Below are 72,089 nucleotides of genomic sequence, written 5' to 3'. Positions count from 1 at the left end.
GGGAAAGCGTGAGTTTGTGTATAGATCTATACGAGATTGACCATCTTGTACCTTGCTACTAGCTACAGTGGGACCTGCTGGTGTACAGATGATAAATGTCATACCATTTCGATGTCTTTGGAACATCGTGTTTTATGCTAGTCAATCAAGTATGGTTATAACCTCATCAAATTTTACCTTAATTAAACAAATTGATTTTAAGGTAGTTAGTACTTCAGTAGTTACTTTATACAATACTGCTACATATCTTCATTTTTCACAGTACATTCATATAGTGATCTTCTCAAAGAAAAGGTAATGTAAGCTATTTTCTAGTAATGATAGTCATATACTTGGGAAAACATTCATTTTTACAAAAGAACAAACATACAAAACATTCGGGTCTTGGTAAAAGACTACTTTCAATTTTAGTAGAAAATATAGGATTTTATAGGAAGTATACAAAAATTTACATCAAAACACTTACAAACATTTTCATCAAACTAATACAATCATTTGACACAAAAATACTTATCAACTTACCAACTTTAATATTGATCTACTCTTTCAAAATACCTTGTATTCTCATGTCACCAGTAGACTGGTACAGATGGCCAAATTTTGAGAAGACGTGGCATATTAAAGACTCGTCTTTTATTTTGATATTTATATTTTGGTGTCTTACAAATACATTCAGAACACACTTGTATTAACTATATTATTAATGCAATGGATGATGTTGTTGCATGTTTTACTATTGGTCATTGTTATGATACTGAACATGACGTCCTCCGCCCCTAAACGTTTCCGCCGTTCCGGTTGGGGTGTGACATAATGTATTATAAATCAACAAAAACACATCAAATATCCAAAAGTATGTAGCTACCAAACTACTTAGTGTGTTCCTGACAATACAAGTTGTTTTGAAAATTGTCAACGTAGAATGTTGGTGAGTTCATAAATATTTTTGTATGAAAACTTTGTAATAGTTTGTAAACCTCCATAAAATCCAATATTTTCTTGTAAAAATAGTTAGTGAGTCTCGTTTCAAATCATGTATAATTGCATGTGTATTGTTTGTTTATATTATTTGAAAATGTGTAGAGAGTGATTCCCATAAAATCATGTATTTTCTGTTTTATGAGGAATTGTGGCCTTAAACCCTAAGACCGGAGTGATGTGGCTAGTTACAAAATAGTCGTTACAATGTTTGTACTTTGTAAAAAAAATGGGTGGTATGTATATTCAACGTAAATATTATAATAGTATTGTTATTCTCTATGTGAGTCGTCATAACCATACTAATATGACGGAGTGCCTGTCTTGATGTTCTTCATGCATCGGTTTCTGAGAAGATATTTGCTCCACTAGACTGGCTTGTCTAGCTGTAGCGAGCAGCTCAGGTGTGGGCTGTCAACCCCATATAGATCTATATATAAACTCCTGCTCTCCCTCTAGGAGACTCTGGTTATGACTACAGGGCTTACGATGTACACTAATGTGGGTACCGGTGAAGGAGTGTCCCACAAGAGCCTTAACGGGATTTACGCAAATATTGAGTTTCATTATTTAACGTTATAAATAATGTTACTAGTGTGTATTTTTGACCTATAAGTTATAAGTGACAAAAAGAGTTTTTTTTACAATAAGTGTCAAAATAACCCATTTCTATTATGTCAGTAAAAAATAATCTAATATTACTAAAATTCTCAATAAAGGCCCAAATTCTACGATAATGTCAAAAGTGGCCCAATATTATATAAAATGTCAATAACGGCCTATTTTACCAAAAATGTTGAAAATGACCCAATAATGCCGAGATTGTCAAAAATGTCCCATTATTACAAAAGTTGACAAGAATAGCCCTATTTTACAAAAAAAAAATATTCATTTAAGGCCCATTTTTACAAAAGTATTTAAAAATAGCCCAAAAGTTACTAATAAGCCCATTTTCGGCCCATTTGTACTATAGTTATCAAAAATGGCACGTGTTTATTAAAAAACCTATTTTCGGCCCATTTATACTAAATGTTCGTTAAGGCCCAAGTTTATCAAAATGTTAAAAAAATGGTCCATTCTTACCTTTAAGGCCGAAAATTGTCCATTTTCAGTGAAGCTTCCATATTTTATCATTTTTCATCTTTTCATGCCAATAGTTTGTTTAAAACTTATTATTGGACTAATGTTTGTGATATTTACCATGCATCAAGTGAAACAATTTCATTTAGAAGCTAGATTTCATTTTTAACAACATATTATGTTAACTAAGTCCAATATCTTGAGATTTAACCAAAAATCTCGAGTTCTTGGACTCTTAGCATGGATTTCACAACATTTAACACACATATGATGCAACACATGCACATGCAAACAAATATACAAAGATTTACACAAGACTTTGACTTGTATAACCCCCCCCCCCCCCCCCCCCCCCGCGCAAAGAAGGCAAAACTCAAAAACAAAGGGTATAAAGCTTACCTTGGGGGCTTTTCGGTTTGAAGAGAAAGATGGAGGTGGTTCTCGTCCTTAGCTTGCTTCTTGACGAAATTTATGAAGTTTTTGGGTCTCTAGAGGAGACATACACAAAAATAGAGCGGTTTGAGGAAAGCTTTTAGTGTAAACTTGGATTAAAACAATAGAGCTTAACAAGAACTTACCAAGAGTGTAATACTTGAGGAGAACTTCTTGAGAAAACCCACCCAAAACCCATGATTTTTGATATGGAAAAATGGGAAAGTTTCTTGAGCTTGAGAGAGAATTAGATAAGAATGTATCTTTGAAAGTGAGAAATGGAGAGAGGATGGAGTAGGGTTAAGAGGGGTCAGCTGATGGGAGGGGGAGAGAGGAGAGAGATTAATCTTGAAGCATGTTGGGTAATACAATTTTAGATGGAAGTATGAGAATTAATTACCTTGTTATATTATGAATAATATGGAGGTGTCTGTCACCCACCATTTCTTTTCCTTTTTCCTTTTTTTTCAATAACTGATCAGCCAAATAGGAGAGGGGAGGAAAACAAGGTTTTGGGCTTGAAGGATAGCCGAGAACACCTTGGCCCATTTCTGTTTTATGCGTTTTTGGGCTTGGATCGGGTCCAAGGACGATTTCAGTCCAATATTAGACCCAAAGAAATAGATTTGGCCCAATGCGGTTAAATGGAAAGGTTTTCGGTCTTGGAAGGCCCAATAAGCCTTAAAATAATTATGCATGGCCCAATAAGTCCCAATCAGGATCTTATGGCCCAAACGCTGTTAAATAAAGATTTTCGCCCCAACTATGGCCCAAATATGGGTTCTCGGCCCATATATAGGTTAACTAGGGCTTTTGGCCCAAGAAGGAGCCCAATAGCGGTTTTACATCCTATAAGATCAATTGGAAGGGTTGTCGGCCCAATAGGGCCCAATAAGAAGATCTTGATCCAATAAGAGGTTTGGATCGGGAAAACTTGGGTTAAGGCCCAAAGTTGAGTGATCATAGCTTACTAGGTTAGGTTTTTGGGCTATACGAGGAAGTTTCAACTCGAAACAAAATTTTGGATGTATAAACTTGCACAGTATTGAAGTTAATTTATACTACACGTAGTGTTACATAGTTACACAAAGAAACTATCTTGCACATGGATAGGAAACCTAGCCCTAAAATGCTAGTTGTGACAAAGATGCACCGTGAAGATGGTCAAAAATATCATCAATCCTCGGGAGTGGATAACGGTTCTTCACCATTACCTTATTCAGCTCCTGGTATTCAGTACACATACGATGAAACCTATCCTTCTTCTTCACAAACAAGATCGGTGCTCCCCAAGGCGAATTGCTCGGTCAAATGAATCCCTTATCTAATATCTCATGCAGCTCTGTAGACAGCTCCTACATCTCAGGAGGAGCCAACCAATACAGTGTTTTGGCTATCAAAGACACACCAGGAACCAGATCAATCATGAACTCAACATGCTTCTCCGAAGGCACCCCAAGAAAATCCTCCGAAAACACATCCGGGTAATTCGGCACAATAGGCACATTATCCACGATCGCCTTACCCTTATCCCAGGTATCCATAACATAGGCAACAAATCCAAAACAAGCATGCTGAATATAGCGTCTTCCCCTCACTGTTGAACACAAAATCACCCCACGCTGAGCTCTCTCTCCATGAACCACTGACTCTCCCCCACTTGGGTTCGAGCCCGAACCACCTGTTGATCACAATCGATCACTGCCCCATTAGGGTCAACCAATCCATACCCATAATTGTAACACCCCAATTTTTAAATATTGTTTAAATGAAAAATAAACGTTCCAACATCTCCCAAGATCAATTCTGAAGCTTAATTATAGATTAAAGTACAGCGGAATCAAAATAAATTAAAATAAAATATAGTCTTCAACCGAAGAGCTTCGGGTGTTACGTCTTTGCGAAACTCCTTTGTCGTCTTGTTGATCAGTCTTTCTCCCTAGCCTGCTTACTATCATTTGTTAAATAGTTTCCTGGGTTGCGCACATTTAAAGTTTCTAAAACGGTAAGCCTAGGGCCTATTTAGTTCGTGTTACACATTCATGTCCATCACTAAAAAAAATAGTTTTATTATATATGTTCAATAAATCATACAACAAACATATCACCCGATTACATAATTTTGGGGAACGGTTAATGATCCAAAGAAAGAACCAAAGATTCATGTCCCTTCTCTTTGAGACAACTTATCATCCATTGTACTCAAGTATTTTAAATATCCAAGGAAATGAGTATGACTCTCAATTCTCATCCCCACCGATCACACACATCCGTCATGCTCACGGCGATTAAACACCCTACCCGTTCCTACTAAACATGTCACCCAATAAAAAAACACACAATAACTAAACAATTCAAAATAACATTTGCACACAACTATACTTATCATAAGATATACTATGAATAAATAATTGAAAAACCGCATATAAACCACATGATAACATTTATGTTCGAACAACCACAGAACACGAAAAACTCACCTCGTTGTTGTTATGTCTTAACCGAATCTTGTTACGTTACACGCACCCTAAATTCCACCAATACATTTTTCTAAGGCCACAATTCTAAAATTATCATATGCATTCATTTTGATTCCACCACATTCTACATGACTCGTTTGACCAGCCAATAATTATTCAATTAAGTCGTTATTCCATATTAATAAGGTTTATTCTTAAAAATTAAAATTTTCAAATATCAAAACAACTAAATCTCTAAATAATATATTGCTTAAGTAGTAATTAAATAATATTACTCAACAAGTTGTTAAAATGAGATGAACATGTTGTTTCCACATTAAAGCGTTTGTTTAAAAAAGGTGAAAATTGGTGAACATAAAAATTAGGGATCAGTTTTGGTACCTTCAAATTCTACTAGAAAATAACTTATCTTTTTAGATATATAGGGAATTGTCAAATTATTGACTCTTCAGGGGCCATTTATGAAATTTCAATTACCAATTCAAAAAGTGGCACTGTGTAACTCCATACAATTAGCCACCATTTACGTGTGGCGCTTTTTTTCTTTAGAAAAAAAAAACATATTTTCCTTTTTTTCTCATTAACCCATAAACAAAAAGGATCTCCGAAAAGCCACCATTTTTACCCGAAAAATTCTGCGATTTTTATAAATACCAAACATCAATTTTACGCAAAATATAATGTAAATAAATCTATAAAATCACCGTTAACAATCTTCACTCTTTACCAACATATATTTGTAACCCATTATTAAAAATAAACCCAACCAAAACGATTTCAAACAGTTTTAGTTTTTAACATAACTCTTCGAAATTATCAATCAATTTCACGACCTGGCCATAACAGAGTCAATAGGTCGAACCAAAGCATGAATGCAATCCTACTCAAACAACCAATTCTAGCTTAAATCCAAGAGACATACCTTAATTTCTAAAATAGATCTGAAAAGCTTCACGAACTTCAAACCCCGATTTCTATTTTGTTTCTCCAATCTTTCTTGCAATTTTTGTGGGCATTCCACTATATTTCTCATGTCTTTTATAATGCCCAAGTTTGTAACATTTCTAGTTAACCCAAAAGTCCAAATTTTCGACTCTAATCAAAGTGATGGGTTTTGGAATTAAAGCTCCATAATTTCTCTATGTACTCCTATTAAATTCCTTAATCATAATTATAATAATATATTTATATTATATATTTATATATTTATTTTAATTTGAGTTATCACGAACTTCTCCCCTTCGAAAAATTATGTCCTCGGAATTTGAACTAACAACCAAATAAGGGTATTTGGTCTTCATGTGACAACCCGATATTTCAAACTCCTTGTAATGACCAAAAAGGTCAACTACTGTAATCACTTTTGAGTAATAAAATTTACTTTCATAATAAAATGTACAAATAGTTCTATTTAATTTCCTTCTATGTTTAAATGTCTTTGAACCATGATCGTACGTGAAAAGAACGCCCAAATCCGACTTCGTTTAGCAAAGTTATGATTTTTCCAAGTACGGCTTAGCAACAGACAGCTAAAAACTCGAATCGGAGATCGAGCGACTTTTGGCCGGAATGACCTAAACGAGAATCGAAGGTCTCGACAATGGTATTCCAGCGGTAAAAAGTCTGGCAAAAACCGACATCAGATAAAGAAGTTATGAATTTTCAAAGAAATTCCTTAAACACGATGAATTTATAATAAATAATAAATAAATAATTTCGGAATTTGCCGACGGAGTCTAAACGAAAGTTGTAGAGCGTAGTCTCACCTACGCGTGGATATAAAGACCATCGGAAACGGAGTTCGTATGAAGAAGATATGAATTTTGGAAGTTTATTAAATAAATTAATTAATTATTTAAATCAAAATTCGGACATTATCCGAAGGGGAGTCAGCGTCCTCATCCGAGGTATGCGCTGCGTACTCATGTACGCCCAGCGTACCCGAAGGACTTGGCCTCTTATCGTCCACGTCGCCATATCCGAAGAATCAGACCCGTCCGACCCGTCCGAAGAGCCGACCCGTCCGACCCGCTGTCCCGTCCGACCCGCCGTCCCATCCGACCCGCGTACCCAGCAACCCGTCCCATCCGAAGCCGAGGCAGTCGAGGCTTCGGTCATGCATGACGTACGCGTACGCACTGCGTACGAGCGTACGCCCCGTGTACCGAGGCAGACCAGCCTTACTATAAATAGGATGCGAGGGCTTCCAAGAAAACGGCTCATTTCTCTCCTCTCTCTCACAATCTTGCCTCGTTTTCCGTGTCCGTTCAAACCCGAAGCTCTGGTCTTTTTGGCTCAAGTCCCGAGGGTCGATTTTACTCCCGAGATTCCCGAGAATCCCTAGGAAAATCTGTTTCCCGAGACGAAACTCTGCCCGGTTTTCCATCTCGCTATCTTCAAACTTTCAAGTGAGTTTCATACCCCTTAATCAACCTTTTTAATTATTCTAAATGCTTTTATATGCTTTCAAGGGGGGGATTACAAGTAAAACACATGAGTGTTATCGTGTGTTACATAAAGAAACTCGTTTATATGTTGTTATATATCCAAATCACATGCGATTTATAAGCCTTTAAGGAACCTTTATATATACATAATATATGTTAAAATAGCATTCTATCTTGGGAAATATAAATTTGTTGTAATGCATATATAAACTAAACTTTTCTTAGATTATTCTTGTCTATCTTAGACTCTACACCAAAAATCTATGCTGTTATAAACAAGTGATTCCTTTTCTAGGTATTTCTAAACAAACAAGACACACTTTTAGAAAACTATAATAGGTATAGTTTTACGAACAAATTTCTAACTCTTATGTACTAGAAACATGAATTTCAAGAAGTTTACTTTCGTATACAAGAGCAAACGTAACATTTTAACAAGTAGATCTGTTTTTATAGCACGGTTTTGTGAGACACTAACTTCATGTACGTTCGAGTACACATTTCAAGTCCTGTATTATATACCAGAATCCCTTGGAGGGGGAGCATGGTGTTTGTGTATAGATCTATATGGGCTTGACAACCCGCGCCCTGACTGTTAGCTGCAGTCCACCGTTTGGGGTGACAAACGTCATAACATTCCAACGCCTGAAGAACGTTGTGTATAGGCATTCCGAGTCAATAGTATGGTTATAAAACTCACAAGGGGTATTAAAAATGCATTGATTTACAAGGTTTTCAAACTCATTGGTTATTTTACACTTACATACATTTTGGAAACAAACATTGGTCTTGAGTGAAGGCTACTTTTATACTAGTAGAAAATATAGGATTTTCTAAACACAAACAAAAAAAGATAAAACATTTCATTTCATTCAAACATTGTCACTTAAATACTTATGAAATTCACCAGCTTAAATGCTGATCTACTCTTTCAAAATTACTTGTATGTCCCAGGAAATCAGTAATTTCAGGTATTCATTACGCTTTTGATGAAGGGATGCTGCGGCGCCAGTTTAATCTCGTATTTTTGACATCATATTGTAATTGAGTTTTGAACATGTAACTTTTGACAAATGTAAACTTTCAATTATATATATGATGGTTGTATTGCTTTCTTTACTATGTATTCATTTGTTACGTTACCACATGAAGTCATCCGCCCCCGAACGTTTCCGCCGTTCAGGTTTGGGGGTGTGACAGATTGGTATCAGAGCAATGTTTATAGTGAACTAAGTATATCGAACCACATAAGATATACAAACTATAAATGCTTAAGGGACTAATACTCTCTGACAAAACAAATTTTCATTTTACGCTTAAGCAGTTTTGCGTTCAACTTAAATTGATAGTTCATTTAAGTACAATTCATGCATACCACAAACTATTTTCATGTTATACAACTATACAAGTATTTAGAAAAGTTGACACTACGATTGAGACTCGATATATGTAATCAAATTTTAGACAAATATAGCGTGATCAACTATATTTGCCCGAGATTGGACCAACGTATATCGAGGAATGATCGTAGTAAGCAACAAGTCAAAACTTACCAAACCATTACAAGAATCAAACACAAGAATTTAAATACTATAGGAGTATTTGCTATCTAAACTAGTTTAACTTACATGTTTTGCATGTTCCGACTTTATTCAATTCTTATAACCCTATTTCTCGTACAGTCAAATGGCTGGATTTCACCACCCTGGCGACCCCTACTTTCCCAACCAAGGCAACGGAGAATGGATCGAAGATGATCCCGAAGAGGACGAGGAACCCATAGAAGTGGGTGATGACTCCGGTACCGAATCAGAGCCGGAAGTTATCGATCCACCACCCATTCAACCTCCCGTCTTCGTAAGGAACTTTCAAGGACCGACTCCCGTCTGGGGAAAGTCACCTCCACCATTGGAGCCAACAGCAAAACCTACGCCCTCCCTACGGCATGTGTCGGGACTTCTATGATGTCCGCGGCGGAGGTTCGGCTGATCGAGCACTCCCGGTAATGGTGGGTAAGTTAGCCAATCAGTCCTATCAGTCTGGAGTTCAAGCTAGTCGACTCTGGGATATCAACGTGGAAGTGCAGGTTCACACTTCTGACATCCGTAGGCTGGACAAGATGCAAGACAACGCTCAATTCCAAACCAAAGCATTTCAAGCGCAAATGATTGCAGCCCTCGCTGAACTAAGGGAACAACAAGCCGCTTTCGATAGGCGTCTAATGGAGTCAAAGCAATCAGATGCGGAGTCAAGCTCCAAGCGCAACCTTCGACGCAAGTAGTGCTTGTCAAGGACTCAAATTTTGTTATAGCTTAGGACCTCGGCTAAAAGTCTTTAAATTTCTCGAACTTTGTAATCGGAGACCCTTATAGGGGTCAAATTTTCATGATCGTTGTAACAACTTTTATATTAATATAAGTGGCACTATTACTACTATGTTAAGTATTTCGTTCGAACCTTGAATGGTCTTTGTGAACCCAAATACTTGTTTCATACCTTCAGTCTTACAAATAACTTTCATTCTTCTATTTTAAGACTCATACTATCATCTGTTGTTGAACTATAGCGATTTAGTTCATGAGACACATACATTTTCCATTCTATGAAATTCTTATCCTTGTCTTTTCAATCTATAGTTGAAGGATGCCTCCGCGTAGGAATCCAAGGCGAAACAACGGTGAAGAAGCACCTGTACCACCACCTCCACCACCTCAATTTGATGCTGTAATGTTTCAAGTAGCAGTCACCGCAGCGGTGGCAGCTGCCATGTCGCAGATCAATAACTCGAGTACTAATGGCTCGGGATCTGGCACACACCCATCCAACCATGGCGAGGGTCATGGACCACCTCGAGAATGCACCTATAAGGACTTCACTAATGCCAAGCCCCGGATGTTTTATGGAACTGGTGGTGTGATGGCCCTGAGGCAGTGGATTGCAAGGATGGAGGCAGTCTTTGAAATCTGCTCCTGTCCCGAGCACAGCAAGGTCAAATTTGCAACTTTCACCCTTCTCGATAAAGCTTTAACTTGGTGGAATGGCCACGTTAAAGTACTTACCCTAATCGTGGAAAACTCCATAAGCTGGGAGAGCCTGAAGGCCATGATGATGAGAGAATACTGCCCACGGGGAGAGATTCAAAAGCTTGAACACGAGCTATGGACTCTCGGAATGGTTGGTACCGACATCGCTACTTATACCAACAGATTCTGCGAGCTAGCAATCCTTTGTCCAGATATGATTGCTCCCGAGAGCAAGAAAATAGAAAGGTACATCTGGGGACTGACGCCCCAAATGCGGTCAAGCGTGTTAGCTTCTAAACCTGACACCTTTGAAAGTGCTAAGGAACTGGCACAATCTCTGATCGACTACGGAGGTCATCAGAACTCAACCACTTCTGCACCAGCACCACAGAAAGGAAACAACAACAACAACAACTACAACAACAACAACAACAATGGCAGGAAGAGAGCGTGGATTAAAAGGAAGGGTGGGTCTTCCCAAGAATCCGCAAAGAAACAACTGGTTTCAGTGAATGCTGCCACTGTACCTGCTGCAGCCCCTACAAATACCTACCCAACAAAGCCTTATATAGGTAACCTCCCAAAGTGTACCAAATGCAATTACCACCACCATGGACCTTGTCGAGAAATGCAGTGCGCCAACTGCAACAGGAAAGGACACACAGCCCATTTCTGCAAGGAACCCGCAAAGCCGATCACTCAAGTTCTTGGTGCGGGTGTAGGGCAGACTTGCTATGGTTGTGGCGAGGTGGGCCACTACAAGAGGAACTGTCCTAAGGCAGCAGGCACCGGAGGTGTGGGACGAGTGTTGGCAATAGGCCACGACGAAGCTGTAGCTGACCCAACTATAGTTGCTGGTACGTTCCTTCTCGATAATTCATACGCATGCATATTATTCGATAGTGGAGCGGAGAGAAGCTTCGTGAGTCAAAACTTTATTCATTTACTTAAACCTAAACCTAGCAAGTTAGAAAAATCATTCACTGTAGAGATGGCCAATGGAAAAAACCGAAAACACAAATTGCATATACATGGGCTGTACGTTAACATTAGACGGCCATTCTTTCCCAATCAATCTCATGCCGGTTCAAATTAAAAGTTTCGACGTCATAGTCGGCATGGATTGGTTGAGTCTTCTTCGCGCCGACATCATGCGCTTTGAGAAAGCAGTCCGTCTTAACCTCCCTAACAACGAAACATTAGTTATCTGCGGCAACAAATCTAGTACAAACCTTCGCATCATTTCGTGCATCCAAGCTCGAAAGTGCTTGTGGAAGGATTGTCGAGCATTCCTAGCGCACATCGTTGATACAAGTCAAGAACTGAAGGATATCAAGAGCATCTCGGTAGTACGCGACTTTCCCGATATCTTTCCAGAAGAACTACCAGGATTACCACCGCAACGCCAAGTCGAGTTCAGAATCGACTTAGTTCCAGGAGCTACCCCAGTAGCGAAGTCGCCTTACCGTCTCGCACCAGCAGAGATGCAGGAACTTTCCAGTCAACTTAATGAACTCCTTCAAAAAGGATTCATAAGACCAAGTTTCTCACCTTGGGGAGCACCAGTCTTGTTTGTAAAGAAGAAAGACGGATCATTCCGTATGTGCATCGACTACAGAGAGCTGAACAAACTTACTGTCAAGAACCGCTATCCTCTACCCCGTATTGACAACCTATTCGATCAACTTCAAGGGGTGAACTACTTCTCCAAAATAGATCTACGATCCGGATATCACCAATTACGAGTTCTAGAGGGGGACATTCCAAAGACAACTTTCCGAACTCGTTATGGACACTACGAATTCGTGGTGATGCCGTTCGGATTAACCAATGCACCAGCAGTATTTATGGACCTAATGAATAGGGTATGCCGCCCTTACTTGGATCAATTCGTGATCGTCTTTATCGATGATATACTTATCTACTCTCGAAGTGAGGAAGAGCATAGTCAGCACCTACGAAGAGTCCTAGAAACACTGCGAACGGAGAAACTTTATGCGAAGTTCTCTAAATGCGAATTTTGGATTCGAAGAGTCGAATTTTTAGGCCACGTTGTTAGCAAGAAAGGTATACACGTGGACCCCTCCAAAATTAAGGCTATTGAGAACTGGTCGGCACCAAAGACACCTACAGAAATTCATCAATTTCTAGGTCTAGCTGGCTACTATCGCAGATTCATAAAGAACTTTTCGAGCATTGCGAAACCTCTTACTACATTAACCCAGAAAGGTGTGGCTTTTGACTGGGAAGCGAAACAAGAGAAGGCATTCCAGACACTAAAGCAGGCCTTGTGCACCGCACCGATACTATCCCTCCCCGAAGGGATAGAAGACTTCGTAGTGTATTGCGATGCTTCAAATCAAGGACTTGGTTGTGTTCTTATGCAGAGAGGAAAGGTTATCGTTTATGCCTCCCGACAGCTTAAGACACACGAAGTGAACTATACGACACACGATCTCGAGTTAGGAGCAGTGGTATTTGCTCTGAAGATCTGGAGGCACTACTTATACGGAACAAAGAGTACTATTTTCACCGATCACAAGAGCCTTCAACACATTTTCGATCAGAAGGAACTCAACATGCGACAACGACGATGGGTTGAGTTACTGAATGACTACGAATGCGAAATTCGTTATCATCCTGGCAAGGCCAACGTAGTAGCTGACGCCCTTAGTCGAAAGGAATACACTGGTCGGAGGGTCAAATCCCTGACCATGACTATCCATTCCCACTTATCCACCCAAATTAAAGAGGCACAAATGGAAGCTTTGCAACCTGAAAATGTGGCGGGTGAATCCCTGCGAGGAATGGAGAAGAATCTAGAAGTCAAGGGTGGCGGAGCCTACTATCTCATGGACCGAATCTGGATCCCAAAACATGGTGGTTTCAGAAACGTAGTCATGACTGAGGCTCACAACTCAAGATATTCCGTTCACCCGGGTTCAGATAAAATGTATCTGGATCTTAAGAAACTGTACTGGTGGCCTAACATGAAAGCAGAAATTGCTACCTTCGTGAGTAAATGTCTTACTTGCACTAAGGTTAAGGTCGAGTATCAGAAACCGTCAGGATTACTACAACAGCCAGAGATACCAGAATGGAAATGGGAGCGGATTACTATGGACTTCATAACCAAGTTACCCAAGACGACAAGTGGACTTAATACCATATGGGTCATTGTCGACAGACTGACCAAATCCGCGCATTTCCTACCCATCAAAGAGACTGACAAAATGGAGAAGCTTACAAGAACTTACTTAAGGGAAGTAGTGCGACTGCATGGTGTTCCGATATCCATTATCTCTGATCGAGATAGTAGATTCACTTCAAGATTCTGGCAGTCACTACAAAGTTCCCTGGGAACTAGGCTAGACATGAGTACAGCTTACCACCCACAAACAGACGGACAAAGTGAGAGAACAATACAAACTTTAGAAGATATGCTGAGAGCCTGTGTGATTGACTTTGGAAAGGCATGGGATATTCATTTACCCCTTGTCAAATTTTCATACAACAATAGTTATCATACAAGCATAAAGGCTGCTCCGTTTGAAGCCCTCTATGGTCGAAAGTGCAGATCCCCTATGTGCTGGACTGAAGTTGGCGATACCCAGTTAGCTAGAGGAAGAGTTCCTGAAAGCACTCTCACCGGTCCGGAGATCATACGTGAAACGACAGAGAAGATCGTTCAGATTCGTGAACGATTGAAAGCCTCTAGAGACCGACAGAAAAGCTACGTTGACCAAAGGAGGAAACCTTTGGAATTCCAGGTAGGAGACCACGTCTTATTAAAGGTCTCACCGTGGAAGGGTTTAATACGATTTGGAAAGCGTGGGAAACTAAATCCAAGATACATAGGGCCTTTCGAGATTCTTGTCAGAATCGGCCCTGTGGCTTACAAGCTTAACCTACCGCGCGAACTTAGTAACATCCATCCAACCTTCCACGTCTCAAACTTGAAAAAGTGTCTGTCCGACGAGACTCTTGTTATTCCACTAGACGAGATCGAGATCAACGAGAGCCTCAACTTTGTGGAAGAACCAATAGAAATCATGGACCGAGAGGTCAAACAAACAAAACAAAGTCGCATACCCATCGTGAAGGTTCACTGGAACGCCAAGCGGGGACCGGAATTCACATGGGAACGCGAAGATCAGATGAAACAAAAGTACCCTCATCTCTTTCATGTTCACTAGTATCTTTACTACTTTAAATTTCAGGACGAAATTCTCTCTAACGGGGGGATGATGTGACAACCCGATATTTCAAACTCCTTGTAATGACCAAAAGGGTCAAGTACTGTAATCACTTTTGAGTAATAAAATTTACTATCATAATAAAATGTACAAATAGTTCTATTTAATTTCCTTCTATGTTTAAATGTCTTTGAACCATGATCATACGTGAAAAGAACGCCCAAATCCGACTTCATATAGCAAAGTTATGATTTTTCCAAGTACGGCTTAGCAACAGACAGCTAAAAACTCGAATCGGAGATCGAGCGACTTTTGGCCGGAATGACCTAAACGAGAATCGAAGGTCTCGACAATGGTATTCCAGCGGTAAAAAGTCTGGCAAAAACCGACATCAGATAAAGAAGTTATGAATTTTCAAAGAAATTCCTTAAACACGATGAATTTATAATAAATAATAAATAAATAATTTCAGAATTTGCCGACGGAGTCTAAACGAAAGTTGTAGAGCGTAGTCTCACCTACGCGTGGATATAAAGACCATCGAAAACGGAGTTCGTATGAAGAAGATATGAATTTTGGAAGTTTATTAAATAAATTAATTAATTAATTAAATCAAAATTCGGACATTATCCGAAGGGGAGTCAGCGTCCTCATCCGAGGTACGCGCTGCGTACTCCTGTATGCCCAGCGTACCCGAAGGACTTGGCCTCTGATCGTCCACGTCGCCATATCCGAAGAATCTGACCCGTCCGACCCGTCCGAAGAGCCGACCTGTCCGACCCGCTGTCCCGTCCGACTCGCCGTCCCATCCGACCCGCGTACCCAGCAACCCGTCCCATCCGAAGCCGAGGCAGTCGAGGCTTCGGTCATGCATGACGTACGCATATGCGCTGCGTACGAGCGTACGCCCCGCGTACCGAGGCAGACCAGCCTTACTATAAATAGGATGCGAGGGCTTCCAAGAAAAGGGCTCATTTCTCTCCTCTCTCTCACAATCTTGCCTCGTTTTCCGTGTCCGTTCAAACCCGAAGCTCTGGTCTTTTTGGCTCAAGTCCCGAGGGTCGATTTTACTCCCGAGATTCCCGAGAATCCCGAGGAAAATCCGTTTCCCGAGACGAAACTCTGCCCGGTTTTCCATCTCGCTATCTTCAAACTTTCAAGTGAGTTTCATACCCCTTAATCAACCTTTTTAATTATTCTAAATGCTTTTATATGCTTTCAAGGGGGGGATTACAAGTAAAACACACGAGTATTATCGTGTGTTACATAAAGAAACTCGTTTATATGCTGTTATATATCCAAATCATATGCGATTTATAAACCTTTAAGGAACCTTTATATATACATAATATATGTTAAAATCGCATTCTATCTTGGAAAATATAAATTTGTTGTAATGCATATATATAAACTAAACTTTTCTTAGATTATTCTTGTCTATCTTAGACTCTACACCAAAAATCTATGCTTTCATAAACAAGTGATTCCTTTTCTAGGTATTTCTAAACAAACAAGACACACTTTTAGAAAACTATAATAGGTATAGTTTTACGAACAAATTTCTAACTCTTATGTACTAGAAACATGAATTTCAAGAAGTTTACTTTCGTATACAAGAGCAAACGTCACATTTTAACAAGTAGATCTGTTTTTATACCACGGTTTTGTGAGACACTAACTTCATGTACGTTCGAGTACACATTTCAAGTCCTGTATTATATACCAGAATCCCTTGGAGGGGGAGCATGGTGTTTGTGTATAGATCTATACGGGCTTGACAACCCGCGCCCTGACTGTTAGCTGCAGTCCACCGCTTGGGGTGACAAACGTCATAACATTCCAACGCCTGAAGAACGTTGTGTATAGGCATTCCGAGTCAATAGTATGGTTATAAAACTCACAAGGGGTATTAAAAATGCATTGATTTACAAGGTTTTCAAACTCATTGGTTATTTTACACTTACATACATTTTGGAAACAAACATTGGTCTTGAGTGAAGGCTACTTTTATACTAGTAGAAAATATAGGATTTTCTAAACACAAACAAACAAAGATAAACCATTTCATTTCATTCAAAAATTGTCACTTAAATACTTATGAAATTCACCAGCTTAAATGCTAATCTACTCTTTCAAAATTACTTGTATGTCCCAAGAAATCAGTAATTTCAGGTATTCATTACGCTTTTGATGAAGGGATGCTGCGGCGCCAGTTTAATCTCGTATTTTTGACATCATATTGTAATTGAGTTTTGAACATGTAACTTTTGACAAATGTAAACTTTCAATTATATATATGATGGTTGTATTGCTTTCTTTACTATGTATTCATTTGTTACGTTACCACATGAAGTCATCCGCCCCCGAACGTTTCCGCCGTTCAGGTTTGGGGGTGTGACACTTCGTATCTCATACATTTTCCCATGTCGCATTTGACCCTGTATGTTACTTTTGGTGAACTTTCATCAGTTGTATGTCCACTTTCCTTAACTTCTTGACCAGCTAATCCATTTCTCATTGTAATCTCTTCCAAAATGATGACATAAAACTAAGGTTCTGATCACAAATAGACAAGCGAACGATCACATTAATAACTTTTCCCACATGTATATTTCACACAATGAGACAATTTAAAGGATCATTTTAGATATCCAGAGAAAGAACCAATGGTCCACTTCCCTTCCCACTTGGCACAACACATCCATTATGCTCAAGCATTTAAATATCCAAGGAAATGAGTAACATCTCAAATCCTATCTCTGTCGGTCGAAACACACTCGGTATGTTCCCGACTATCATACACCCATGTCCCCATTAAATGTGTCATCATATATTAGGCAAACAATTCTAAAAACTTTCCACTTCTTCTCTACCGAGGATTCTTGCCGACTCTTCTTCAGTCCACCCAATAAACCGAAGGTTACATCAATCCTCATCAAATAAATCTTACTTTGTTCCTTCCTTACATACGACTTAGTGAATAAGTGACAATGTTAACCTTCCATAATTAGTAACGATCTTACAACTTCTTTGACTCTTGGTAATCCATGCGCATATATATATATATCGTCCCCTCTTTTTTTCATGACAAACACTACTAGTGCACCCCATGGTGATGTACTATGTCGAATAAAAACCTTATCAAGCTGATCTTGCAACTGCTATTAAAATCTTTCATCCTTGTTGGTGTACTTTCTCACTGTCACATTTCCTTGTTTCAACCTGAAGAATTCTTCCTCCAATAGCTTGATCGTCGTTCGAGAACAAAACATCTCTCTAAAGATTCTTGCGCAATAATCCCATGACATCCTATTGATTGTATCTGGCACCCTAATTGCTTTTACCCTCCCCATCAGTATAAAGCCTCATTTTTAAACTTCGTCACGACATAAACCTCATTTTCCTTATTTACGAACTTTTCAAAATCAAATGTTTCCTCTATCTCCATTATCCACGTTAATGATAGGATAGGACTAACGTCCCCGTGACACGTTTGTGGTTTACAAGTCATGAACCTTGATCCCACGCAAAGGAATGGGAACCAAATCGACAAAATAATGCCCGCTGAATAACTAAAGAGTACAACTCCAATGAACCCTCGAAACTCGAACATATCTATCATCTGCAATCTCGAAATCTAGAGGACAATCCAGCTCCCCCGGAGCTCCAGCAAACCTCTTGCTAAGCTCAAGCGATACAAAGGATTGGGTAGCCCCTGAATCAAACAATACCAAATCAAAAATACCGTTCACGAGGAATGATCCTAAAATAAAACACATAAATATAATAAAGCAATTCAATATAAATAATGAGATAAAGAGAAGATATATACCCGTCACCGCATTGGGAGCTGCACGAGCCTCCTCAGCTGTTATTTGAAAAGCCCTGCTCTTCATCACAGGTGCATCCGCCCGGACCTGGAGGCCATCAATAATCCGAAGAGTCGCAGGAACGGGTGATGACATCAGTCCAGCTGCAGCCAAACTTGGACAATCGGCCTTCTTGTGACACCTCTGATTGTAATGAAAGCTAATCAGATCAGATATCGGGCTGGTTGTGGTAGTAGCAGTGCAATCCCTGCTAATATGAGTTGTTCGGCATCACTTGAAGTAGCTTGAACCACCCAATGCTCCCTCATGCATCTTGCCGCACTTTTCGCAGCGGCTACAACCCTATTGGCCTCTCGTCCTGGAATTAGATACCTTGGGCCTACTTCCCAAACCCTCAATACTCGACACATACCTTGGTATGGAAGGAGTTAACAACCTCCTTTAACCACCTCATGCTTGCTATCGGGTACTTCGCCCCATGATAGTTCGGAGCTCCACATGCTCGGAACTCCCTGAAGGTCAATGAACAAGCCCACACCAATGCTAGCATCTCAGAATGAAACGAGCTCTACACCTCATCCAAAATCTCCAAAATATCGTCCTTAACCATCCTAAAGATCACAAGAGTCTGCTCAAGAATGCAATGTGTAATCTCAGACGAGATGAACTCCCTTGTCCGATCATCTAGCTGCCCGGCTCCAGAACCTAAGCCGGTGCCCTCCCCAACATTAGAACTGCCAACTGGTTTCCCGCGCATAGTCACCTTACTGAAAGTAGACCATATAAACCATCTGAGTAAGCATCAAAATATATCGAGGGATCATAAACTCTACAAGCTTCCTAGTTTCATCAGAACTCTCCATGACTTGAGTACGGATCCTCTGTTTCCAATAGTGTGGGCCCATACTACTTTCCACATCTATCCGTACTTTCCTGAAGGATTGCCTTGAATCCGCCAAGTCACCCTATATCCATAAAATTAACCCTCATCAAAATAAGGCTCCCAACACTAGATCTCATCCTAGGTTTTCCTAGGGCAAACTCCACACCACTCTACGCCATCAGCTGCATAATGAACTCCTGCTAACTTCTTCTAACTAGCTAACGAATACAATTACATATCCCTAAAACTAGATAATATTTCGAATTATAGGTCTCACACTACAATAGTTGTACTTAGACAAGAGCTACACAATACAGTTAAAACCTAACCTTCTAAAATTATTTAGTTCCCATAATATGTAACAAAGCAGGCAGCATTCGAGAATCAAGTAATCAGAACCAAGCATCACTTAATCAGTACATCCTATCACTGACTGATCAATACTAGCATGCAAGTCTACAAGCTCATGCAATAGGCATACAAAGTCATCTCTCCTAGCATTCTATCATGGATATATTGAGCATATTCTTAGCCCTAACTAGCATGCGATTCACATATTCTTAGATCAAATCATATAAGATAACATGTACGGGTATTTTGGGTAAACTCACTTGAGCTCTTTTAATTGCATGCACCACAACCTTTCTTGTCATATAAAATTATTTTCTTAAAAAAATACATTTCTTTTTTGAAAAACATTACCAAATCCTCAGTTTGAGTTCATACACACCCCACAGTATGTCCAAATCCCTGAAACTAAGGCTCTGATACCAACTTATAACGTCCCAAAAAAAAGACCCATTTTTTTCATTTTTAGATTATTCAAATAGTAAACCATATCATTTTCATAAAACCAAGGTAAACAAATTGTAACAATGCATCAACAATCGTCAAAGTAAATCATAGAATGCAGAATCGAGTGGTGGGTGCTCTGCAATCATCCTGAGCTCTTCCCTTTGGAACCAAAAGTACTTGAAACATAAATTGAAAACCGTAAGCACAAAGTTTAGTGAGTTCCCCAAAATACCGCATATCATACATACATAAATAAACACATAATGGGCCCCGCCTGACATCGATCCCCGCTCGGTATACAAATATGTCAGACATCGGGCCCCGCTCGACATACATATAAACATATAAACATATAAACACATAACACATGCAATAATCACAAAGATATATAACATACAAAATGGTTATGAACCCTCAATGAGGCTCTTGAGGGGGTTTATCACGTAAAGTTGCCAACTTTACGTGCATGCATGGCTTAATGAGTCTCTTAGAGCTCAATAGAGCTTAACAAGTGACTTAATGTAATCATGAGACTACCACTACCATAAAGTTTGCATTTTTATGCCAAAGGAACCCTCAAAATGTCCAAATCTACATGGTTTAACTTCTAAAATAGCCTTAACTCGTCAAGACCAACCAAAAGGGACCATAACAAGCTAAAGAGTTGATCAAAGCAAAGAGTAGAAAAGGTATGGACTTTATACATCAAAAGTCACCAAAAGATGGAGCTAAATATGGATCTCTAAGCCCCCATCCGAGGAATGAGTCTTCCAACTTGTTATTCTATCACTTCAAAGAGCACAAAACTCACCAAAGATCAAAACCAAGGCTCAAGAGCACCTCACAAAGCAAATGGATGAACTAGGGTTTTCAAGAGTAAGGAGGCTGAGAAAACATGTCCAAAAGCGGCGATCACATGGATTATATAAGGTGCAACACCCTAAAATTAGGATTTCATTAAATCACATGAACGCCATGCGTACACAAGCGTACACCCCACGTACGTGGTCCAAAGGCGCGATCCAACATCTCAGCTAGTACGCTAAGCATGGTACGCCTTGTGTACTAACCACAAGGACCGAAAGTGAATTACTTAGAAATAGAAGGGTTGATAGGGAACATACCAAATTCAAGTGTTACATATAACGTGGACATGAATATCTCATATACGAATAATCATCAAATAATCAAAATCTCTTTAAATGCAGAAGGTATCACCACCCCCTCTAGACGTTATCTGCTATCTAATCCAAATTGTGCTCAAATTTGACACACATAAATTAACGTCTTACACCCTTTTAAATCCCACAAACACAAAATGTTACCAATATTCACAATAAAGCATCAAGGACATGTCAATAAACACACATGAGTTCCATAGTTCCTAAATAGTAAGTGTTACAGAACATAAAGGTAATAAACACACATGAGTTCCATAGTTCCTAAATAGTAACTGTTAGAAAACATAAAGGTTATGCGACAGTTGCACCTGAGTGTCCTTTGATTTTCCGAAAGAATATGATTGAAATTTTCCTTGGGAATGCGCATGAGGTAAGCGAATGTTATCTTCCATGTGTTTTCCTTTACAAGTGAGACCTAAAATTCCAATTGGCCAAAAAATCCACTCGGAGATTAAGAGTAAAATTATATGTACTAGATGTATGTTTAGAGATTGATATAAATTTATCCAAATTATAGGGTTATTTCTGAAACAATATCGTAACTTGAGGGGATTAAGTTAAGATATCCCGTGTAAAATTATTTTGATTTCTGACATTATGCTCCACCCGTGATCATTATTCAAAAGCGGAATCTTATGGTCCAACAGTTATATCCCGATTTTTAGTCAATCCTCCAGAGGAAATACCCAAATTCTCTAAATCACTTACAAGAGTTTCCGAAATTTTGATGATATTCAAGACCCCCGCTAAATTTTGCCGATTGGGAACAATGAAGCTGCTATCGTTATTTGTTATAATCATGGCTGCGCTTGTAGTAGCCTGCTCTGCCCACAACGGCAGCCGCAGTCCTCACCGGATTCTTTTGGATACCGATGTTGAAACAGACGATCTCTTTGCTATTTTGTACCTCCTGAAGCTTAATAGATCTGAATTTGATTTGCAGGTTCTTTTCCTCTTCACCTATTCTCGATACATGCTTTCTCGACTTGTACATTTTGCTGCATTTGTTGCAATTTTCTGTGTGATTTCAGTCGCCATTATGTTACTGTAGGCAATAACGATTAACACAAATGCATGGTCAGACGCCGGGCATGCAGTGAATCAAATATATGATATTCTTTACATGATGGGGCGGGATGACATTGCTGTCGGTATGGGGGGTGAGGGTGGAATACTCGATGATGGTAAAATACAGCCGAATGTTGGTGGATATATTCCTATAATTGACCAGGTATCGAATTATTTTTCAAAATCTTAAACCGAGTTTGGTTAATATTCTGTGATTATTATCAGTCTAATGCTAAGTTAGAACTTACAATCAGGGGAGTGGTACAGCTGGACCTTGTAGATATAGACAGGCTATTCCTGTTGGAAAAAGATTGTATAAAGATACAAACTATGGCTATCGAAAAAGCTTTCTTCCACAGGTATATATTCAAATGCTTCTGTTGATCAACCTCCAACTCTAGATTAACTATTAGTGAGTGTTTGGTAGGATGGCATCCAAAAATGGGTTGTTAATATCATATTTTAATTTTGAATTATGAAATAGGGAAGCAGGAGATATTCACCTCTTCAACAACCAAGTGCTCAGAAAGTACTAATCGACAAGATATCTGAAGGTCCCATTAGTTTGTTTGTAATTGGGGCGCACACAAATATTGCCATCTTTCTTATGACTAATCCACATTTAAAGAAAAATGTTGAGCACATTTATATTATGGGGGGTGCTGTGAGGTCAAAGAACCCAACCGGTTATCCTGGTAATGTATTTACAAGCTTCAAAAGTAATCCGTATGTGGAATTCAACTTCTTTGGAGATCCTTTTGCAGCATATCAGGTAATTATCCCTCTTTGACATTACTATTATTGTTGTGCTTTTGTCCATCGTAACTAAATACTGTCTTCTTCTTGAGTCATCTAAAATACTACTAGTGTGCCCCTTGGGCATAGTTTGGCTCTAGGGTGGCATCTTTGCAGAAATAGGAGAGGGTTGGAGTTTCAATTTCAATGTGATATTTGGTGTTTGTAATGGTAATGGATCGTTGATTGAGTTGGTAGAGTTGACGTAGTTGAAATATCACAATTTGGCCACTATGTGCCTACTTTTCTGTGGGTCAGCTCAAGGGTTGCTAGAAAATCTATAGAAACAAAGGAGATTCAATTCATGTTTTTTATTGTTGCTTTAAGATATTCATTAATGCAAGAACATGACAATTTGGTCTTGTACTAGCTCTTGATGTTTCATTTTCACAAAAGACGTGATTGCCCTCCTTATCTTCATCATTAAAACTGCAGTAGAAAGTTTGTCTAGTTCTGTCCCGTCCAAATGTAAAAACACAGCCTAAGGGAGTATATAATCTAGCATTTTGTGATCAAAATATAAAATAAATGAATGGAGAATATACTCACTTTTACAGGTTATTCATTCTGGTATTCCAGTCACCCTTGTTCCCCTAGATGCAACAAACACAATTCCCGTTTCAAAAAACTTCTTCGAGGCATTTGAGCGTAATCAACATACCTACGAGGCACAATATGTTTTCAAGTCACTTAAGATGGTCAGAGATATATGGTCTGACAATCGTTTCTATGAGGTACTAGAATTTAAGGCATTTTAAATATCAAGTTTAACAAAGATAACCTTTTTCTACGTTGGTTTCAATTTTGCAGAGTTGTTTTATGTGGGACTCATTTATGTCAGGTGTTTCCACTTCAATTATGCGTAATCTACACAAACAACATGGAGAAAACGAATTTTCAGAAATGCATTATATGGATATTACCGTGGTTACTTCCAATAAACCTTACGGGATATCTGATGGCTCAAATAAATTCTTTGATGGTCGTAAAATTCCAAAATTCAACTTAAAGAGAAATGGAGTTCATAGTGGTCATGTTCAAACCGGAATTCAAGATCCTTTTTGCCTCCAAAAAAATGGGACAGGGAGATGTAAGGTAAGTCCTTTCAGAAAGATATTCGGTAATGTTATCCAATTTGTTATGCAAGACGCCGTAGCACTAGGACTACGACTGATGTCACTGACACAAATAGTGCAATTTTGTTATACCACCCAAAAAGGTGGAAGAAGTTGGACATAAACTCGTTCTCTATCTATCATTTGTACCAAAGACATAAATACCCTCCTTATCTTCATTATCCATCCCCCATATTTGTGGTCCTATATTTTCTCCCAAAAAGATTCAAAGGCCAATTTGGGACTCTTAACACATATCGTGAAATGGAGACTCGTTGAAGATTAGACTATGTGTGTTTAATTTGTGGAGACCTTCGATTAGACTAATCTGTCGAAAGTGTAAGTTCTTCTTAAGTGGTCTTAATAAAAGTATTGTTGTTTCCATATAATGAGTTTTGCTCAACAATCTGGTATTGAATGATAAAGATCGAGACAAAATATATAAACTTTGTTATTGCTGTATAAGGATGGCCCATTCATCTATCAATTGTAGAATTTGAGAATTTGCTAACAAGCCAAGAAGCTACGGCTAAGCAAATGGGATGCATCACGCTGATGAGTGAAGATGAAGCACTCTACACAAGTAAAAGTCAGGAATTTCAAGTCGTCTATTAAAGGAGGATAGGAGAATACTGACCAAGGAAGGAGTCAAGGAACCTCAAAACCATGAAGATCTCAAAAGACCGACAATAAGAGTTCTCGAGGGAGGATGTCCGAAGGCAACAATGACAACCAGTGTTCTAAAAGGCGCGCCAAGGTGGGAGGCATGGCTTCACCGTTACGAAAATCCTCATAACATTGTTGTTAGGCGTAACGCGTGGCAAGGCATGATATGGCATGCCATGGCGTGTGCTTTTTCGTTTGAGGCGCATTTTTTTTGCTCTTTGTTAGGTCTTTTCTAATTGGGGATACAAGTATTGTTTTTTTGTTAACTTTTTGTTATTTGTTATTGATATATCACTTCTAAAAACTAGTTATATTTGATATAAGTTTATATTTATATGGTAATATAATTATAAATTAATACAAAATCGTTGGTTTACATCACGCCTTGAAAAAAAGCCGTGACTCGTTAAGTTTGAGACTTGCCCTTCCTGCCACGCCACGCCTCACGCCATGTAGAACCTTGATGACCACTATGAAAAGTTAGGCTACATGTCCATGGATTGTTGGTCAAAGAAAAAGTCTATCGAAACTATTACAGTAACTTCTAAAAAAGAATTAGAAGTTAATTGGGTTGTTGAGGCACTACGTGCAATAAAAGAGAATGCAACTAAAAGTTGAAGGATGTTGAGATACTATGTATCTCATAATTTCCTTGATGAGGATGAAACTAGGAAGTTGGGCATTCAATATAACAAAATTCTAGGCTCGTTGAAGATCCTCGACACTTTATCCAAGTCTATCCATAGTGTTGCATATGGGGTACCCCTTAAGATAGTAGAATCGGAAGGCACCATAGACTTGATGGTGGTGAATATGGATGGCTATCGCATGGTTTTAGGAATGGATTTCCTAACAAGATATGACCCTAATGATTTGAAAGAGATGATACTACACATATCACTAAGGGTTCAATAATTTACATTTTACCCTTAGATAGAAATAGGACAAGGTCCCGAATCCTATCAACTATGCAACTCAACAAAGGTCTCAAGAAGAGTAAGATGAATTTCATGACAACCTTGAAGGAGGAAGACATTCCCTCGAAGATGGACGTTCCAAAGGAGATCAAGAACATAAGGTCACCAGAGTTGCAGAAAATGTTTCTTGTGAGACAAAAAGTGGATCCCATGATGCAACATTTAGATAAGGCAAATACAAACAAAAACAAATTATTTGTAATAGAGACGTAGCCTCCCTCACCCGAGCAACATCTAATCATGATAATTGGGTCAAGAAGGGATCACAACATAACTCGTTAATATTACGGGTATTAGTCAAGGATGACAAAAGAGACATCTCATGTGGTTACAAGTTTGCCAATAGGGGGCATAAATTACTATACAAGATAGTTCAAAGGGTTCAGGAACAATATTATGGTGCAGAAAAAGATAACCAATAGTATCTTTGTTAACTATAGAAAAAAAGTACAAAGCAACAGTTGCATCAACTTTGGAAAAACAAAGCATGTAGCAGAGATGCAACATATCAAGACTGATAACTAAGTAGCATATGGGTTCACAAAAGGGCTAAGTACCGGAATATATGAGACATTAAGTTATCATCTCAACATGGTATAAAGAATAGGTGCTAGTGCTGAGGTGGAGTGTTGAAGGTCATCACTAGCCCAATGGAGCTTAGCCTAATGAAGTCTATCCCTATACCGAAAAAATGTTATAATGTTCTAGAATGACCCGGAAGATTCTAAAACATCGTGGATGTCTATGGAATATTCTAGAACATACCAAGTGACTCTAGAATATTCTAGAATGACATGAACATAGTCACATGAATCGCAGTATGGGAACGTGGTTCACTAGCTTGGATGTATAGGGTACGAGAGGGTAGGTTCATTTCGGTACACCCGGTACATCACGATACGGTGTATCATAGTATCTGATACAGTGTACCATTGTATCCAATACATTATACCATGTTTAGAACATAATTTCAAGGATGGATAACATAGATTATAACATAAACACTTCAAACAAGATGTAATATTGCAACAACTAGCCCTTCAAAATTCAAAACATAGAAATTGAAACTAACTACCAGGAATAAAAACAGAAATAGTAATGGTTTAAAAAACAAAAAACATGAACATTAACACCTAAAGACTTGAAACTAATCCATCATTTGCATTTTCCATTTCCATCTGCATCAACATCATCTCCCTTTATGTTCTCCCAATGCAAGTCTTCGTATCTTGTAGCTCGCCCTTCCAAATTTGCATTTTCTAGATTTATATCCCATTTTTTGGTTGGGCATGCTTTGTATTTTTCAGAAAAACATGATTGGAGTCGAATGTTTGAGTGGATAAAAACCAACTTGTTTGCCATTTTACAATTTAAACAATTTCTTTTCACATTGTGAATAGAGTAGGTACTCCAGTTTCTTTCTGTTGAGGAATTACTAATGGGGTGTGAGAGAACTCTTTTGGCAACATCAAACAATTCTGGAATTTCTAAACCGTAACTTGACCACCAATCAATCACATCCATGGTTATCGCATCCATCTGTGATGATGCCATCGAATAAAGTCATTTTTTCATGTAAATGTTGCAAATTGCTCTCGCAACATCCGATATTCTTCTTGAATTTTAGATATTGTTTTAAACGCTTCCATGACTCTAAGCACCACTTATTTATCTAAGTTGGGTGCTTTTCTATCCTTTCCACCAGGTACTAATATTGGAGGGAAGTGATTCGTACACAACAGTTTTTATCCATACACAACAATTTTTGCTTAATGGAGTTGTAAAATACAACATTTTAAAGCACAAACTGTTGTATATGAAGAAATTTTGTTGTGTACGAATCAGTTCCAAATATTGAAAGATAATTTTTATCATATGTAACAACCCGTTCTTTCAAGTCAGTAAAAGTCAATGAAATTCACACTAGTTCAATCAAAGCTTACATTAGATCAAATAAGGAGTTGCACTTATTCATACCTAAGTCTACTACATAGCTTAATTCATAATATATCTTAATATATTTTTGGTTTTTATTCCAAGGGATTTTAAATGAAAGCCAATACTGAACACCCTAACCTGGCACGAGTGAAAACTCACATTGTTATCCTTTTTGCATTTGAGCCTCTATAGCCTTAAGGGCTTGTTTGTAACCTAGTAACTACGTGTGGGTTGAAACCTAAGTTAATATAGGGTAGTATAAATCAAGCATTGGCAAAAGGTAAAGGTTTAAAACGTAAATATACACCTTAAATTAGTGTTTTTGGTCATGGAAATGAAGTAAATCATGAAATCGGTATTGGGAATCTTTTCCCTAATGTGTTTTCGGTCTTATCATCCAACAAAGAAGGAATTTGGTCTTGGGATGACCATATTCTCGCCAAAATGGCCCATTAAGGACCAAATTCTCCAAGGCCCAAATCCATTATGACTGATTTCCCATTCCTATATATATGTTTATAACCGATTTCCCAATTCATTTCTCACTTTTGCCATCGAACTCTTGCCGAATTTCCTCTCAAAAGTCATACGAAATTTACCTAGAATCATCATATCTTCAACCGAATTCCTCAAGAACATTCACCCATCTTCAAATCTTCATAACATTCTTCAAATCTTCAAGCATCCGCTCAAGAACATAAGAACACACCGGATTCACCCCATCGCCCACTGAAAACTCTATTTCCCACTGAAATCACCCCTTCAACATTTCCAAACAATCCAAATTAATTTTGTAAGTATTATTTACTTAATTAATTATTTACAAATTATTTAAATTAATTTTTTTTATTTAAATACAACGACAAATATAATTATTTTAGGGTAATGTTATTAGTGCGTACGCTACCCGAGGATCGTCTCTACAACTCGTTACTTCCAGTTAATGCACATTCGAGGTGAGTTATATATATATATATATATATATATATATATATATATATATATATATATATATATATATATATATTGGGGGCATACAAGTAAAACGCAAGACTTTTGTGTTTATACAACTATCTTTTTAAAACCTTACAATTGTTTCAAAATGAGCATTCGCTACACTTTCTAAAAATATTTTATGTATTTTAACCCTTTTGTAATATGTCGAGCATAAGAGTATTTTACTTTCATACGATTAGATTACAAATGTTTTGACTACATTACAGAACATTACGAATAAACTATAATTGGTATAGTTGGGAATCTCTACACTATTTTGCTAAGTACAATACACAGAATCAAAATATTTATTCAAACTATAATTATAGGTATAGTTTGGCAAACACTACTCCAATATATTGGTACAAGTACACACTACTTAATAATTATTTAAATATAATTATTTTATATTACAAGTACATTACTACCAAGTTATACATACATATTCAATATCGCAAAACGCCACTACACTACACTACACATAAACTAGTTAATACAGGGTTGTAGGGCACTACTTCGTTGTACCCATCATGGTATGGTTTCTAAATCCTATACAATATAACCAGAGTCTCCTGGAAGGAGAGCATGAGATTTGTCTATAGATCTATACGTGATTGACAATCTTATGCCCCGACTGCTAGCTACAGTTGGAACAGAAGTTCTGGGGTAATAAATGTCATTTAATTCGGACGCCTGAAGAACGTCGTAGAGGTCACTAGGTCATATCAATCATGGTTATATGAAACTCACAACAGCATAACTAACACACATGTTTACGGGATTAACACAACTTCAATGGTTTTATATTACTTAAATAAAACTATGGTACTCTATGATACACTACTTTACAAGGGTTTTCATACAAATACAGATGCAATACAGATGCAATACACTATTTTCTAGAAATATGATACACTCCTTCCAGTTGGGGTATGCAGGAATTCATACAAGGGTTTTCATACAAATACAGATACAATACACTATTTTCTAGCAATATGTGTGCCACTATAGTATACACTTTTCAAGGAACATACATGACTACATTACATTCACTATAGAAAATATTGGATTTTGTGGAGGAACACACTAGTATTTTCTAAATTCATAGACAGCTTTTCCGTCACTAAAACATACTTATGAACTCACCAATTCAAATGTTGATACACTTTTAAAATCACTTGTATTCTCAGGGAACCAATAAGATAGTTACACCTGCAAGATTTTAAGGAGACGGAGCTTTCTAAAGTCGTGTCTTTCATATTTTTTTTATACCTTTTTTATGCCATAAACAATGTTATGAACAGATGTAAATACTTTAATTTATTAATGTAATGGTTGTTTTTGCTTTGATTACTATAAGCAGTTGTTGTGATACTGTACATAACGTCTTCCGCTCCCGAACATTTCCGTCGTTCTGGTTTGGGAGTGTGACATCATAGAATCGTGGACGTAAAGCAAATCCCAAATAATGTAACAAAATAGTCATCTTTTGCCACCGAGCAAGCAATATTTTTTCAACTTAATGATAATAGGAAACATATTTGTTATTCGACATCACATCTTTAATTTCACCCAGCATGTGTATTTTTTCGTATATTTCTCCCATTTTTGCTTCCTCGTCATCACAAAATCTTATTAGCAAATATAGGTTTGTTTATGGCTAAAATGCTCTCCACATCCTCCCAAAACTCTTCACTTCTAATAATTTCAACAACCTTTTATCCAATAATCCTAATATTTTGATCTCCCTGTTTTACCTAAACTCTCCAAGAATTAAGGGTGACGGTTGTAGACAAAGCTTCTCTACAATTCATTAACCTTCTCAATAATACATAATGAGATGTAAATCTCGTCTTTGCCATCTTTCATTACTCGATTGTTGAATTATCTCTAAACATGGTCAAAACATTTATGTGATTATGAAAATATTTTACAACCACTTTCCCTCTTTTATATGTTGTCACCAACCAATAAAACAAATTTGCAAGATCTTTGAAAACCAAATTCAGCGTATACACACAACAAGGAGACCATAAAATGTGTTTGTGTACGTTTTATATTTCCTTCCCGGCAGCCTTGCTATTTGTAGCATTGTTGTAACGACTTGTAGGACATTGCTTGGTCCTATTGTTTCGATGGCTCCAACCAAATAGTTTGCTATTGCAACTCTAGTTTTCTGCACAACAGAAAAGTCTTCTGCATACATGAACATCGCCCCACGACTGTTAAAAAATATGATATTAATGAGTGGCTTGTGCTATACAGTTGTCCACCCATTAGAAACAATTAAAACACCTTGTGTATACCATATATCTTTTATAGGATTTAAATCCTTTTCTTCATCTCTATGACATTCATCAAGTAGACCCGTCCTTGCTTTCTCGCTAGAGGGAGGCTTATAACCTGCAGGTGCTTTGTTGATAGCACTAACCATCTCCAGAAATTGGGGATTATGTAGCCCATTAAATGGAATTCCATTTGCACAAATCCTTCTCATGATCTTTAACACCCTGTTTCCGAGTTCAACCTAACGAGAGAAAGGAAAGGAAATGAGTGAAAATGAGAAGAAACTAAAAGAGATTGGTGTTCTCAAGTTTCATTAAAAGAGGGAAGTGGAAGGAAGTGGAGGGAAATGGGAGGATCATTTTTCCTCCTAATTTTCCTTCCGATTTGGGAGGATTTGGAAAAAAAAGAACAAAATGATTCATTTTTCTTGCACTTCTCTCCAACTCGGGAACACGAAAGAAAATTTTGTTTTCTTTTCCTTTCTCTTCTTTTTCTCTCGTGACATTCTTTTCTCTTCTTTTCTTTTCTTTTGTTAAACTCGGGAACAAAAAGTAAGTCGATTGTGCCCATTAGTGAATATAGAGTTCTTTAAAGCACGAGACACTCCCATTTTTTTAGCATCTCTTACTTTGTTCATCAGCCTTTCATACTTCTTGTGTTCATTAAGTACAACCGGACACCTTTTAATTTATGGTTTCTTGCACAGCATATCACCAAAAAAGTGTACATGTATCCTTGTGTATGAACTAGTAAATTGTTGTTTGCAATGTTTACAAACCAACTTCTTTGAACCCCGACCTGGATTCTTGCTAGTTGTACCAGAAAGAATGGTTACTTTCTGTGCAACAGGGGTTGTCATCCTTCACTTCTTTACCTTGAACTTCTTGAGTCTCCTTTACAAATGTGTTTTCCTGGTTGATATCTTCATCTTCATGTAGTTCAATAGGCTCTCTATGATCAGATACCCATTTACCAAATACCATTTTTCTATGATAACTGATAAGTAATGTGCCTCTAATTGCTTTTGTTTCTGTTTAATGTGTGGTAAATAAAAAAAATTCGTCCATGTATATATATATAGTGTTGATTACCTAGTGAAATCAGGTGTTTGTAATCTACTGTTGATATGAAATCGTCTATGCACTATGAAATATACTATGAAATCAATTAATTTGTAAAGAATTCTAGACCCACTTAAATCAATTGAATTGATTAAAATTAATGGTATATATGGAACATATCTAGTGAATCGTTGCATTATAATTAGGGGATATACACAATTAATTGCATAAAAGATAATTTTTTTACCGGTCGTCGATCCCATACCCAAAATCAACGTTCCCAAAGCCACAATCCACAATCAAAATCATTGTTCGTGTCTTTCAAAATCATGAATTGAGGCATGGTCAATACAATTTTGCAATCGGTACCTTTTCCGATTTGGGTCGCGTTCCACGTGCAATCGGTACAAAAACATACGCCTATCCAGTTCGCATGATCTGGAACGAAGATCATGGCTACTCTGGTGGCGATCTATGTGACTATGGACATGAAAGACCCTAGAAATTTTATGGATCATTCTAGAAGACACTGGAGTATCCTACACTTAGGACATGGTAGAACATTCTCGAAGCTAGTAAATAGATATAGAGTATGGTAGATGATTCTAGAATGTTGTAGATATATCTATTTAGTAGAAAAGTCTAGAACCTTCCTTAGGGGATATGATAAAACCTATAAATAGATGTGGAGCTCATTGGTTCCAAACTATCCACCATCCAAGAAACACTCAAAGAAAACAAAGTAAAGTAAAGTAAACTAATCTCTCTAAAGTGTAAGTTCTACTCAAGTAGTCTTAATAAATGTATTGTTGTTTTCCATATAAAGAGTAATGCTCAACAACACATTTTTAGTATCTTATAGTAGTTTGTGCACAAAGTATACTATATTAAAACGGTATGTTAATTTCATCTGATGGTTAATAACAATGCCTATTGTTGTAACATTTTCTTCAACTACCTATCAAGATACTGAAACTATAGAATCAGGATGGTTTAACAGAGAGAGTCACTGGAAGGGATTCAGCGGGTGTATTGATTGCTACAAGGGCAAAGCCAAATCGCAACAAGACTAGCTCCCTCGAAAGAGAATTTTTCGTCAGTTTTCTGGATGTAAGTTGATTTTAGATATATGTTTATCTGATTTCCTTCCTTTTTAACTTAATGATATTTTTAAATTTGCTATGTTCAAATGAGTGCCAAAAATATTTATACGTTGTCTCATTATATAAACATATGCAACTATACGTTTGTCTGATTTCATTCCTTTTTAACTTAATGATATTTTTAAATTTGCTATGTTCAAATGTGTGCCAAAAATATTTATACGTTGTCTCATTATATAAACATATGCGACTATGGTTTAACAATTTTCTATACATATATTATACCAGGTGTTAAACCGACAAAAAAATAAAGGCATATTCAATTTTACATCTCAATTTCCCAACTACAAGGAAGTTCTCTACAAACCAGATTTTGAAGGGAAAAAACTAGGAAAGATGATTGTTTTTGACATGGATATGAGTGCAGGTGACTTTTTGGCCCTCTTTTATCTTCTCAAAGTACCCATAGAGACAATATATCTTAAGGTACTCTACTATTCATTGTTTCAGTGCCCTAATATTCGTTTTGATTTAATGAATACTTATATTGTTTTTTTTTTTTATTTATTTCAGGCAATACTAGTAACTCCAACCGGCTGGGCAAATGCAGCAACAATAGATGTGATCTATGATTTACTACATATGATGGGTCGTGATGATATTCTTGTTGGTTTAGGGGATTCATTTGGTTTGAACCAGTCTTACCCGAATGACCCAAACACTGGCAACTGCAAGTACTCGAAGGCTATCCCAAATGGAAGTGGTGGTTTGTTGGACTCCGACACCCTCTTTGGACTTGCTCGTGATCTACCAAGAAGCCCAAGAAGGTATGTTCAACAAACCCTATATGTCAAAGAATTTACCAAGAGGAGAAATATGTCATTAAGAGGGTGTTTCCTTTTCATCATTAACGTGCCGTTTATTTTGGACTTAATGGACTTAACAGAACCAAACTTAATAGATTCATATATATGAATGTTTCTTTTTTACTTAATATATAAATCATGACTTAATATGCTTGGTGAAGATATGGACACTTTACAGATTCAGATCTCTATTTTCCAATTTCTTTTCTGGATATCAATTTAATTTACTTTCGATGAAGTGATAACAATGATCAACTTGAGATTATACCCTTTTTGTATTATTTTAAATATGAAGCCATTTATTGTTTAAATACTTTAAAAAAGAACCGGGAAGACATACTTCATTATTTTAACAATCAAATATATGTTTGCTTTAAAAAAAATTAGAATCATATATATGCCTATTATTAAATTGATAGTCATTTTATTTTAAAATATATTTGATAAAAGAGGGTATAACATTTATTCCTATTAAGACACATTATTAATTCCAGAAAAGAAATGTCCCCTAATATATCTGACTAGGCATCTCTATATACTCAGTCAATTTATCCGTTCAGGTCTTATTATATATAAAAAAGAAAAAAGAAAAAAAAAGAAACAGACCCTTGTATGGGTAAAGTAGTTGGATGGGTAATGATGTGTGACTGGATAAAGTGTTGTATACATAAAGTTTGTTTCTAATTTGGACTCAATAAACAGTCTAAATGAGACTAAATGACTATTTTAGCCTCACAATCCAATAAACAAATTTCACAATATTTGTTTATTTTAACAATATTCATCAACTTTAACTTGATAGGAGTTGGGAGGAAAAGGAAGGGAAAATATCTAAAAGTTTAGTGTCTTAGAATATTTAAACTAGTTTTTTGGCTTAACCCATTAAGTCATTTTATCCATATTAAGTAAAAAAGAAATAGTCCAGATTTAGTGCTTAACTCATTAGGAATGTCCAGATCGACTAAATAGATTCTCCAGAAACTTATGTAGTAATTTAAATACATATAAAACAAATATGAACTAACTAAATAGATTCTTCAGAAACTTATCTGGTAATTTAAATTCAACTAAGTAAAAGCAAAACATTAGGAATGTCCAGATCAACTTTGTCTTTGCAAATATGGGTTTTCAATATATGTTTTCTCTGTCTTAGACAGATTTGAAATTATGTTTTTTTGGCAGATATACAGCAGAAAATTCTGTGGAGTTTGGAGCTCCTAGGACTACTGATTTCCCTCAACTTAGACAACCATTAGCACTCGAAGTTTGGAACTCAATAGCGAAATCTGCTGATCTTGAATCTAAAATTACCATTTTAACCAATGGGCCGTTGACAACTTTAGCAAAAATTATACTTGCAGACACAAATGCTAGTTCTATCATACAGGTAACAGGTTCATCGATTCATTTCTCATATCTTTTCAGATTAAATAAACTTCATAATTATAATATGCGTTAAATGCAAGAAATAACAATGTACTCTCGTGGTCTGTTTATCATTGCATCTATTCTCATTTATTTCTAATAGAACTTCGCACTTTAAAAAAAAACTACCACATAACATGGAATATTCTTCGAAGTAAAATACGTAAATAAATTAAGGTAGGTTGCTATTCCTTGCATTTGCCCCTTATACTGTCCTTGAAGAGTCATGTACAAATCACAAATTTAACTGCAGGATGTATTTATAGTAGGAGGGCATATCAACTACCAGAACAAAGACAATGGAAATGTTATCAATGTTCCTTCAAACAAGTACACTGAACTGAACATGTTTCTTGACCCTTTAGCCGCAAAGGTAGTTTTTGATTCATCACTTGATGTCACACTCATCCCTCTTTCCATGCAACGAAAGGTTTGTTCGTTTCCGCACATCATAAAAAAGTTGGATATGAAGAAAAAGACACCTGAAGCTCATTTCAGTGAACATTTGTTGACAAGACTGTATCACTTGCAACAAAGGAATCATAGATATCGACATATGGTATTTCTTTCAAATTATTTTTATATACGTAAATACATAGTTAGTATCCATGCTTAGATGTAGAACAACTCGAAACTATAGTTTTATGTATAACAACCAGATATTTACATAATTAGGCATGTATGACTTGAGCACTCATTTGAAAATTTTATAGGACACGTTCTTGGGGGAGATCTTGGGTGCAGTTATCTTGGCTGGTGATCAACAAACTTTAAATGCAACCTTTCATGTCAGACATCTTAAGGTTCATGCAACAGGACAAATATCTAAAGATGGAGAAATTACAGAAGACGCTGAAAAAAGGAAATCATTCAAAGTATTGGAGAGGTTTGACCACGTATCATTTTATGAGGTTTTTGCAGGCCGTCTTTCTGATTACACACAATCGAGTGTCGTTGGAAGCTTCAGCGAGCAAAAGAGAATTTGGAGCACTCCGGATTGATGATCTTGAGGCAGTTGTAAACATTGCATATATTACAATGTTGTTGATCATATCAATGGGATGAAAAATAATTGTGAAATAAAATAACATTGATGCATGAAGTTGCTACCTGTATATGTTTTGTTGTGCAAATATCTAAACATGACACTTTCTTTGTTCCCTTGCGAAGTCATATCCAATATTTTGAAAACCGGACCGGACATCGAACCGGTTGTCTTACCGGTTCGATGGTTCAATTGGTCCCACCGGTTGGACCGGTCCAAAAAACCGGATATATATATATATATATATATATATATATATATATATATATATATATATATATATATATATATATATATATATATATATATATATATATGTGGCTTTTAGAGACGGAAGAATCCGTCGCTATTCCGTCACTAAATGTTGTTTGTGATGGATCAGCGACGGATTGACTCCATAGGTAATTATAACGTGGCAAATAACTCGGCGAGGGTTTTAGCGGCGGATCTGTGTTTCCTTGCGACAAATTTAGCGACAAAATATCCGTCGCTAAATGTCACTCACTACATTTACTCAGGGCATTAGTGACAAAATTTGTTAAAGTCATTCCGTCGCTATTTTGTCGCAAATTTCAGTGATCAGTTTTTTTTCGTAGCTAATCCTTTGCAAATTTCATATACTAATTTTTTTTCCCGTCGTTGATATGTCGCAAACGTTAGACATGATTTTTTATCCATAGCTAATCCCTTGCAAAATTCATACATTAATTTTTTTTCCGTCGCTGATCCGTCACAAACTTTAGACATGATTTTTTTTCCGTAGTTAATCCCTCGCAAAACTCATGCATTAATTTTTTGTCACTAATCCGTCGCGAACTTGTAATATCATTTTTTTATTATGATTCAAAAAGAAAAAATACTACAATCATCAAATTGTTATGCTAAAAAAACATCAAATAATGATACAACCAAACATTACAATACCAAAACAATCAAAGTTTACCAAAGTATCATTCAAAAAACATCCAAAAACAAAATTGTCCACATAACATCAAACTCCAATAGTTGAGAACATTTTAACACCAAGAAATCCAAAGTATGCAAAAGAGGTACAAATAGAAAAAAAAAAGTTTAACCTTCAAAATAAGCATCGGGAAATGAGTTTTCACATAACATAACTTCAAAATAACATTTTCGTTGCTATCTTCATTTTATGTTCATCCAATCATCTTCGGTTCTCATTCCTATAAAACATTATTCAAAACAATCAAAAACATCAATACAAAACATTAACAAGTCATTCAAAATCATCAAATACCAATGGTTAACATCATATTACCTCTAATTTTCAATTTCCCATCATATTTTGCAAGGCTGCATACATCTATTGTTGTAGCTTTGGCATCCATTTCCTCATGCATTTGTTGATGATTTCTCGTTGTCGATTTTTTGTTATTATATAATTCAACTGCAAGGGTAAAACTGTCATTTCACATGTATTCAGACAAAAAAACCGACAGTTTGAAACTACAAGGGTAAAAAGGTCATTTACCCATCCGACAATATTAAGGCCTTTCTCGATAAACTGTCTTATGTGTTGCTCTACCACTCTGCATATACTCTACAAAAACAAAAACAAAAAAAAAAAAAAAAAAAAAAAAAGTAATTTCATTCATTTATTTCTTTACTTAGTAAGAAAAAAAAAAGTAATACCTAGAGCAAGATAGCCAAAAGTTCCGGCTACAATTGTTGTGATATGAGATTCTTCATCTTCCAAGAGTTTTGCAAGACCAAAATCAGAAAGGCTTTTGTAGCTCCATAATCACAACATTAAGTCGAGCATCCCAACCTAAAAGCTCAGATTTTTCTGCCAAAAAAAAAAAAAAAAAACATTTTTTCAAGAAAATGGAATTGAAGAAAAAGGTGTTTGTAAAGTTGATTTTTAATTTCTTACCACCAGATAAGTAATCATATATTAACAATTTTGAAGTTGGAGAGTTGCAATAGCCTCTTAGATTTACTAGATATCTATGTTTAATGCTTCCAAGAATTTCAAGCTCTCTTTCAAAGAATCGATCAAATCCTTCGTTTAATTTTACTATTCTTATAATGCAAATACGTTTCCAATTCCATCATCCATTGATAGTTCCAAATCCTCCAGCTCCAGTTACATGTTCTTCATTTAAAGTTTCAAGCTTTTTTATAATATCTTTTGAAGAGTATGGTAAGTGTAACAACGAAATTTTCAAAACAAAATTTTCATTTTTCATCAACCAAGTTCCCATAAAAATATTCTCAAAAATATCCAATAGTAGTTATCGAAACATAACATATCCCAAGATCACAAAAGCAAATCCTCTCTCTAGTGTGTATGGGTCACGCGGGCGCCTTTCCACGGTCCTCGCTAGTACCTGAAACACATAACACAACAACTGTAAGCATAAATGCTTAGTGAGTTCCCCAAAATACCGCATACAACACATACGCCACTCGAGGCTATAATATGACCCTCCGGTCGGTGTGTCTCAGCGGGACCCTCCAATCCCGTAGCTCGTTGGACCCTCTGGTCCGGTCATAGCTCGTTGGACCTTCCGACCCGATCTTTATCATCATGCAACATACATATAACAAATGGCACATAATCTCATACATAACACATAAGACCCTCTGGTCAACACATAATATCACTCTAGGTAATGCATAGTGAGAAGACTCACCTCGTGTAACTCGGAATCTCAAACTCGGAGAAATAAGACCTAACCTCTGCCTAATCATATGAAATAATCACTTGTCATCAACATAATTCCCTAGGCTAGACCATTTCCTCTAATCATTCTCAATAGAGGTAAAGGACCATTTTACCCCTTACTTGACTCAAATACACTAAAGTTGACCAAACCCTAAAAGTCAACAAAAGTCAACCCTCCGGGTTACGCTGAGCATACCAAACATGTACGTTGGGCGTACCCGGAGCCTTCACAGAATCGGGGTACGCGGCCCCTTATGTCGCGCGTACTGAGATTACGCCCAGCGTAATGCCCAGCTTCCTCATCCAACTCATTAAGGTCTTAAACGGTTAAGACTTTCATCCAAAATTCAGATCTGACCCTTCTAACATGATTTAATCCATAAAGTTGAAGCCTTTAAGCCTTTGCATGGCTGTAAAGGTCACTTTGTGCTCAAAACACCTTTCCTCTTTCCATAATGAGACTATAACTCATGCATGCCACAAGATCCACGTCCGAGACTCGATTTTTATGACTCCTCAACACATATTACACTAGAAAAGGTCAGATATAAGCTTATGGAGACTCTTTGCACAAAAAGTCTCCAACTTTGAACCAAAAACCCTAAAAATGGTCCAAAAAGCAAAACTCATGAAGAACAAGGAAAGCTTTGAGCTTTTTACCTCAGGAAGGACCTCCAACCACTATAGAACTCGGATCTACACTTTTTCTTCAACTTCTAGCTCCAACAATGGCTCCTTCTTCTCCTTCTTCACCTTGAAAAGACAACTTTAAGCTCAAAAACTCACACACAAGCTAAAGCACGAATCTCAGCTCTTCAAGGGCTCTCTCAAGGGTGTATGGTGGCTAGGGCAAGGGACTACATGTTCCTTTTATAGTGCAAGGCCACAAATTAGGGTTTTGCATCTGGGCCGGTTACGCCCTGCGTAACCTTGGGTACGCCCAGCGTACCCGGATGACCCACGTACAAATTAAGCGTGCGAGTACTCGCGGAGTACCCCAGTACGCTCAGCGTACTCACCCATTACATCTTTCACTTTAAGGGACTAACTAACCAATTCTCCAAAATAGAAGGGTTATAAAGTTAACCTTGATTCCGGGCTTTTACAGTAAGTCTCCATGAAACATCACAATCGATGCACCTGAAGAACAAATAAAAAAAAGGTAGAAATTTAAGGGTGGATTCAAGAAATGGAAGTATTTGATATGATCTTTAATTGTTATTAGAAATAGAAATAGAAATGAAATTCACCTCCACCAACATCTACTGCAAGACCTTTGGCATCAATTTTACCGAGTTTTTTGTAAAGAAAACAACCCCAGAAACACATAAGTGCAACAAGAAGCAATGCCTCCCAGAGTTTTTCTTTACATTATGGCTTCCTGTTTTTATAAAATCTACATTTACTAATTCTAAAACATAAAATGGTAAGTAATCTATTGATTTAAACAAGGAAAATGAATGTGATAGTGTAGTAGATAACATAGAGATATTAGTTTACACAATAAGAAATTTTTATGTAATATTTTGTAGATTAAGAATTAATTTTAGTAGAGTTTTTATGAAAATGTATAGAAAATGTTATCTTCAATATTTGGATGAAACTTTTATGCAGCATATTAGAAGAAAGATACAAGACTGTTTATAAATTTGGAATTTAAGGTAAAGGGTAGTTGGGTTAAATAAAGTCAACTAAAAATAGTTTGACTGAAATTAAAAAGTTATAAAGAAAACCTGTAGGCTGTGAGCCTGTTGAAACTCCATCATCATCTTTACATAACTGATTAATATGCTTCCCACACAAGCCACGGTTTCCAAGAAAACTGCAAATAAGCAACAAATAATTACAGTTTTCTTCATGATATAACAGAGTCAACACAAAAGTCAACATACAATAAAGTTTTAGAAAAAGTCAAAAGGGACTGAAGAATGAAGAATGAAGATAAGCATATACTTACAAATTCAAAAGGCTCCTCATATTCCCATGTGATGTGGGAATACTTCCACTCAAAGAGTTGCTAGAAACATCCCTGCAACATACACAAACAAACCCTAGTTTTAACTTTTAAGAAGAAGAAAAAAAATTATTTACTGTGGACAATATTTAAGTAACTTACAATGTTTGAAGATTCGAAAGATTTCCTATTTCAGTAGGAATAAACCCACTTAAGTAATTATTCTGCATCATTTGAACATCTTTATTTTTAGATGTTAACATCTTAAAAAAAATCTGCATTTTTATATGTTATTGGACAAGTGCTTGATCGTTTTTTAATATATATATATATATATATATATATATATATATATATATATATATATATATATATATATATATTATCATAGAAAGTCAAATGAAAATCATTCTTTTTGTTGCCTAGTTATACAGATGTAGAAGAAGATCATCCTATTTATCTTCCATTCTCTCACCCCATAAATGTGAATCTAGCAAAGTCAGATCTTCAGGTCTTTATCTTTTGTTGTATTTATTTGTTTATTGTTGCATCCTTCTTTTCTTCTAATTCTCTAACTATCATCTAATTCTCAATTAAACCTGTTAAATTCAACTAGCATAAAAACAATGTCTATTCACCAAAAGATATACAAAAACAGTGTCTATTCTTATATGAAGGCACCAAAAGATATAAAAAAAATCATAACAGAGCAGAACGTACCTTGATAATCTCTACCAGCTGATCTACACCACTTTCACCAGGAAAAAAGGCTGTAAATGTCCAAAACACATAAAGAACAGCAAAAGCTTTTCAAAAGTTGCAACTTTAAAATATTCTAAGCCAAAGAGCACACAGACAAAAAAGCAATCCAATCTCTCCTTCCGTATTATGAGTATCAATCACTATCATTATTGACCAAAATGCCCTCCCACTAGTTCCATTTAGGAAACGAAATTCCATAACTTTTGATCCTATAATCTTATTTCACATATTCATCTTTTGGGGAAAACCATTTGAAACTTTTTGAATTTATAAAAAGGGCTTGCACGAAAGTGATGAAGATTTTAACTGCAATTCAGACAAGGCATCCGTATTCTTTTGGTGACCAAAATGTCCTCCCACTAGTCATGGATTTCTGCTTAAATAAAATGACAAATCCTGAACAAGAGATAATCTCATTTGATTGGTTTCTTATTCACTGCATGTCAATGGCAAAAATTGTTCTTGAATGCAAAGAATACAAACCAATCATGACTGGATGTGTGGTAAACGAGAAAGTAGTAACCCTTGAGCAAAGAAAGAAAAACATTTCTGGAGCTGTTGCAGGGGTACTTTCGTCTCTTTTTCCCAATCAAAGAGTTGTACTCTTGTGTAATGTGTTGATAAGAAGGTAGGTGAAAATTTGTCCTTTTTACTGTTTTATAGGATGGAATTGGAGAAGGAATGGAGTGGTTCATTGACTCCATTCCATTGGAATGAAAGAAAGATATTTGTTTTGTAAAGATAATTGATTTCTGTGAAAGACATTCAAGCAAAACCAAGCTTCTAAGATCCAAACAGCACTAGTGCTATATCAACCTTTGCAAATCATAGATTTATTTCTTGAGGGTAATATTGTCCAACTAACCCAAATTCGCCCTAACAACCACCTAAATTACCCAGCAACACTGCAACAGGGTCTGACCAAGCCATGAGTTTAGAGCCTCAATACAATCAGGGAAGAGACACAGAGAGAGGTGAGTGGATGCAGGTTTGGTAACAAAAAAAGGTACAATTATAATGAAGGAATTATTTAACGAGGGTATAATTATCAATACGTATAATTATAAGTGGATGAATAAAAATTTGTCTGTGGAAGAATCACCCCCCATTAGTACTTTGGTGAATATCATCAATCAACTAAACCAAAATCATCCGTAAAGAACTCTTTATATGTGATGGTTGAAAAATAACTAATCAGCTATAGCTTTTTTTGCTTCACCAAAAAATTAAACGGAAAATCAAAAGAAAGTCACTAAAAGAGGTTTTGTGCTGCCTTTCAGGAAGTGGCACCTTCTTCTGCGGCACCCAAATTATACTCATAGCAATTTCAACCAAAATTACCTCAAACTTAATCAAATTCCATCAATTGTAACATCAATTCACATCAAGTACTATCATCTAACACATATAACACATAACAATGGCCTAAAATTATGCAATTCATCCACAAAAGTTCAAAATTACCTCAAAGTCATTCAAATTTGTAAGAATAAGAGCTTGAATGGGATGACCACCACGGTTTTCTAGCAACCAACAGATCAAATGGCATTGGCACGAAATCACGAGTCAACGAGGAAGGGAGACAGACCGAGAGGAAAGCCACGCGGATGTTCTTTGGCATCGCTTCAAGTAAACTTCAATGAGAGGCAATACAGGTAAGTGAGGCGATGCAGGTGGACTGTGGTGGAGGTGATTTCCATGGTGGAGGATGCAATTGAGTCAACTCAGTGCGACTTAGGGCTTTGGGAGGAAATCGTGCTTAGGGCTTTCAGACGGAATGAAATTAAAACGAATGAACATAAAGAGAAAAGAGAGTGAAATGAGAAAAAAAAAGGCGTGGGGCTGATCGCTCGGAAAGTTAGATCAATCTGTCTCTAAGCCCTCGATGACCCATCACTAAATTTCTAAAATTAATTGAGTTGAAGGATTTTGTGAAATCCGTAGCTGATCGCTCGGAAAACATACGCTAATTAGCTACAGAAGGCTTCCGTCGCATAATGTTTGGTTTCTAGTAGTGTCTCGAGTCTAACTCTCAAAAGTTTGATTCAGAAAGAAAATCATCTAACTTTCGATTGCTGCTATTTCAAAAAAAAAATGAAATCAAAAGGAGAAATTTAATTAATTCCTACTTTTTTACTTACAAATGTTCCTACCCAATAAGACTACATTAGGAATATATCAAATAAAATTAAATTGAATGGTGATTTGTTATAATTTTAGTAGGTAGGAATGATTGTAGCAATAAAAGATAGGAGATAATTTAATTTCTCAATCAGGAATAAGAAGAGAAAGAGAAGAACCAAGTATTTTGTTGTCATTTGTGTTGGGTAAATTCCGAAAAGAAAAGAAGAGAAGAAGAATCAATTAACTTGAACTAGAAATAGAAGGAGAGAAGTGTCTTTTGGATTTTCTATTGAAGAGATTATATGCCTTGGCACCTGATTACATATTATAATATTGGGCCACAACTATTCCATTAGGCTTAAATTTAATGGATGTCGCTAATATAAAAGGTATAGGTAGTCCAGCTTACCCAGACCCATGAGCTGGACTTGAATTTGAGAACTTCTTATATTTTCTATCACCTTCTTGGAACATCAAAGCTTTCATGTCAATTAACAAACCCATTGAAGAATGTTGTCACTTGTAAGAACACGACTATATGACCAACTAATACATTCTATGCTTAAATTTAAGCCTTTAGGCACTAACCTCAATCCATTTCCCACCTTATTTTGGTAGAAAGCAATAGTATAACACTAAATTTGGTGTTATACTATTTTTTATACCAAAACAATTTCTAAACTTTTATGCTATACTTTTAGTTCCCCTTTATTAAGTGTTAATTATATATTTACTTGATACTAATTAATTATAATTATAAAAGTTAATCTGAAGTTATATTATACATTAAACTGATATTAATTAGTCATAAATATAAATTTTCATCATAATGTTTTGAATTTATGTAACTTTAGAATTAACAAATGACATTTTAATAAAATAACATGTAATTCGAATTAATAATATAAATTAATTAATTTGGTTGTAATTTTGTAATAAATATATTTTATAGAGTTATTACAAAATAATATTTGAATAAATATATTACGAACTAATTATTTGAAGGGTGTTTTTGATAAATCTATATAACTTCAAAAATAATATTCTAGAGAATATTTTTTTGGTGAAAAAATTGTATACAGTTGGAGATTGTCTTTTCATATATATATATATATATATATATATATATATATATATATATATATATATATATATATATATATATATATATATATATATATATATATATATATATATATATATATATATTCTTTTTGGAGTTGCAGTTCAATGTTATAAAATTCAATTAAAACATAGTGATTAATTAGTTAGTTGTGAGTTCACATAAAAAAAAAGATGTGAAAGCTTGAGTTTATACTTTTTTCTCATTTTCTTTGGGCAAGAGATATCTCTTTCTTTTGATTTTTTATGTTTAGGAGATCATCATCATTTGTGTTGCTTTCTTGCCCTTACTTTTGGGTGGACACATTTTAAATTGGAAAAATACATTGCGGTTGGTTGTGTAAGTTCTTTATTTTTTCGGAAACGTTTCTTAAGTAAAGCAAAATTTTGAAAATGCATTTGGTTTGATAACTTTTTCAAAAATATTTCGGAAAACGGAAATTTAATGTTTTACAAAATTACAAAAAAATGAAAAACTGATAATTATTGTTTTTCACGGTTTTCCATTCCAAAACCTTTCTAATATATTTATACACACACCCAACCCGAACATCCCCACCCATCTGCCCTACCCAACCTACACCACCCCCTTCCACAATGTCTATGTCTACATCCGATTACCAGACCTTTCCTACTTACAAAAGATTCCCGATTTTACACATTTTAAGTTTTGAAAGAAAAGTGTAGCTTTTTTCTCCTTTGATAAGAGAGTATGGCAGCAACAAGATCGATATGACACTAAATAAACATTAATAAATACTAAAAGAATGTTAAAATAAGTATAAAAAAAATTAAAATTAAAAGGGCAACGTAATCATTCCAAGTTTAACGGGTACCAAATTCACACCAAACTAGCAGAAAAGGATCATCACAATTTTTGAAAAGGTTTGGACTATATATACCCAAAGAAAATGACAATCTAGTGGGATGAATTTTGCAATTTTGTCAAAATATAATTTTACATGAAATTTAATCAAAATCAACATATATCAACAGCTTTCCATATGACACAAGTTCATTTGTTTAGCTTCTACATTTTGAAGCAAGTTTATTCGTTTAATTTTATATAACTTTATAAGAAAATTACACAAACGGACATGAACTGATTGTAGCTCATCTCTTGGCTTGTGCTGTAGATATATACCGAGGGGACCAAAATATCACTACATGATATAAAATTGGCTACCAACAACTTTTCTAAAGACAGATGCATTGGGGAAGGAGGATTTGCAAAGGTTTACATAGGAGAACTAGTACATTCGGAGGGATATATCATGACCGTTGCTGTAAAACGTTTAAATCTCACAAATGAGGTAGGAAACCGTGGGTTTAAGAACGAGCGTAACCTTTCCCGATACAGGAATGGTAATATTGTCAACCTCTTAGGATATTATAATGATGACAATGAGGAGATACTTGTGTACGAGTACGTAGCAAAGAGAAGTCTCGACTTTTATATAAACAACAACGATTTAAGATGGGTTCAACGCCCTAAGATATGTATTGGGGCAGCTAGCGGACTAGTGTACCTTCATAATCCTGAAGCTTACCATGAAAGTGTATGGCACCTTGATATTAAAAGTGGCAACATACTTTTAGATGAAAACTGGAATGCCAAGGTCACAGATTTTGGTTTATCCAAGTTTATTGTTGCTAACCAGGAAAGCACATCTCCTATATATGTTGTTGTTGGGACTCGTGTATTGTGATCCGGTATATATAGAGACAGACTCACCAGCAAAGGAGTCAGACGTTTATTCCTTTGGTGTGGTGTTGTTCGAACTTTTGTGTGGGAGGTTGAATACTCCCAATAAATATGAGCATCGGTCTTTAGCAGAACTGACAAGACTATGTTACCAAAAGAACGAACTAAGTGGAATTATCTTCGGTAATATAAAAGATGAAATAAGTCCTAGTTCGTTGAGAGCGTTTGTGACGATTTCTTTTCGATGTCTGGGGAGAGATCGTGAAGAACGTCCAACAATGAAAGATATCCTGAAAACACTTGAAACTGCACTCGAACGAGTATGTCACTCTTTTACTTTCTATACTCATTTCTTTATATATAGTCATCTAAATTTGTCTTTTTTCATTTTAATTTTACTAGAACTAATATATCTTGTTACACTAACAACGAATGTGATCCAAATGATGGGTGGTTGGATCTTTCATTAGACTATGTTTACTATATGTCCTAGTGTCACATATAGAGCATTATATAACCAAATCTACACCTCTATTAAGGTTTTACCTCTATATCTTACGCCATCACCAACTCCAAGTTTAAAGAGAAGGAATGAGTATCAAAGATCTTTAAAGCCCCTGCTTTGGGAGACAACCCGTGCCACTTTTGGAATTTTATGGGATGTGTCTCATGAACATGGAAACCAATCAAGGTAAGTGGGTTTGTTGGATCGAACTTGCAAGTACTACTTATAACATGGATGGTACCCAAGGCATAAGTAAAAGATATCATATTATGCTTTAGCTTCATTAATAAACTGGTGAAAATTCTTACTATGTAGGGATCCTGAAATCAATACTACTGAACTCGAGAGTTTGTTTGCCAAATACAAGGATAGAGCTCTCCTAAGTTTTGAAAAACCCAAACCAGAAAACCTTTGTTCATAGTTCATTCAGCCTGTACTTTAACTACCTCCGAAATACTAAAATAAAAGAAACATCTCATTGCTTCATTCTTTGTGATAGAATCTTTCAGATACTTATAAGCATCCTTAAGTGATTTTGACAATGTTCTTAAATTTCCTTTATAGGTTCATCCGGACAGAGCAAGTAGTTGCAAAATTATGCTTCAAGACATAAAGCTTCCCGTCGCTGATATTATTGTAAGTTCATTTTAGGAGTTTGAAAAACTTGATATGAAACCATAAAACTGATAAACTGAGCCAAGTCAAAACTAGTATGCTCAGTTTTAGTTATAGAAAAAAAATATGTTCTCAACGTGGTCTGAACCAAAACAAGCAAGCACTTTTCTTCCAAAAAAACAACCTCGTTTAAATAAGAAATCTGTCCACAACGTGATGCCCATTTCAAACTTAGTTCATTTCCCTATGCTAGCTTCAATTATTATCCTTGCAAATTTATTTTAATCCGTTGAATTTTCCAAAGTTTAATAGCTTGCTGCATTAGCATTACATTAATCCATTTTATATATACCTTTGACTTTTAACCTGAACAAGACTACAATTCATATAACTATCCAAACTTAAATTAATTCATACATCGACAACCTATTCTTTATCATTATTCATTTATGGGTAAATTACACAAATGGTCCCTGTGATGTAGAGTAATGTGTATGGTTGCTCCCTAATATCCTTTTTAATTCGGACAATCCTTAAAATTTGGTTTTGTTTTGAATTTAGTCTCTAACAGACTTAAAATGAGTATAATGACATTTTTTATTTTTTTTTCTTATTTCTTTTAATCTTTTTATTTATTATCTTAGAGTAAATTACACGAATGGTCTCTATGGTTTGGAGTAATTTGCATGTTTGGTCTCTAACTTATGTTTTTTTTAATTTTGAAGGTCTTTACAATTTGTATTTTGTTGCACGTTTGGTCTCTGTTTTATCTGAAAAGACTATTTTGCCCTTGATTTTTTAATTTATTTAAATAAGATATAGTAGGTAGGATAAGGTAAGGTGGAAGTGGGGTTGGAGTTGTGTTCATTTAAATAAATTAAAAAAAACAAAGATAAAATAACCCTTTTATGTAAGACATGGACCAACCGCAACAAAACAAACGGTGATGACCTTCCGAATTAAAAAAAATAAGTTAAAGACCAAACATACAAATTACTGCACTATTCATGTAATTTACTCTTAATCTTATTAATTCAAAAATATTTAATTCGTCCTGCCATCAACACCTATTTGCTACCGTCATCTCATCTTCCCACTTTCCATCTTATCATCATCTCCAGCAGCCACAATGGTTACTTTGCAACAAAAATTCAAGTAAGTTGCATTGAATTTTTCAATCACTATTTCATAAAGAGAATTGAACAGGGAGACTAGTCTAGCAACAACGTTCATACACAAGAACAAGCATATAAATGATTAAAAGCTATAGAACTTTAATCCACCGATTAATTCCAAAAATCTTATTCATCTACACCTAACTACCTCAATTATTCTACCCTATCATTCACTAATTTACCAAATCTCGTCTCTTACTACATTCTATGGCCGCACAGGTCAGGTAATGTTCTTCACCGATTCAACCACCATTTTCTCGTAAATCTAAAATTCAAAAAATATAATTTATGTTACTTAAAAAATCAAGGTTATCATCAATGTATGAATAATCCCATAATAAAACGAATAAAGAAGGAAACGAGAATTCATAAATTAGAAAAGAAAATTATCAATTATTAAAGAAAATGGAAAAACTTATAGAAGGAAAAACGGGAATCGAGAATCTTCTATACTGTAAAAGAATGGATGAGTGCAGGGCAGGTGATAGATTTAGGAAGAAGGGCAACCAGAAGAACATCTGAGAACTCGGCTCCGATCAATGGTCTTGTTTTCAAAACACAATGAAACACCACTAATGCTTATGCGTCCTTTTGTGTAGATTTTCCGACGATGGTGTGATTTCCTTGTGATGGTGGTGCAGGTGGTCGGCGGTTGTGCAGGAGTCATGGTGGAAGAGACGGTGAAGAAGAAGAGGGATGGGGGCTGTAAGATATCTTAATGGTGAGGGTTTAGTGGTTATGACGTTTGAGTTTGGGATTTTGCTTTATTAGATAGTTTTTTATTAATAAGATAATAAATATAAAGATTAAAACAAGTAATAATAAAATGAAAAAATAATAATTAATAATAATAATAAAAGGTATTACAGTAATAGGGACAAATTCGAAAAAATATCAAATTTTTGGATGATCCGAATTAAAAAAATATGTTATAAACCAACCATACAGATTACCCTAAACTAAACTATAGTAACTTTTCGTATAATTTAACCTTCATTTATACCATACCACATATATCTAATCATCAATATTCCTTTAACAAACAAATTTTAAATTTCTACACCAAACTTTCAAAATATTCAACTAATTAGGTTGGAACATATTAAAAGTTAAAAATTTTAACACCTTAAACTCAACTTGAAAATCATTTACTAAACTTATTTTACCACATAATAAATTGTGTGGTTAAGGACCAAGTTATTTATTTAAAAAATCTACCACCTTATTTATTAAATAAATGTTAACCACTTTAACCGCTCTATATACAACCTTATTTCTCACAAAGTGAGCATAAACATGAGTGTGTTTGGTTCTTTCATATAAGACAAGGTTAGCGCAAATTAGAATAGTTGATCTACTATAACTAAATATCCTAACTAACAATTCAAATATCTTAACTAACAATTCAGAACTAAAGAATAAATCAGACATCAGCTTCAAAAATCCCACATAACTTCACATGTTATGGTCTTTAACACAAAGTACTTCGACTCGGTTAAAGATATGGAAACAATCAACTATTTATTATTCATCCAGGAAATAAGAGATTTGCCTAGAAACATACAAAATCCAGTAACATACCCTACTGACGCATTTTTCTTTGTCTGCGTCAACTCAAGAAGATAAGCAAAGTACACTAGTTATGGTAATCAGGTACCCTTTCCTAGGACACAATATTAGGTATATTATGACTCTAACAACCTAGTTAAAATGAGACATATGTGGTGAATGTATAAACCAACTTAACGCTTGAACAACAAATGAAAATCTACCCTAATATTGGTCAAATAAATCAGTTTTCTAACATGTTTTTGAAACTTAGTAACATTTTCAAGAAAACCATCATTATCCCCACACTCAAACTAAAAACATTCGACTAACAATCAAATAAAGTGCTCACGGGTTTGTTATGATTACTACAAGCCCAACCATGCTCATCATAGAAGAACAATGAGTTTGCATTTTGTAAAACCAACCGGTAATAGAAGTGATTACTCATTTTCTTATATGCTAGCCTATAGTTTTTTTATCGATGTGGAATGGTCTAGGAATTTTCGGGGATTGTGCCACATGAACCGACCATATCATTCGGGCTATGATCATGATACCATTTGTTAGGATCGCTACAAGCTCAACCATATTCAACATAGAAGAACAATAAAGTTCCATTTTCAATTGGTGATAGAAATGATTACCCATTGCCTTATGTGCTAGCTTATGGTTTCTCTTTTTATCGATATGGGATCTTGTTTTCATCCTAATAGGGTTTACCCGATAAAAGCCAAAACTCATAAAGTAGTTAAAAGAAGTATTTCCTTTTAGATAAAAAAAGACATCATTTTGGTGTATCTATGATTTCAATTTCTAGAAAATATCACAAAAAGCCTAGATTCTTAATAAAAAATTTCAATTTAAAAAAAAAAAGCCAACTGCTAAAATTTATGTAATTTTTTGTTAAAATCATGTCGTCATAATACACCAACAAAGAGTTAAAACCAAAGTTATAAAACAATTAGTAATCATTTTTTTACTAAAAAAACCCAAACTCAATTAAGGATGTAGTTCACATTTAATTTTCCAGAGGCATGTTTTAATCCATATAATGACTTAACTAGTTTACATACTAAATTGTCACTATTTGAAAATAACCCCAAGGTAAAGTCATATACACATCCTCCTCAGTAGAACACTACAAAAAAAATATTATTAATATCTAATTGATACACATTCTCATCAAGTTTAAGAGCAAAACAAATTAAGGATCTTACTGTTACACGTTCGAGGAACAGAGAGAAGGCTTACATCAAAATCAAGACATTCCATATGATAGTAACCCTTTGTAACTAAATGAGTCTTGTTTCTTTCAAATTCACCATTGCTTTATACTTAACTTTGTACACGCATTTACAACTAACATGCTTTCACTCACTAAGTAAATTGGTTACAACTCATGTTCCATTTCTCTTTAAAGCTTCCATTTCTTTACTTATAAAACAACCGAATTCAATAGATTTGTTAAGAGTCGAGGCAAAATGAAAAGCATTAGAGTTGAGAAGAGTATCAAAGAACTTTTTCAATTCCAAAATTGTGTCTACCTTCTTCAACAAACTCACCATGCCTTTATAGATCTTCTATCTCTAGAACACCTTCTAAGTTCACCATTAGAGGACTCAACAAGAGAATCAGTAAAAGACAGATCAACATTTCAACAACAAAGTTTCCCTCATATGTTAGAGACAACTATACAAAACGATTTCTTTCCATCATACTGATATTGGTAACTAGATTTGCCAAGAATCGTTGACCAATTTTGGAGAGGGGCTAACAATTTGTCATTAGCGAGATTATTGTCATCAATGGGACTTGCCTTACACAAGCTAAGATAAACAATCTCATCAAAGAAATTTGTATCGTTTAAAAGTTAAACTTTAAAACCAGTAGCATGATCAAACGACCCTATATCGAAAGGAAACACAAATACGTAGAAGCTTACATCTTTGTTAAACGATGCTTTCATTGTTAAGGCTAAACAACTTATAACCTTTTTAACATTAGAATTCCCAATCAAAACATATGTTTTCTATTCGATAAGTAGCAGTCGAGATAGTTTCTCCTCATAAAATGAGAATAAGTTCCATTGAAGAAGTTACGAACGCGAAACATTCATTAAATGTTGGTGTTTGCTTTCAGTAACCTCCTTTTGTTGAGGTGTTGAAACAAACAATGTTTGATGAACAAATATATGAAACAGGCACAATTATATTGACAAAATCTTTATTTCAAGGAGTTGTTTTGTATACTTTTACAACATGAAACTTTACACTAATATATGCATTAATCTAACCATAATATTCTCACTCACACTCAAGATTATAGCTATACAAGAATTAAGAATATATAATCAACAACAAAAAAGCTATTGTTTTCTCTTGTCTGATAGATAATGTTGCCAAGTGTACACCATGAAGAACAATCGAATATACTTGAATAACTTCCACTTTGCACCCTTGAGGATACGAGTTCAACTCCCGTAACCTGTATCTTTAACTTAACATTCTATGATACCGTCCCTCAAACCATCTACAACTCAACATTAATAACTCTTTGACATAAACCTTTAAATTCCTACACTAAACTTCCAATTTTAGTCCCAGATATGAAAAGATCTTCTCAAGCTAGATTGAAACATATTAAAAGTTAACTTTAGTAAATTTAAAACTATAGTTAACTTTTTAAAAATAAATTAAATAACCCTATTTAAAAAAACACGAGCTTAATAAAAAAGACGTAAATATAATTACTTGGAGCGAAACATGTGAACTTCAGTTTCATTAGTAAGTGAATGACATTAAAAATAAAATGTTTATAATATTCACGCAGTTACCAACCCGAGTGCTAGCATACTTCGTATATATATTAATGAAAATAAATCACAACTAAGGCACCAAAAAATGTAAGAGCCTATGAAGGTGGCCCAACTCCCCCTCTTCTGGCCGGACTTTCATTGTTGAAATGATATAAGAGGAAAATCAATAACAAATCAAGTGTTGTTGGAAAAAATTGTATCAAATGCTATTAGAACAAATTACTCATTAGTTAGTGACAATAAGATTTTCTGGGATGATAGGTATAAAAGTTTGGACTTGTTAGCAACTTAACAAAGTGACTTTTTTGCATCTGTATGATGTTTATATTGTAACTTCTATAGAATAGCAGCATCATCGTCAAATGGGAACAACCTTGCATATGAAGGTTTTATATATGACCAATCTATTTTTACATCATACTATGTACCTCTTTGCTTTATTGTTCATTGTCCCCTTTATCCTCAATAAAAATAGTATGTGTTAAAGTATATGTCACAAACTCTTATTGCAACACTATGCGAAACTAATCATTCATGGTTCATGCAACAATTAGACGTATTACTTAAATTTAGAAAATAAATCATGAAATATCAAAAGTCCTATTGGTTTATTAAGTTAATGAACACTTTATTTTCAGATATAACATTGCTACATTATATAAGAAGTTGTGTTTGATTTGCAGAATGCGATCCTTACATTAGATCCTTTTGCTCTGAGTGTTGATCAAGTGTACGATCTCAATGAACTTTGTCCTACAAATGAAGAAATGGAGATGATAACGGTACAGTCTGCTCACTTCTTTCCTGTGTTAGTTGTATTCTTTCCATTATATCCCTACATAACGAAGATGGAAAATTATGCCGATCCATATGTATATAACATCTTAGAAACTCAATTGTATACATTTTACACCCTACATTTACTCTCATCCCTTAGTATATAATACCTTAGCAGCTCGACTTTATAGCTTTTATTCCCCATATTCCTTCCTTAGTATTGTGTATCTTATTGGATAGATTTCGTACAATCTTGATCTATGCATATTCCCAATTTAGTTTGTTGCATATGGTCAACACTCAACAAAAACCATTAGTTTATGCGGATTTATAGATTTACCCTTTATCCCCTTGGGGCGATTTTATTCCATATTTTTCATTCAACTTTCTAGTTTGACTCTTTTTAATATTTTTTCACTAGTTTTGTCGTTTCCTTAAAGTTAAACTCGCAAGAAAACCGTTAAGTTTGGAAAATATTAATGATTTATGTAAGTATGCTTCTTTTAACTTTTACTTTTTAATTTGTATGAAACTAGTTAATTTTTTTTTTTTATCTTTTTTCTTGGGTTAAAGGCGACTGAGCACTTTTTCTTAATGTGGGTCTTTTAAAAGGCAATGGAAAGAATAGTGATAAGGAAACTTGAACTTGTGACCTCTTGGCCATAATGTTGGCAACTTGAGTAATCTGGATCAATTAAAGAAGATTGATTTTGTAGCGGAAACAAGATTTTAAAATTTAAACCTCAATAGATCAAATTAGACAAAGTTAACAACTAATATCTAACCATATAATGTTTAGAGATCATACCATTGAAGTGTATAGGAGACCATAAGCAAATTTGATTGTATCTATGGTTTATCCATATAAGTCAATCTAGATGGTTGCTAAACCTTCAACGAGATCAAAGTACTCAAGCCATTTTTCTTGTTTCTTTTTTGATCAATCATTTGGGATTAAAAATTTAAAAATCTTGTTTGAGTTGCAAAATATTGATCAAGCGTCCTTCTCACATTCTTTCCATTTTTAATTGTCCCTTGACATGGCATGCATGCCCCACAAAAAAAAAATTTAGAATCATCATGAACTGAGTTGTGGGGACAAATCATCTGTTTGACCCAAGTGCCCCTACGTGGGTAAAGCATGCATGGGTCCCGCTCAAGTTGATGATGTTTTGGACTTGACCCACTAGTAGTTTTTAGGTAACTCTTCATTAGAAGTAGATTTCCCTGTACGAGTGTTACCTTAATTAGAAAGCGCATGTTTGACGATTCGATTAATAATATATCTTTCTTCTCCATTCGTGAAAGATGAAAGATGAAACTCGTTAATTCCTTTTGTTTTTGTTTTCTTTTCATCTTCATCATGCATGATTTTTTATTTATCAACCCTTACTCCAAACAATAATACCTCGAGTACTTATACTCGATACAAAATCGTATTTCTATATCTCAGAACCATACTCGAGACAAGGAAACACTTGGAGAATGTGAACAGGTATTTTTATTTCTTAATCATAGATTGGTAGTTTCATTGCAGAAAGATATAATCGCACCTTACATAAAACATTATGGTAGTTTCTTAATCATAGATTGGTAGTTTCATCTGCTTTGTTTTATTATGTATTTGTTTGGTAGTTTAGTTGAGAATTAGTCAATTAAGCATGTGTCTTGCATATAGTAGTTTATGTTGCATGGAGTTATAGTTGATTGAATCTATACATGTGTCCTTCATTTTAGGTAGAAAGTAGTTCGGTGCATTTTGATTTGCAGGAGATGTTTTTCAAGAGTTCTAAGAAATGTAGTCCCTTTGAACTTACAAAAAGTAATACACAAAAGCTTCCCAATCCTTTATGTTCACTTATATTATCGTGAGTGTGAGATTGAATTATTGTTCTAGATATTATATTCCAACACTCTCTCCATGTGGTCCCACCACGTGCACCATAGACATTAGAATCGAGTACCATAAACATCGGGTCGAGCACCATAAGTGCACCGCAAGGGGAGGCTTCCCCTTTTCCCCATATGCTCTTTTAGAAGTGGGCTCCCATTGCTAATTCTCAATAGAAGCAATAAGGTCAAGGTAGATACAACTCAATAGTTTTGACCAATAAATAGCTAGCAAGCATTATCGATTTACCCAATTAAATCCCATATCTGGCATCTCAAACAGAAAACAATGTGCATTTTTGTCCCTTAATGTTGTATTGATTTAATAATAGGAGTGGGTTTGGAGACACATATTCACAAAATAAAAATACTTTACAACACAAAACATGCGAAAAAAGACCATTTACCAACAAAATAAATAATGCTTTCAGTCTCATGGAATGAAGTGCCCAAAAATGAATTCCCTACATGTTTTTATGAAACTTCGTGTCATTTTTGTCACGTTTTGACTTTGGGTGCATGCATACTACTATTGCATATTAACAGGTGGTTGCTGAGCAAACGCCTGAGTTATTGTATTTTTACAATGATCTGATTCACTTGCAAGATGCCTATTGGGTAAGTTAAACACCTTAAAATTAGTTGAGTTTCTTCCTGGAAATGAGGATGCCTAAGACTAACTTGTAATCTTTTTTTTCCTTCATATGGGTAATCACATAAAAACATTAGATACAAATTAAAGATTTGTATGAGGAAAAGTCTACAATAATCCATAGTTTTGAGAAGGTTAAGCTGGAATTTAATGCTTCAGTCAGTGATGGGAGTGTGTCTGCTAACTTTCGGAAGGTAATTGTATGAATTATGTTCTTTATATATATTATACTCTATTATCAAATATATTAGTCATATCTTATACTATATTATAAATTATATTAGTGATACAAAAACACATGAAAGAACATAATTCATACAATTAGTAATGTGTAGTTGTCAATCTTATTATTGGCTATCTTTTCTTACGAAAAAGTAAATTAACTTTACATCGACCCTCCAGGCCTTGAGGACATTTCTTTATAGTGCTGATGCGGAAGTCCCATCTCTAATCTCTCTGTTTGATGAAGTGGTGAGTCTTTTGGTAAAGTCCTTTAATTATTATATATGTATAGTCTAACAACATTTAGAACAAGAAAAATATTAGTTTACTTTGTAACAAGCCTACATGTCTTGCAGGATCAATGCATAGAGTCACTTATCATATACTTTGGAGAGGATCCCAATCATTATTCATGGACACAAGGTTTGTTGTAGTTTTTAATCACAATATCGTGATTCTCATAATAGAAAGAGATTTTTTATTATCTATTAAGGCAACACAATATATGCATTGAACTCGAGAGTTCAATAGATTATCATATCATATTTTTACAATCCATACAACTATATTATTTTTTCCTACAATGAATTAAACTCTATGAAGTCCAACAGAGTGTTACAAAATGTAATTTATAGTACATATTTAAGAATTAAAAACTTTAATTTTTCCCAATGAAGAGTTCGATGGCCAGTGAACTCCAAATCCATTGAATGCAAAGGTGAGATCTCATAATGATAGAGTTTGATCCATTGGATGACACATAGACTTGCTACCTCATTCAACTCTCACATTGTCCCACCATTATGGATGCTCTTAATGGTATATGTGTAAACATAGATAGCAAGATCTAATTTGTATCATAACATAATAAGAATAGTCACGTGACACTGCTATCAACAAAAAATTAAAAGGATAGGTATATGTAAGGGATGTCAGATAGACTTTTATGGACGTGTTTTATTTAGAAAAATGGCTTATAAGACTAATGATTCAAGTGTAGTGGGATTTTGTTGGAGATGAATTCCTTTCGCATTTATGTATTTACTACAACTAATCATGTCAACAAAAGTCTATCCAACAGTAACTTTGTGTTGATATCTTACTATGTGGAATAAAAATTAGAACATGCTACACGTATACCATTAATAAGGAAAAGTGAATATCTTGTTGATAAATATATATATTTAGGTATTAAAATCAACGTAATCTACTTTAATAAATGAAAGTGTTTTTTTGTCACATGTCACATTTCATTCAATTTACCAAATGTCATTTTTTGGTGATTTTGAATTAATTTTTTTTCCACATGTCATTTTATGAGTTTTTTTTATTGTATTAAATTCCACATAATAATCTAATGTAATAATTACAATAAATATAACAATAAATAGATATCAATTTTACAAATGAACTTGTTTTTTAATTTCAAAATTTTCAAACTAAAGCTCTTTAGTTTTTTGATTTTTTATTTATGTAAATTATTTGTTTAAATTTAAAAGATAAAACACCTTTCAATTATAATAGTTTACTATTTTTCTTATTTTTTTATAAATCAAAGTTCTGAAATATTTTTGACATTTATATTTAATCTTTTTTTTTTAAATTAACTTATTTAATATATGAGTCTCACAACTAGGTTTTTATTAAAATCAAATTCCATCATCAAAATCATGTATCCTAAAACATCATCTCTACTAAAAATTCTATAATTTTGTCAATCCTACATAAGATTTCTTTCTTGACTTTTACAATGATAACACTTGGAAGAGACAATGAATAAACTGATTCAAAAACAAAGGAAGAAATCTTAGAGAGGAATGTAGATATTAGAGAATTTATAGCATATGTGATGTTTTAAGATACATGATGTTGATGAGGGAAGTCGATTATCATACATAACATCGTATATTAATGGGTTTAATACCTAAGATTACATACTTAACAACAATATATTCGTTTTTCCATATATATATATATATATATATATATATATATATATATATATATATATATATATATATATATATATAGGTTTAGTTCTATAGAAAACAGAAAACCCTAAGAAACCCCTCAAAATCATAAAAATACACAAAAAAAATGCTTATAGATTACAAAAAAAAAATTTGAATGTTTTTATAAAAAATCGTAGCTTTATAACAAATTTTCTGAAAATTTTTTTGAAAAAAAAAATTTCTTAAAAAAATAATTGATTTTATATTTTTTTCAGCGATTTTATTAAAAAAGCTACGATTTTTCTATAAAAAAACATTTTAAACAAAAGTTTTGTGATCTCGAACTATTTTTTTATGCATTTTTATGATTTTTAGGCTTTCTGTTTTGTTTTCTAAATATCCCTTCACCCACATATATATATATATATATATATATATATATATATATATATATATATATATATATATATATATATATATATATATAGTTAGGTTCATGTGAAACGACCTAATTTTTTGAGCCCGTGAGACGCAATCTTAGCCATTCATTTGGTAGATAAGTAAAAAACATTTTTAAAATACAAAATAATTGAAACTTTTCAAAAAAAAAGAATTCAAATATTTTTTTCAGAATTTATATTTTCCAAAAAGAAAATAAAAAAATACCAAAAAGAATATAAAAAAAATTAAAAAAAAGATTTTTTTTACATATTCTAGTAGAATAAATAGAATATTCTACATATCTGCGAAATTTAGTATAATATTATAACAGTCAAAAAATCACATTACAATATTTATAGTGTAACATTTTTAGAATATTTCACGTATTTAAAAAAAACGGTAATTTTTTATATTTTTTTTAGGTAATTAAAGTTACGAAAATAATAATTAAAAAAAAAAAGAATTTTTGGATTTTTCCTTTTACTTTTGCATTTTAAAATTATTTTTAGATTTGGTCTCACGGTTTCACAAAATTATAATGGTTTTAAATAAACCTGAATATATATATATATATATATATATATATATATATATATATATATATATATATATATATATATATATATATATAATTGCTATCTCTTGCATGTTTCGTCAGCACCTATCCATAATTTCTGTTTTCCAAGATCATCAAAGAAAGAAACTAAAATGATAGTGCGTAGTGGGAATCTAAATTCACAAAGAGAAAATATAACATAATATCTAGTCTCTAACTTACAATAGTTGAGTTTGTCTTGTTTTTACTTAGTTAGATAATTTGTGATCAATTGGTTCTTTCTTATCTTGTATGAGGATATGTTATGTTTTATTTGGCTTGTTTTTGTAGTTATAAAATCTCTGGTGTATTTTATTGAGATGTTCAAGAAAGCACACAGTAATAATAAAATGAAGGTTGATGCTAGAAAGAAGAAATTGGAGAAAAATATTGATGAAGAATGAGGGAGCAGTTCATACTTGTACCAAAAAGATGCTCTAACAGAGCAAACAATGCACTTGTCAGCCTCAAGCAGGGTTCAGGGTTCTTAAGTTTTATCAGATTATATGACTTATATAAATCAAATAGTAGCCAACATGTGAAATCATTAATAAAACTGGAAATCTTTACGATTCTTTTATATGCTGGTTACGCTCCTCATTTCCATGCTTATAATTGACACATAATAATGTTTTTCTCATGTAGATCAACCTAAGCTGTACAAGAATCAATGTAAAGAGTATGCTATATGTGCTACCTATATATATATATATATATATATATATATATATATATATATATATATATATATATATATATATATATATATATATATATATATATATATATATATATATATATAAGGCACATCCAACAAATCACATAAAGAATTGCATACTTTCATGTGATCTATTACTTACTTGAACCAGAAAAATAAACAAAATAGACCACTAAAATAGCTAGGGATAAGTAACATATAAAGTATCATCAAAGAGTGCATGTTTGTCCTTGTGTTTTCATACGAGAGCCAAAACAGGGCAGAAATATAGGCGAGATAACCAACACCTGCTTGTTAATTTTAATGCACTCCAAATAATAAAATAGACAAACCAATCCCCTTATAATGCAAAAATAAAAACTACCAAGAGGCATAACCCGTGATTTTCCACACTACCAATTCAATTTTAAATCGATGCTCAAACTCCCCGAAATTAAAAATATTGTTTCTTAGTTGCAACCTATAGAATTGATGTCTTGCTTGCCGAATTAGAAACAAGTCAGCTCTCTTGTTGGTTTTTGTTGCAATATATTAGGCTTACTTTTTTGTTTGCGTCCAGACCATGAATGAAGTGGAAGAAAATACCAATATACTTTTTCCTACTATGAAACTTTTGTTTTTTTGACATCGAAATTATAGATATAACTGTTTTCGCCACACATATGGCTGACACCTTCTTGAAATGGGGCCGACCTGTATATGTTTTAGAGAGGATGGACAATCAAGTGAAATTAAACTTGACAACCTCAACAATATTTATCAACGTTATTATTCATGGATATTGAACATATTTCACATATTTATACCGTCACTAGTACAAAAATAATCTTTCGACAAGGTTTTCTCAAAACAGCTTAACCATAGTTTTGATTATTTGCATGGATAAAGGTCATTTGTGAGATTGTAATATTTTTTTAGAAATATCTTAATTTAGTAGTTGTGACCTTTGCAATTGAAATTCATACATTTAGCTATGGTTTTTATAAGAATTGCGCAAGTACGTGTCAAAGTTTAACATGGTGTCCAAATGTTCTTATGTCTCATGGTTTTGTGATTGACATCCAGATTTATATAGACACGGCTATTAACCACACAATTATTAACTGAGACGTTAACTACGTATATGGTCACAAAAATCCATTTTTGTGTCCAAAGGGTCACATGAAGGTTAAGTTTATGTGATTAAATAGAAGGGTGAAATTATTCACATCATAGTGCTTCTTGTATGCAGCATACTCTTCAGGAGTGGCTTTGGACTCATCAAGTTCTTTGAGCTCCTTTTCAAGGACATACTCTTTGTCCTCGAATCTGAGCGCCATCTTGATGTTATGCATCCAATCGTTATAGTTCGAGCCATCCATAACGACTTTAGCGCAAATGTCGAGCAAAGAGAAGTTGTGCCCGGAGGATGTTGAAGCAGAAGTGTTTCCAGGAGTAGACATCTGAAAAGAAAGATAGTTTTAGTTAGATGTCAAGACACCTCAATATAATAACCCAAAGATATCATATCAAGGTTAGGACCCAACTATGACGATTTACAACTTAGAAATCGGATGCCGAGATCCAAGTTCAAATCTCATAAAGGTAGGTGAATGACGATTCACCAATTCCACCATTAGACGAAATGAAATTCCTAATTCTTTTGAGATACGTTAAAACTATTTAATGGCATGTTTTTAATCTCGGATTATGCTCTACTATTTGTGACTAGGATACCGAGGATCACAACCTAGATGTGAATAACCATGCAAATGTGCTTGGTAACCTTATTGTCTTTATAATTAACTATTGATGTGCCGGTAAACCACACACGCTCCATCAAAATGATAATTATAAGATACCCATTACTACTCTTTATTAGGGCCTTTTAGTGTGCCGGTTAACCACACACGCTCTACTAACGACTAATAAAGCATAATGTGCAATTTCATTGATTAGCATAGTTTTCACATTTTTCCTAAAGTAACTAGAGTTGGGATTTCAAAAATAATGTTCTCTTACTTTCTTTAATAGCATTATACTTTTAATGAGAAGTAGTTGTCCTATCAAATCCGTTCTGCTAATGACCTTCCACTAATCAAGGAAGCGGTGGGTGAGAGTGAACACCCATTCAACTACCATTTTATAGGCAGTTTCCTTATACCCCCCTTATAGATTAGCTTCGTGAATGAGGCATACTAGCGATTTGACTGACCATATTCTTATACATATATAATATTAGACTTTTAATTATAATATATATAAGGTGTGTTTTAAAACAATTTAAAACTCCAAGGGTTTATATAAATTTCGAAATTTAAAGTATTAAATTTTAAATTTAAATAAACCAATTATTTAGATTTAATGTTTATCTATTAATTAACTTTTAATTAATTTATTAAATCTTCTAAGGATTATCCAATTAAATTAAACAATTAGTTTAATCCTAATCCTTATCCCTCTAAATTTTGAAATTTAGGGTAAGGATAATTATCCAATTAATCTAATCAAGTAACAATTATCCAAAACAAGAAACCCTAAAATGTCTAGCATATTTCGAAATTTTCAAGGGAGGAGGCTAGGGTTTTCAAAACCCTAACCCTTATTTCGATTTGGGTTCTTTGGAGGCTAGGGTTTTCGAAAACCCTTTGATCCACAACCTAAAAATTGAAAAAAATGGCCTTTAGGGTTTAATAGCTATAAACCCTAATATGCAATTCAACAATTGTATCAATTCAATTTAAAACAAACAATGGCTCTGATACCACTGATGGGTTTTAGGTAAAACAAATAAACTAGAAAACAATTCCTAAGTTCACATGCAACCTACTTTGGATCTATGTTTTAACTATTGAACATACAACTTTGAATTGCAAAACAAGAACCCTAGAGGAGGTGACTATTTTTCGAAATTCATAAACTAGTGTTAGGAGTTACGTACCTTTCAATTGTTATAGCAAACAATTAAAAATTCCCTTGATCTTGATCTTGATCTTCATGGAAGCTTAGCACCACAAGTGTAATGCCTCTAATGGAATCACACCCAAACTACTAAGAAGGAAATTAGAGGAGAGAGGGGAGAGGGAGTCTGCAAAATCTCGGCCTTAGGGTTTCTTCAAAAGAAAGAGTGGCCAAAACATGAACCAGGAGACTCCTTATATAGCTGAGGGATCTAGGGTTTAGGGGAAACCCTAGTTATCCTTTGCTTAGGGCTTAAGCAAACCCAACGGCCTTATCTTGGACCCCTTGGACGAATTCTCTAGGGTTTCCCTTAGGGTTTTCGTCCACCTCCTTCCAAGGGGGTTTTAGAGCCTTCCACTCAACTATTAGATAATTGCAAACTAGTCTCTGCACTTTACAATTAGTACTTTTAACCCCAAAATTAATTCTGATTAATTTCTGGCTAACTATTAATTAAACATAATCATTTCTAATTAATATATTAATCTTTTAACATATTAATAAATTCATTTATATTAATTTATTAATCTTATAGTAAATTAATATCTCTCCTTTCATAATTTTCTTGTCTGGTTGCTAGATTTGAGGGCAACCCAAAAGGGCTGTGCTGCTATCAATTCAAGTAAATACCAATTATAGTTATGGGCTTAGATGCCTAATCCAACAATATGAACATAAAGAGATCCCGTATCAACTGATTAAACATTAATGGGGTTTGGACAACCTATCCGAACACTATAAAAATGAGATTTTCAACTTTTTTAAAAACAAGTTCAAAGAAATTGATTCATGTATACTGTCACACCCCAAGACCACGAACGGCGGAAACGTTCAGGGGTGGAGGACGTCATGTATAGTATCACAACAGTGTAATATAATAAACAAGCAACAACATCATCCATTTCATTATAAGTAGAGTTTCAATACATGTGTGTTCTTTCATATTGTACAACAATAAAATGAATAATCAAAATAAGGCGAGTCTTGTCTGTGCTCCATCTTCTCAAAAACTTGACCACCGCACCTGTCTAACTGATGACCTGAGAATACAAGTTATTTTGAAAGCGAGTATCAGCTTTAAAGCTGGTGAGTTCATAAGTATTTACGTGATATTGTCCTGTTTTGGAATGTTGTTAAGAATGTCGTATAAATCCTTAAATAGAACAGTTGATATATGTATGAAATGCGATCTTCTACCAAGACCTGAATGTTTTGTTATGACCAAGTAAAATGATAGGTTTTCCCTTCTATTGACTAGTACTAAGAGTACTTAGTCTAACTCATCGTTTATGTGAATATATCACAAAATAAAGTAAAATAGGAAGATGATATGATAGTCTTCTACCAAGACCCTAATGTTCTGTAAGTAAAATGATAGTTTTCCTTTCTATCGACTAGTACTAAGAGTACTTAGTCTAACTTATCGTTTATGTGAATATATCACAAAATAAAGTAAAGTAGGAAGATGATATGATAGTCTTCTACCAAGACCCTAATGTTCTGTTATGACTAAGTAGTCTTCTACCAAGACTCGAATGTTCTGTTATGACTAAGTAGTCTTCTACCAAGACTCGAATGTTCTGTTATGACTAAGTAGTCTTCTACCAAGACTCGAATGTTCTGTTATGACTAAGTAATATGATAGCTTTTCCTTTCTATTGACTAGTACTAGACTAGTTAGTCTAACTCATCGTTTATGTGAAAGTATCACAACATAAAGTAAACAAGAAAAATATAATCATGTTAGTGTTATTATCTTGGGTTACCAGGACAAACACGACATCACTGAAGCGAAAGATAGACCCTATGGAACATCCGAAGAGTGTCCCCTCATCCTCTGTAGCGGCAGCAGGGTGGAGGGAGGGTTAGTCCCCGTATCGATCTCTTAATACAGATCATCAACCTAATGATCCTCCGAAGATTCACATCTCATCCACTGTTGCAACAGTGGACAGAGGGATGGTTAGTCCCGTCACTGACTACTAAGTAAGTAACAACCTTAAACATCCGTAGATATTCATCGACCACTGGTGCTAATCAGTGGGATTCGGAATGGTAAGTCCCGCCGAATCATCCCATTGAACTGGGACAGGAAAGATAATTTACACAGTAAATACTAATAAATCATCCTTGTAATTCTAAGTACAAGTATCCAGGTAAGTAAATACAGGATAATGCACCTACGTAACTGTCTTCCTGTAAGGTATTCATGTAAGTGTGTTCATGTAACAGGTAAGTATATGTAAACATATTCATGTATCAGGTAATCCTAAGTACGTGTACTCATGTATCATGTAAGGTATTGGTATAGACTCATGAATGAACTGACTCTTGTGTGATTTCTTGTAGTAGTAATAATGTTTGATATCTTCTAACTATCCCTATGATAATTAACTTGAAAGTAATTGGTTGTTTACGTAGGTTTAGGCACTCTTGCTACCCAAGAGTATTGGAAACTAAATTAAGGGTGAAAACTATAATCTCTAACATATATATGAACATATGCGCATAAGTATAGTTTGATTCAAGAAGGTAAAATAATGGTTTTTCAAGATATCTAGGAATTTTGAACAATAATTAAGAATGACTTGATGTCATTTTAATAAACATTTCAAAACTAATACTTTTGTTATCAACGTATTTTAAGATAGAAAACCACTTCATGTGTCACCTTTTGAAATCTGTGAAACTTACTGAGTGTAAACACAGTTATAAAATACATGAGATTTATTTAATAACATATTGTTTTCTACTTGTATTCCCCCCCCCCCCCATAAAAACATTTAAAATCATTTAAAACATTGATTAAGGGGTATGAACTCACCTGCTGTAAGCGACTGGAATTGAACGGACTGTTATCGTACGGAAGGATCGGACAAGTGCTTAGTGTCAAGTGAAGACTTAGACACACACACAATGATCCTAATTTCATATGAAAACATATGTATGTAAATAATTAGTGATTAAAACACTAATTATACAAGTATAAACATTTAAATGCGAGGAAAACACTTTTGGTCAAGTGCTAGGAGGCTAATGGGTTGCAACAAAGGAGTGCAATGCCCCTATTTGGAGTTTAAGGTCTAATGACCATAATAATTGGAGTTTACGGCCCAGGGGAGTAAGCCTCCCCTGGGCCGTAAACTCTCAACCAAGGCTTGAAATGGAGCTTAGAATTATCACAACTCCAGTGGGGAATTGTTTCAAGGCTTAAACAAGTGTTTTGGCACCATATTGACTCCTTTGGGGAGTTTACGGCCCAGAGACCACTTTCCCTTGGAGTTTACGGCCGTAAACTCCCTTGGGGGGGGGGGGGGGTTTATGGTGTTTTCAAGTCTCAAACATTTCTAGGAACTAAACTAGGCTTTGGTACTTAACTTTAGAAGAGTTTATGGCACATTTGGCACCATTTTTATGGAGTTTACGGCCCTAGAACCTTTTAGGTCGTAAACTCCCTCACTCATGGGGTTCTAAGTGTTTTGACTAGTCCATAACTTATTTAGGTACATGCCCAAATTGTTTCTTGGCTCAAGGAAGGTGTTAGGGTGTCCTTTGACCCCTTTATAGGAGTTTACAGCCCAAGAACCACTCTTGGCCGTAAACTCTTCAACACTTGTGTTTTCCTTTTGTTTTCTAGGTACTAAACACTTTAGGGTATTAGTCTAAAATAGAGTCCAAGCCTTAGGTGCCTTAAAAGCACCATTTGAGCAACTTACATGGGAGTTTACAGCCTAAGCTATTCTTGGGCCGTGAACTCCTAACTTGGGTGTTTCTTGGTTGATTTCTTGTCTCAAATGTACATACATATTATCCTTAACTAGTTGCCTAACAAGGAAATGAGACTAGGTAGCTTTTAGGCCTTGTTTTGGAGTTTACACCCCAAGAACATTCTTGGGCCGTAAGCTCCCGGATCTTGTATTTTGGACATGTAAATAATGTTATTAATCATATAACAAGTATTAAAACACATCTAGGAAAGTAGACTCACAATCTGGGATGAAAACCCGAAGATCCGTGAGAGAGAATTCGGCTTTTCTCTAATTGGAATTCAACAAATGAACCAATTTGGTTCAGAATTCTATTTATAGTCCTGAGATTTCTGGCAGAAAATATTTCTATTCTCGGAATGAACTCTAATATCCTAGAGTATTGGAATTACAGTGTTGCACAAAACCCTAGTGCATCCACTCTCCTATTATCTCCTTAGATGTAAAATCCTGAAAACTGCCGAACTTATACTCGAAATCTGAGTTTTCACTGTAACTGTTCTACTTCTATTGGCTTGGTGTGGTTTGTTCAAAATGGAAATTTCGGGTTGTCACATCATCCCCCTGTTGAAGGGAATTTCGTCCCGAAATTAGAATTTAGGCAAGGAAGTATGCATGAATGATCGAGTCGTGAGGAGGAAACTTCCTAATTGGTTGGTTCTAGCGCACCTAAGTGAAATCGGGTTCTCGGTTGGCATTCCAACGAACCTTCACTAATTGGCGACGGCGTTACTTCGTCCACTTGACTTCTCGGTCGAGGGTCACTACAGTTCTAGTACGAAGGCGAGGATCTCGACGAGTGGACTTATTAGAGTCCTAACGGAAAGGTATGGTTCTACGATCGAGACGCGAAGAGTAGGATGTATGTTACTGAGTTCGCGGAGTAGGTCTAGTTTGTGCGAGGCACAGGACCGATTCTGATATGAATCTCGGAGGTCCTAACTATATGGGATTTTTAGCTTTCCACGCTTTACGAAGTGTATAAAGCCGTTCCCAGAGTGAGGTTTCCTAAAGAATTTGGTCTCTCACTTGGAATTCCAAATGTTCTTTCTCTCGCTTACTTCCCAGTCAAGAGCCATCCCTTGCTGGGTCAGAGTCGAGAGGGTTTCTGAAATTTGTGGGGAGTCCCGAATGGACTATGATAGTAGGTCTGTAGGACCTAGAATTTGGCAAATTTTCCGTCGGTGACGATGGTGCTGACAAATTCCCAACGGTTTTGGATAATTGACAGAGTACTCAAGAATTCCCACAACACTAAAAGTGTGTCTCATGAAATTTTGACTCTAAATTCCAAAACTCTTGTTCAGAGAACTTTGCGGAAAGTATCTTCGATGGTAATGTTTCTATGGGTTCTTTCTTACTACGAGGGTGGATAAGTAGTCATTATATGGAGAAATGACGAACTGATCCTAGTAAGAAAGGCGTACTCTACTTATTCAGCTCATGAATACTATGGGCGTATTGGTCCTATCCGAGGGGTATCTCTACGGACTCGAAGTGTCCGCATCGAATTTGGAGGGTAGTCTTTAGGACATCCTTCCCTAACACTCGAACTGGTGATATTCGGATCTCAGGTCCATTTCTGAAGTAATTCTTACCCTGTGGTTGCTCAATCGGTTCTTCTAAGCGAGGCAGAGATAACGATTTCTAAAGGAAATCTAAACGAAGTCTCTGGTGGTCGAGGTACATATGATGCACTCCGTCGACTTGTGGTAAGAATAAGACCGGAGCTCTCAAGGGTGAGAAGCCTGGTCTTCTAATTCTATGGTTGAGTAGTTCGTTGTGTTGTCCGGGTTGTTCTTGTATCTTCCGTAGGTGTTTAGACTGAAGGCGGTCTGGTTCTAAGAGTCATATTGATTCTAAGTTTTTTCCTATGCCAATGCAATTACTCGTACTCCTGGACTGTCTCCGTCCTGAAGTTCATATTAGAATTCATGCGTGATTCAATGATCACAAGTTCGTGTATATGAGTCGTATATAATTAAGACTGAAAAGGTAGTCGAATAACTGATTCTTCCTTAATCTCACATCCCATCGAGGGAAAAGAAGTTAAAGTGGAATCATCAATTCTAAACCTGTAGAACATTGATTATATATCACTCTCATGTATACATTCTTCAGTGATAGATCAACCGTATGAATCCTAGAATTGAACTTGATGTACTGCACGAGTAATACCGTGGGGATTCCTTTGGAAAGGAAAAGAATTATAGGGTACTCCTTTTATGAGTACTTCGGTGTTCCGATATAACGGTTTAGCTAAAAGACGATTTTTGAGGAAGAGATGTACTTATGAAGCTGGTATTTCGAGGATCAAATTTACTCGAGTCGTATGATAAAGTCGGAAACATATGAAAACTAAAGACATTAGATTTGATCATAAGGCGTTACAGACAAAACACAACAGTGCAACCGTTAACAAAGTTATTGTACTTAGGATTTACTACAAGACTATTGCTGCGAACAAGGTATACTACAAAAGACAAGTATACGCAGCACAAGCATCCCTAAACGGACGGGATCCCGCAAAAGATAAGACTCTGGTTGCACTAGTTTTGGGATGGTTCATAAGTCTGTTACAACGAAACGCCTAAAGTACATTAACGGGGGTCCGGAGTAGACTCTCCTGCGGCGGTGGTTGGTAGTAGACTTTCGTCTGATATTCTTGGTCTTAGGTGTCACACCCCCAAACCAAGGATGGCGGAAACATCCGGGGGTGGAGGACTTCATGTGTAGTATCATAACAACAATGGTAATAGTGATGAAAGTAAACACAACCAACATATATATAATTGAATGAGTTACATCATTGTATGAATTACATGTTTCAAAATCAATTACAATATGTTGTCAAAATATGATAAGTTTGACGCCTCAACGCCCCATCCTCAAAAGTACTTTGTTACTTGTTTAGCGATTTCCTGAGAATACAAGTAGTTTGAGAAAGTGTCAACACAATGGTTGGTGAGTTCATAAGTTTTTGTATATAATTATAAAAAAAGGCTTGTCTCGTAATTGTATAGTTATTCCAGAAAAATCCGATATTTTCCTTAAAATGAATACTGTAGTCTTGTATCCAAAGACTGAAACGTATGAGTAATCTTCCTTATTTACAGAAATAACGTGAGTTTATTTCAATATAAACGCGTATGATATTAGTGAAATTCTCATAAATTCTTAAGTTTGTTAATACTTTCTGTGAGTTATTATAACCATACTTGACATAGACGACCTCGTAATGCGACGTTCTTCAGGCGTCGCCGTTAAATGACACTTGTCACCACAGACCTGCCGGTCTAGCTGTTGCAAACAGCTCTGGTGTGGGTTTGTCAAACCCAATATAGATCTATACACAACTATCACGTTCTCCCTACAAGAGACTCTGGTTACAATTTACAGGACTTTTTGACTTTGTTACTTTGGAAGTAACCCGAAGGGAATGACTCACAAATTTATTCATTAACAGATTTACGTGAACTAAACGGAAAACCTTTGGTAAATAAGTTTGAGAAGTAAATGATACATAAACTATACCTATTATAGTTTATCCAAAACGTTGGTAATGTATAAGAATTCTTTTATGAATGCTTTAATGCTATGAATCCATAAACTATGCTCATTATAGCTTAATATACGTGTTCTAAATGAATGAATAATCTTATCATGAATGACTATATTTCAGTTTATGATGATAAACTAACATGGAAACACATTCAATATTTGGAACTTATCCTTATACACTTTGCTCAACATAATACAAAGTGTTATGAAAGTTATAAGTTGTTAACAAATTTTCAACCTTTCTACACTGTTTTTGAAAATTCATAGAAAAATCATACGAAGCTGAAAACTAAATCCGTAAATTCTGAGAGTTCCCAAAATGTGTCTAGTTTACTCATAATTTTTATCATGATTTTTAATGACCTCCAACTTGTGTGAAAAAGTCCATAATCACAGACTGGTCCGGATTGGTGTTTGAAATGATAGGCAGTTTTGTAAAAATCACCATAAATTGTAGAAAAATCGCATGGAGATGTGCAAGTAGTCATTTTAAATCTAAGAACTGGAACTACTTACACCTAAAACAGTTTTGAAAACTAAAATGTTTAAGTTGTCCAAAACAGTCCGTGAACTTTTCTGATGAAGGCTGTTAGAAAAGTATAGTTATGTTCTTGGTGTTTTAACTTGTATTCCCCCCCTAAAAACTTGAGAAAACATGAAAATATAGGGGTATGAACTCACCTTAAGTGTTTTCAGTAGATGATTGTTGAAGAATGGAGGTGTTTAACTCAAGAACACTTGGAGATGCCTTGAAGATTTTTGAGAATCTAGCATCATAGTTATGGAGTTTGTATAAGCTATCAATGATTTGAGTAGAATGAAGTGTAAAAATCACAAGGAGGATGAATTACACTTACCAAGAGTGGAAGAACACTTGATGATCAGCCTTGG

At 35.1% G+C, this 72,089-nt stretch overlaps 3 protein-coding genes, 1 long non-coding RNA gene and 1 pseudogene across 5 annotated transcripts; 3 read left to right on the top strand and 2 right to left on the bottom strand.

Moving 5' to 3' along the window:
• Window positions 1–21,946: 21,946 nt before the first annotated feature.
• LOC111907097 (nucleoside hydrolase 3) lies at window positions 21,947–36,781 on the top strand. The gene is made up of 12 exons (XM_023902890.3): window positions 21,947–22,268; window positions 22,377–22,556; window positions 22,648–22,752; window positions 22,878–23,165; window positions 23,746–23,922; window positions 23,999–24,283; window positions 33,215–33,337; window positions 33,619–33,816; window positions 33,904–34,157; window positions 35,379–35,583; window positions 35,875–36,180; window positions 36,335–36,781. Exons 1-12 carry the CDS (start codon window positions 22,053–22,055, stop codon window positions 36,620–36,622), a joined length of 2,625 nt encoding a protein of 874 aa, XP_023758658.1. The 5' UTR covers window positions 21,947–22,052; the 3' UTR covers window positions 36,623–36,781.
• A 785-nt stretch (window positions 36,782–37,566) lies between these two features.
• Window positions 37,567–44,095, bottom strand: LOC111907099 (LRR receptor-like serine/threonine-protein kinase FEI 1; annotated as a pseudogene).
• On the top strand, window positions 42,365–47,026 carry LOC122197881 (probable receptor-like protein kinase At5g38990). The gene is made up of 2 exons (XM_042902025.1): window positions 42,365–42,637; window positions 46,454–47,026. The coding sequence occupies exons 1-2, from the start codon at window positions 42,365–42,367 to the stop codon at window positions 47,024–47,026; spliced, it is 846 nt and encodes a 281-aa protein (XP_042757959.1).
• Window positions 47,027–49,374: 2,348 nt separating this feature from the next.
• Window positions 49,375–50,045, bottom strand: LOC128126235 (uncharacterized). Of its 2 annotated transcripts, none has more exons than XR_008224000.1 (2): window positions 49,771–50,045; window positions 49,375–49,582 (listed from the first exon to the last, which is right to left on the bottom strand). It is a non-coding gene; the product is annotated as an uncharacterized LOC128126235 (long non-coding RNA). The 2 variants fall into 2 exon arrangements; XR_008223999.1 differs by having other exon boundaries at window positions 49,825–50,045.
• A 4,000-nt stretch (window positions 50,046–54,045) lies between these two features.
• LOC122198031 (formin-like protein 3) lies at window positions 54,046–60,775 on the top strand. Its single transcript, XM_052771717.1, has 7 exons — window positions 54,046–54,069; window positions 54,367–54,465; window positions 56,897–56,968; window positions 57,080–57,196; window positions 57,405–57,473; window positions 57,581–57,647; window positions 60,504–60,775. The coding sequence occupies exons 1-7, from the start codon at window positions 54,046–54,048 to the stop codon at window positions 60,614–60,616; spliced, it is 561 nt and encodes a 186-aa protein (XP_052627677.1). The 3' UTR covers window positions 60,617–60,775.
• Window positions 60,776–72,089: the final 11,314 nt, after the last annotated feature.

The sequence above is a fragment of the Lactuca sativa genome, chromosome 5 (assembly GCF_002870075.4).
Source record: "Lactuca sativa cultivar Salinas chromosome 5, Lsat_Salinas_v11, whole genome shotgun sequence".
NCBI classification, from domain to species: domain Eukaryota; kingdom Viridiplantae; phylum Streptophyta; class Magnoliopsida; order Asterales; family Asteraceae; genus Lactuca; species Lactuca sativa.
The sequence above is the reverse complement of the archived record's forward strand: the minus strand, read 5'-3'. Positions and strand labels throughout refer to the sequence as shown.

Excerpts from the sequence above, each read along its gene's own strand:
- LOC122198031 (XM_052771717.1), top strand. The coding sequence starts at position 54,046 with ATGGGAACAACCTTGCATATGAAG. Across the intron at positions 56,969-57,079 it reads ACTTGCAAGATGCCTATTGG|ATACAAATTAAAGATTTGTA; the intron begins GTAAGTTAAACA and ends TAAAAACATTAG. Across the intron at positions 57,648-60,503 it reads TCATTATTCATGGACACAAG|TTATAAAATCTCTGGTGTAT; the intron begins GTTTGTTGTAGT and ends TTGTTTTTGTAG.
- LOC122197881 (XM_042902025.1), top strand. The coding sequence starts at position 42,365 with ATGAAGATTTTAACTGCAATTCAGACAAGGCATCCGTATTCTTTTGGT. Across the intron at positions 42,638-46,453 it reads TTTCTGGAGCTGTTGCAGGG|ATATATACCGAGGGGACCAA; the intron begins GTACTTTCGTCT and ends CTTGTGCTGTAG.
- LOC111907097 (XM_023902890.3), top strand. The coding sequence starts at position 22,053 with ATGATATTCAAGACCCCCGCTAAATTTTGCCGATTGGGAACAATGAAG. Across the intron at positions 22,557-22,647 it reads ATATTCCTATAATTGACCAG|GGGAGTGGTACAGCTGGACC; the intron begins GTATCGAATTAT and ends ACTTACAATCAG. Across the intron at positions 22,753-22,877 it reads GAAAAAGCTTTCTTCCACAG|GGAAGCAGGAGATATTCACC; the intron begins GTATATATTCAA and ends ATTATGAAATAG.